The 60,948-nt window shown below is 42.9% G+C and overlaps 2 protein-coding genes across 6 annotated transcripts; one reads left to right on the forward strand and one right to left on the reverse strand.

The window, feature by feature from the left end:
• Positions 1-7,232: 7,232 nt before the first annotated feature.
• On the reverse strand, positions 7,233-18,138 carry LOC106550519 (perilipin-3-like). Its single transcript, XM_087722535.1, has 7 exons — positions 18,115-18,138; positions 17,861-17,935; positions 11,634-11,829; positions 10,274-10,356; positions 9,453-9,651; positions 9,064-9,251; positions 7,233-7,953 (listed from the first exon to the last, which is right to left on the reverse strand). Exons 1-7 carry the CDS (start codon positions 18,136-18,138, stop codon positions 7,540-7,542), a joined length of 1,179 nt encoding a protein of 392 aa, XP_087578661.1. The 3' UTR covers positions 7,233-7,539.
• Positions 18,139-38,550: 20,412 nt separating this feature from the next.
• Positions 38,551-59,900, forward strand: LOC148044042 (perilipin-3-like). Of its 5 annotated transcripts, none has more exons than XR_015697645.1 (8): positions 38,551-38,682; positions 40,036-40,121; positions 41,260-41,455; positions 47,995-48,077; positions 50,537-50,801; positions 53,719-53,948; positions 57,928-58,063; positions 59,344-59,475. XR_015697645.1 is itself a non-coding variant. In XM_087722464.1 (8 exons), the coding sequence occupies exons 2-7, from the start codon at positions 40,053-40,055 to the stop codon at positions 58,739-58,741; spliced, it is 915 nt and encodes a 304-aa protein (XP_087578590.1). In that variant the 5' UTR covers positions 38,551-38,682; positions 40,036-40,052; the 3' UTR covers positions 58,742-58,766; positions 59,344-59,484. The 5 variants fall into 5 exon arrangements, 3 of the variants coding, with proteins under 3 accessions (XP_087578590.1, XP_087578588.1, XP_087578589.1); XR_015697646.1 differs by lacking the exon at positions 59,344-59,475 and adding an exon at positions 58,670-58,766; XM_087722464.1 differs by lacking the exon at positions 57,928-58,063 and adding an exon at positions 58,670-58,766 and having other exon boundaries at positions 59,344-59,484.
• Positions 59,901-60,948: the final 1,048 nt, after the last annotated feature.

The raw sequence follows: 60,948 nt of genomic DNA on the forward strand, positions 1-60,948 counted from the left end.
CTGCTCTGCCAGCAAAAAGGGAGCCAAAAACAGCCAGATCATGTGGCCCTCCCGAGCTCTGTTTCCAGGGCAGCCCTACCGGCCAGATCTAAGTACCAGAGGTGGAATTCAGCAGGTTCTGACCAGTTCTGGAGTTCAGCGGTTCAAATCTCACCGGCTCAGGGTTGACTCAGCCTTCCATCCTTCCGAGGTGGGTAAAATGAGGACCCGGATTGTTGTTGGGGGCAATATGCTGACTCTGTAAACCGCTTAGAGAGGCCTGAAAGGCCTATGAAGCGGTATATAAGTCTACTGTTATTGCTATTGCTATTGCTATTGCTATTGCTATTCTAGATGTTGGGTTAAGAAGAATGGAGAGAGAAAAAGAGGCTTGCTGAGAATTCCTGAGTTTTTTATACTCTCTGTTCAGCACCACCTCTCTGTTTCCTGTTCCTGTGTAAGACACGTATTATGATTGGTTGTCAGACTCCCAGGGGCGGGGAGGAGGGTCTTAGCTAACTTTGTAGGTTGTGTGTCTTTTGAGTCTCAAGCTTGGTTGAGCATCGCTTCTTCCCAGGTTCCCTGGGAATGGGTGAGATGGGTAAAGGGCTAATACTATCATGCCTTAATCCCATCACACCGAAGGGGGGGGGAGATCTTTGTTATGTAGAATAGACTGACTCAGGCATTTTGATGGCCCATTGACAAAGGTGGGGGCTATTAAGAGTGAGTCTGTTTCCTACCTAAAAACACGTTTCTCCATTTCTTATCTAGGGAAATATAATATTCTGCCCTTTTAATATTTCCCAGGATATTTCATTTTTCTAGGAGAAGGATGGGTGCTAACTTCCTACACAAGAGACATGGGGGATGCTTCATTTCTGAAAGAGGAATAGCAAGTTTAAAATTGTCAGTTTTTTTTTTTACATCATTCTGCGAGGCTGCTGATCAGCCCATTAATCAAGTTCAAAACAATATCATCCTTCTGTCTTTGAGAAGATGAGGTGCCTTCATCTCCGAGACTTCAAACCGGCCCTTGGATTTGGTGAGCTCTGATGGAAGCCATTAATCCTTTGCTGGCCCCAAGCCCACGGTTTTCCTTGGCTTTTCTATTTTAACCTCTTGTCAGCAGCCTCCTCCGTCTCGTTTTAAACAGGTTTTATGCTTCTTTTCCCTGGGAACAAAAATCGCTTTTCCAGCAAGTTGGAAACACCCCTTTATCTAGCAGTGCATGGATATTATTACATCAAAGCAGTTGGAAAGAAAGAGGGTGGGGGAAGAAGTATGGAGAGAAGAATAATGCCAGAATGTTAAATACTAGTTACCGCTCAATCATACTCCTTTGTACACCTTGTTAACTTGTACACACCCACACCTTTCCTATAGAAGAAAGCACACATAAGTATATCTTTGTGTTTCTCCTGACAGGAAACCAGCAGCTTTGGGGAAGAGTAAATAAATAAAGTTGGGTAAATAAAGTTTGGAAAATGCCTTCCACCAGAGCATAGCAATCTCACTCTGTATTGCTGTTAAGTTATTGACTTGAACAATTTGGGAAAGCTGGATTACAGATCCATTATATAAGTCATTCTTTTCTTATATCCACATATTAGCACAGAGTAGGGTCATTGAGGTGGGGGAATCCTAAAACATGAAGATGGAGCCTATCACCATGTAATTGAAGTCTCTCCCATTTTTATGAGTGGCTTGTGGAATGATAACTCAATAATTATAACCATAGTTACAATAGAAGAAAAATACCGTGCTTCAACAATACTAATCCTACTTTATCTGCCAATTACCTCCACCAGACCGACTAGATCCCACAGACTAGGCCTCCTTCGAATTCCATCCGCTGGCCAGTGTCGACTGGCGACTACCCGGAGGAGAGCCTTCTCTGTGGCTGCTCCGACCCTCTGGAACGAACTCCCCGTGGAGATTCGCACCCTCACCACCCTCCAGGCCTTCCGCAAAGCCCTTAAAACCTGGCTCTTCCGACAGGCCTGGGGCTAAAGAACCGTGCCCCTATCTCGTATGATTGTTGCACTTTTAAATTATGTATTGTTTTGTGTTGTCGTCAAATTGTTTGTATCCCCCCTTCCCTTGTTTTGAGTTGTGAGCCACCCTGAGTCCCCCTCGGGGGAAAAGGGTGGCATACAAATGAAATAAACATAAACATAAACACATAAACATCTGTTAGAGCAGGGGTCACCAACCTGTGGGTTGTGTGGCCCACTAGTGGGCTAAGAGGGGTTTGCAAGCAGGCCATGGAAATGACCGGTGAGCATGTGCATGCATGCACATCCTCACTTGTGTGACCAAAGCGCAGGCACGCTCCCAGGGCCGGATTTTCCTATAGGCTAACTAGGCTTCAGCCTAGGGCCTCAAGATCAAGAGGGGCCTACATTCAAATTGTTAGCAAAATTAAAATTACACTATTCTAAAAACAGTGAACACTAAAACACTGAACCGAAAATAAGGAGAAATTCTACGCATATGACTAATAAACAAACATAAAAATGTATTGGTTAAGATCGTTCCAGCACCGCGGCAGTTGGGGAGCCCACCCACGTTCCCGGTCGGGCGAGAGGCGCGGCCGCTCCCAGTAGCCGCCCCGTCGACGCGCAGCCCACCAGCGGCCAGGCAGGTGAGGGTGAGGGGGCCGACCCAGGCAGCTGAGCGCAGCAGGGGAGGCGGCTGGCCTCGCTGCCTTTGCTGCAGAGCAGAGCCGCCCTCCGTCGGGAGGCCAGCTATATATATTGATATATATTGATATATATCACAGTAATGATGTATTTTATTGTCTCTCATGTAATTTACAAACTTAAAAATGAGAGGTGAAAGGGCCTCATAAGTGGAATAGCCTAGGGCCTCTTTTCATCTAAATCCGGCACTGCACACTCCTTTTAAGAGATTTGCTTGCGCAAATAGAGCTTGTGCAAATAGAGCTGCGCACAAGCATGCTTGCCTGCCACTGATGCAGCACTAGCCTCTCCCCCCCCCCCCCCCGGCCAATCTGCAATGTTGGGGAACTCTGTGTTAGATTATAGAAAAATAAAAATCTGTGCGTTTTAACCATTTTCTGTATATCAGACCTGATGCGTCAGGCATAAGGAATCAAGATCACATGGTAAGCATTAAATTAGTGCTAGATCAGAGTCAATGGAATTCAAGGGGGGAGGGGGGATGGACCTGGATGCTTGTGGCAATGCAACAACACCAGACTGATAACTCTCTTAACTCCGTCTCCAAGCTCTCTCCCTTCTTCTCCTACAGTATAATATTCAGGGGTGGGCTTCAAAAATTGCAGCCCCATTGTTGGGTGGGTGTGGCTATGGTGGGCATGCCCAGGGTGGGCGTGGCCTAGTTGACCTCCGGCACCATGGTGTGGGCAGTGTTTTTCACCCTTCCAAGGCTCTAGAGGCTTTTCTTGAGCACCCGGGAGAGTGAAAACTGCTTCCCCCAGGCTCCAGAGGCTGGAAACAGGCCACTTTCAGGACTTCCAGAACTTCTGGTAGGCCCATTTTACGCCCTCCCCAGGCTTTGTGCGGGCCGTGCACTTACCTGGCATGATGAACAGGTTGCGTGGAGACTCCTGGGGTGGGTGGGGTGGAATGGGTGGGCGTGGCCAGCCAGGGGTGGCATTTGTGGGTTCACTGAACTGTGCAGAATCCTAGCTAGAGGATCGCCCGAACCCCAGCAGCCCACCCAATATATTTGGTGATTCTGAAACTTTTCATGAAAGGCAAGGAAAACTCAACCCTATAAGCAAGCGATGAGCTATACCTTCTTCCAAACTACAGCCCTGGAGCAGAGTTTGCAATCTTGGGATATTTCTTCAAAAGAGTTCTCTCTCTCTCTCTCTTCAGCTCTCCACCCAACCTGAATGAGTTGACAAATCAGGCTTCGAGGAACATTTCCTTGATTTCTCATGGTTCTTTCCAAGCCTACCACTGTGACTTGGCCCGTGTTGTTTGGAAAATCATTGATATAAGCATGTTCAAAACAGAGAAATGAATAAAAGATTCTTTCTGGAACATCTGCTTTAGGGCATCCCTCTTTTTTGCCAAGAAAATGTCTCTCCTGGTTTTGAGATGTAGACATATCTTGAACACACACAGAAAGAGGACGTAGCAGGCATAATCCAAGTTCTACCTAGTTTCAACTTTCTTAAAGTGAATTCTCTTTCCATGGAATTAAGAAAACTCTCTGTCTCTCTGTCTCTCTGTCTCTGTCTCTGTCTCTGTCTCTCTCTCTCTGTCTCTCTCTCTCTCTCTCTCTCTCTCTCTCTCTCTCTCTCTCTCTCTCTCTCTCACACACACACACACACACACACACATATATATATATATATGAATCAAAAGTTGGAATTAAGATTGCCAGGAGAAATATCAACAACCTCAGATATGCAGATTATACCACTCTAATGGCAGAAAGTGAAGAGGAACTAAAGATCCTCTTGATGCGGGTAAAGATTCTCCGCAGATCTTCTCCAACATCACTGCAGATGGGGACTGCAGCCAAGAAATTAAAAGATGCTTGCTCCTGCGGAGAAAAGCTATGGCAAATCTAGACAGCATTCTAAAAAGCAGAGATCTCACCCTGCCAACAAAAGTGCGCATAGTCAAGGCTATGGTTTTCCCAATTGCAATGTATGGCTGTGAAATTTGGACCATAAAAAAGGCTGAGCGCCAAAGAATGGAGACCTTTGAACTATGGTGCTGGAGAAGACTCCTGCGAGTCCCTTGGACTGCAAGGCGATCAAGCCAATCAGTCCGAGAGGAGATCAACCCTGATTGCTCTTTAGAAAGCCAGATCCTGAAGAGGAAACTCAAATACTTTTTGAGTCCACCTAATGAGAAGGAAGGACTCATTGGAGAAGAGCCTAATGTTGGGAACGATTGAGGGCAAAAGAAGAAGTGGACGACAGAGAATGAGGTGGCAAAATGGCCTCTCAGCGAACTGGTAGTAAACCAGTTGGGAATTCACCACTGGAGCAAACAACAGTAAAGTCTATTGTGTGAGAGAGTGTTGAAACAGCTCCTCTCTAGTAGTTCTCGTGTATGTTTTCAAGTAGTCTGTTTTAGTTTGGCAAGATTTTTGCCTTCTGCAGGTGAGAATAATAAAGGAAGAAACTGCTTAGAAGAACCTCAAAATGTGTTACACTTTTGGAGCCTGACAGGTTTTCAGAACCCATTGCACATCTTGAGATTGCTGCTCACTGTTCACATCAAGACTTTCCATGCATCAACTAACATAGCCTTTGGCTAGACTGCATGTTGTGTTCAATGAAGGCCTAGAGAACTTAATGGACTTTCTGCCATTAGAGTGGTATAGTCTGCCTATCCATGGAAAGAGAATTCACTTTAAGAAAGTTGAAACTAGGTAGAACTTGGATTATGCCTGCTGGGTCCTCTTTCTGTGTGTGTTCAAGATATGTCTACATCTCAAAACCAGGAGAGACATTTTCTTGGCAAAAAAGAGGGATGCCCTAAAGCAGATGTTCCAGAAAGAATCTTTTATTCATTTCTCTGTTTTGAACATGCTTATATCAATGATTTTCCAAACAACATGGCCAAGTCACAGTGGTAGGCTTGGAAAGAACCATGAGAAATAAGGAAATGTTCCTCAAAGAGTTCCAGCATGCAGTTGATATCTTTGAGTGGCAACTGCTTAGGACTTCACAATCATTTTTCCTGTTATTTATGCATGGTTTAAGATGGGATGCTTAGGATATATTAAAACATCTGTCTGACTACTCTCTCAAAATCACCAGTTGACATAATTTATAGATTATAGACTCATGAGATCGCCATACATATGTATCCTACCCAGGGGTGAAATTCAGCAGGTTCTGACAGGTTCTGGAGAACCAGCAGCAGAAATATTGAGTAGTTTGGAGAATTGGCAAATGCCACTTCTGACTGGGCCCAGAGTGGGGTGGGGATGGAGATTTTGCAGTATCCTTCCCCTGGAATGTGGTGGGAATAGTGATTTTGCAGTATCCTCCCCCTGCCACACCACAGAACAGATAGTAAAAAAAAAATTGAATTTCACCACTGATATCAAGGTAGTAAAAGCCAAGCTTGCAAAAAGTAGGGAGAACAGGAAAATTATCTTAAAATCTGCAAAGCAGTTGAGAAATCTGGCTAAAATTCCTTGGAGACAATTGCACTGATGGTTATTCTTGCCCAGAAACTAATTTTCCCCTGTGGTCACCGGGCATCTAAATATTTAGAATATTTATTCTTTTATTTAATGGCCAGTTGAGTCAACCTTCACTCCTCCTTAACCTTAGAATGTTAGATTCTAAAACAAGCTGGACTTTCAACGGAGACTTACAATATTAAAATATGAGAAAAGGAAACCCACTTGGCCCAGTTAGATATTGAAATCATGGCCTAGAATCAGTTCTGATTTGGAAACTGAAGAATAATTGGAGACTTGATAAGTGTCCAACAAAAATTTGGAAACTTTTCAGAGAGATCCAACCTAGAATTAAGGAGAAATTCCCTGACAGTAAGAACAATTAACCAATGGAACTGTCTCTTCTCTTTCAGTGCATAAATATATAGTGTCCTTGTGAAGTTTCAAACTAATAGCCAAAAGCCAACATGTGTTTGCCAAAAACAGATCATGCCAGACTAATCTTATTGCATTCTTTGATAATGTGACAAAATTATGGACCGGAGGAACGCCGTCGATATAGTTTATTTGGACTTCAGTAAGGCATTTGATAAGGTAGACCATAACCTACTACTAAAGTAGAAGTATGTGGGTTAGACAGCATCACCACCAGATGGATTTGTAACTGGCTGACCAACCTCACTCAACAGGTAGTCCTCAATGGAACTGCATCTTCATGGAGGGAAGTATGCAGTGGAGTACCCAAAGGCTCTGTTTTGGGCCCAGTACTCTTCAACATCTTCATCAATGATTTGGATAAGGGAATAAATGGGGAACTCATCAAATCTGCAGATGACACCAAGCTGGCAGGAATAGAATGCCCCAACACTGGAAGTCTTTTAAGATGATGTTGGATAGACATTTGTCTGAAACGGTATATGGTTTCCTCCCTAGGCAGGGGGTTGGACTAGAAGACCTCCAAGGTCCCTTCCAACTCTGCTATTGTATTGTATTGTGTAAGTCAAGTTCGCAGAATATTGCAAAAAAATCACTACCCCGAAGCATGGATTATCTATAGCAAGACCCTGAAACAAACTTCAAACAATTACCTATATTTTTGTGCAATGACATTTATTTCAAATCAGAGTCAAAAACAGTTACAGTGGTGCTACTCAGTATACCTGGGCTGGGAAGCTTAAAAATCAAGTTATAATACAACATGAATCGGTTGTTTTATTTCTCAAAGTGAAGCCCTTAGGAAAATCAACTAACATGTATCTTGTTGAAATAATTGAGCTCCCAACTCCGTGATACAACTTGGAAGACACGAATATTTCAATCGTGTTAGTTTCAATTTTTCCCCACCACTGAGAATCCACAACTTCTTTTGTACACTCCCCTTTGTATCTCAGGAGTAGCATGCCACCCTCTGGACTAAATACTAAGACGCTGAGCTTCCTCTGGAGCTTCTGGTTTCAGAGTTTCCACTTCCCTTTCATTAGATTTTGCAGGATCTGGCTCAGTGGAGGTATTCTTGAGGGCAGGAACAAAAGGTCCCACAAGCCAGGATAATGGAATGTTCTGCACCACATAGTCCAGGATATCATCTACGTACTTCTGGGCCATGACGGCTGTCTTCTTGCTCTGAATCAAAAGGTTGCTAGAAAGATCTTTGAAAGATTGGGCCCCGGTAACGGTAGCTTGTAGTTCCTCAATACTATGGAGAGCTGACTCAATATTCTGCTGAAATGTAGAAGGCAGACCTTGGATGCTTCCCATCAAGTTGATGTATGCAATCTGCAGTTGTTCAGTGATGTGGTAACTGGTGGCCAAGGTATGATATTCCATCTGTGAAAAGGAATGGGTAGATATTTTAGCTTCTCAAGAATGGCTCTACAGTTATTACATCAAGAGCTCATGTTTCCTTGGGTCTCCCTGTGACTTTAAATCCAGCCGTACCTGCTGGAACTTTTCCATTTCTTCCTGGGGTATCTGAAGGATATCTTGCGTGGTATGTTCTATCTGGTGGACAAATCAAGGAATCGTTTTAGTACAGATTTGTTTAGAGCAATACAATTTTGCTTTGCCATCAGAAAGATAATGACCGGAGCAAGCTATCCATCTCCCCTTGCAAATGTCTCAAAGCACAAAATAAATAATGCACGTGTTTATCAGTTGGAGTCTCCACTCCCAACTTAAATGCAAACAGATGCATTTTTGCCTTTTCACTGCTTTTTCTCTTTGAATGTGATCTCGCAACCACGGTTCACCTTGAACAATTCACAAAAATACCAATATTGGCTAAAGATAAAAAAAAATTTAAAAAAAAATACAAGGCATTTTGTTGTAAGAAAATTTAAGTTTAGAATCTTAAGCACCCCATTCCATCATCTTTCTAGCACAGCTTGCCTTTTGCTTTCTTGTTTCCATTTAAATGAATCATTTCCCGTATACATAGCAGGGTGAGAAGACCAAAACATAGGCTAGCTTGTGTCTCAGTGCACCCCAAATGTCTAAGCTCCCTTTTGGATGTGTCACACACAAGTTCCTTCAATATTATATTGATCTGGCAGAAAAACATGTGTTCTGTGTACTTGAGCCATGGTGGTGCAGTGGCTAGATTGCAGTACTGCAGGCTACTTCTGCTGACTGCTGGCAGATCGAATCTCATCAGGCTCAAGGTTGACTCAGCCTTCCATCCTTCCGAGGTGAGTAAAATGAGGACCCAGATTGTTGGGGGGAATAGGTTGACTCTGTAAACCGCTTAGAGAGGGCTGTGAAGCATTGTAAAGTGGTATGTAAGTCTAAGTGCTATTGCTATTGCTACTTACTGTTCCTATGCCCCAATAGCATGAGTTGCTTATATCACAAAGGGAACATAGTTAAGGAGGGGTGGGACATTTCATTCCATATTCAATTTTTTTTTAAAAAAAAAGGTTTGGAGGTGAATTCTCCTACCTGCCCAATGGATTGACGTAACTGGCTGAATGTATTCTGGATGTTTTCCCTGGCTGCCTCCATTTTTACCACAGCATACCGGTAGGCCCGATGCTGGAGTTTAGTTGACAGGGAACCAAGTTTCACAAAATAACCTTGGGATTCAGGTGGCAGGGGGACCCCTTCTGGTGCAGATTGTGCTATTTGAGCTGTGGAACATATAGTTAAAGACAGGTTACTCCTTTGAAACGCCTGCTCAGGCTTCGACGCATGGAAGCCATTTTCTTTTCCAAAGGTATGGCAATATTCACACAAGATAATTGAGTGAGACTGTGAGTATTGCAAATGCTAAATTCCTATGATCTCACCGGCACCAGACTGGAGATGTTGGGGTAAAACTCCTTGCTTACCAAGTTCTTCATCCGTCATTGGCAGATAGTGATCCAACAATTCTCCCGATTTCTCCAGTACTGCTTCTACCCCACTGATGGCGAGTTTACCCATTTTCGTGTCTATGATCATCTCTTTGCCATCTTGGACAACTTTGGCTACGGCCTCTTTGGCATCTGCTACCTTGGAGGACACCAGTTCCTGTGTTTCAGAAATAACCTAGAGAGATACCATTGAAGAACAGAAGCAACATTCAGTGCCTTGGGAACTGGAAGTAATGTAGCTCTAACCATTGTTTTCTTAAGAATGACTCTGGGTAGGCAAAAAGTCAGAATCTATATTTGGAAAACAAGCAATATGTCCCTTCTATTGCTTTTTAGACTTTATTCACTCCCCCAGCTGCTGTGCTCTGTTCTAAGCTATCAGATCAGTGTTTCTCAACCTTGGCAACTTGAAGATGTCTGGACTTCAAGTCCCAGAATTCCCCAGCCAGCGAATGCTGGCTGGGGAATTCTGGGAGTTGAAGTCCAGACATCTTCAAGTTGCCAAGGTTGAGAAACACTGTATCAGATCAAATAAATCAATACAATGCTGAAATCAGATTTTACACACGTTTTCATCCCCTAATCAAGTGGCTTCTAATTTTATATCCCATTTTTGGATTTCCCCCCCCCCCCCCTCATGCTCTTGAATCAGAAATAAAAACCTTGGATTACTATCGCCAATATAAAGCGATTTTAAGACATATTGGAGTTGCACCCCCAAACCTCTAGAGGGCACCAGGTTTATCCCCCATCAACGAGATTAAAAGGCAGAAGTAAAGATAAGAAGCTCTGTTTACCTGGTCAGCTGTCTGATGGAGGAAGGGCAGGTTCTCCTCCAGCTTATCCAATCCCTTGGAGGCATAGTGGCTGGCTACGGAAACTACAGAAAGGCAGTCTTTAGCTTACAGGCTGCAAGTCTTTTGACATAATATCCCCAAAGGATTAACTATTTTTGGAATTCTAATCAAACTGAATCTTCCTTCTCCCCTCATTGCATTCCATTTAAATATGTCATGATATAGACTTCTGCAAATCAAGGTGGGTTGCCCTTTACAGAAAATTATTTCTGTAAAAGGTGGATATTCCTTTTTATCTTGAGATTTGTATATTGCCCATCCTTTCCAGAAAGGCCACATTCTAACGCACATTTATATAGTATTATAGCAATTCTGGTACATTATTGAAATGACAGCAATGACAATAGCAATCGGTAAATAGAGATACTCTGGGACAATCTCCCTATTGAGCAGGAGTGAGAAGACAGGAAGAGATAACCAGATCCTAGAGTTGGAAAGGATCACTGAAGCTCCCATGTCTCACTTCTGCTCAGTGCACCAATCCACATTAGAATAGAATAGGACTAGAATAGAATAACAGAGTTGGAAGAGACCTTGGAGGTCTTCTAGTCCAACCCCCTGCTCAGGTAGGAAACCCTACACCGCTTCAGACAAATGGTTATCCAACATCTTCTTAAAAATGTCCAGTGTTGGAGCATTCACAACTTCTGGAGGCAAGTTGTTCCACTGATTAATTGTTCTAACTGTCAGGAAATTTCTCCTTAGCTTCTCTCCTTGATTAGTTTCCACCCATTGCTTCCTGTTCTACCTTCAGGTATTTTAAAGGGGGCTATCTAATCTGCCCTGGAAGACCTCCCAATGAAGAAGTCATTGCTTTTCTGGGTCATTGCTCTCACTGTTGGGATACATGCAACATTTCAGCAAACAGACCACTAAGGTAGAATTCCTCACACTCTTTACATATGTGAACCAGTTCCAAAACCTACAGTGAAAATAAGCCTGTGAGGCAGTGGTGGGATTCAAATAATTTAACCAGCGGTTCTCTGCCCTAATGACTTGGTACAATGTAATAAGGGTTAACCGGAGAGGCAGTTTCTGTAAACAGGGCAAGAAAGATTAGGCTAGAAACAACACCAGAATGTTTCCTTCCTGCCTTCCTTACAGGATTAGCCCTGTAAAGTAGAAAAAAACAAAAGGAGATTTCTTCCAACAATAGCTTCTCTGAACTACTTAGTAAGTTACCAACTGGTTCTCCCGAATAGGTGCGAACTGGCTGAATCCCACCATTGCTGTGAGGTGCCCCAAAGTCTTGCTGTCTTGTTCTACTACAAAAATCTTGAGAATGAAGGCAGTGCCTTACCTTGGGGCTCAAGCTTATTCAGAAAAGGTTGAGCACTGCTCATAGCCACCTCGGAGACATGCTTCACGCTCTTCTCTGCCAAATCCAGGGCAACTTTAACATAGGGGTGGTTCTCCTTAGTCGAGGTATAAGCCGAAGCTGCCATTTCATAAGTGGAGCTGACAAGAGGTAGGCTGGTAGCTCTTGAAAGAACATCCTTTGGGATATAATAGGAGAGAAGGTTAGTAAATAAACCCAATATTCAAATGTGACTACAGCGAATACCTATAGAGCAGGGGTCTCCAACCTTGGCCACCTTCAAGCCTGGAGGATGTCAATACTGGGAGTTGAAGTCCGCCAGGCTTAAAGTTGCCACGGTTGGAGGCCCCTGCTGTAGAGACAAGGTTTCCTTGAGTATCCTCCATATGTGTTGGGAATATAACTCACCGTGACCTGTCAAAACCGCGTTCCACAAAAGCGCGGTCAACGAAATCGCGTATGTGACATCATCACAACGCGACGAAAAAGATCGAAAAATTGAAATAAAAATTAAATTACAGCAAGCCGATTCACATAAAGGTAAGCGTTAGGTTAAGGGTTAGGGTTAGGGTTAGAGCGTTAGCGTTACGTTTAGCGTTAGGTTAAGGGTTAGCGTTAGGTTTTTCGTTACGTTAAGGGTTAGGTTTAGGGTTAGGTTTAGGGTTAGGTTTGGGGGGGTTAGGGTAAGGTTTTCGCTTTATTTTTACATTTTTCAATCTTTTCGTTGCGCTGTGATGACATCACATACGCGATTTTGTCGACCGCGATTTTGTCGTCCGCGGTTTTGTGGTACAACCATAACTCACAGCCTTACATGACTAAACAACCTTTCTTAGCAGAAAGTTCTGGAAGTTGTGATCCAAAATCAAACAAGGCATCCAAAAAGATGAGGGTTGGTTCGGACGCAATTGTGTTAGCAGTACCTTTGGATAATCTTTCTCCCCAACCGCACTGGGTCATTCACAACATTTTAGCATTTGTTTGGCATAGGCACCAAAAACATACAATATGTAGATTGTTATACTAAGCAGCTATCTAAATTTGTTATACTTCAGGATTTGATAATTAAATCACAGTTACCCAACCGATTGTTCTCTGCCTCGATACTCAACATAGAGTAGCACAAAAAGAAAATAAAGTAAGACACAGAGCACATAATGCCCATTGGAATCAATATGTCCTCATACTCTGTACTTGGGTATCTTACGAGTCTTTTTGTCCACATGACCTTTTTCTTTTAATAAAAGGAAAAGAAAATGTAAAGATTTAGGAAGTTAAGTAGAAATTAAGATTAAAACAGAAAGCTGGCACGCTACAAGGAAAACTCCAAATGTTACTTTTATGAAGTATCCTTTTGCACCACATAAAAATCGTGGCATGACAAAACCGCGGTCCACTAAAGCGCACCCGATTAAAGTGCGTACCTGACGTCATCAGCAGTGCGACAAATACGACCGCGGAGAAAAAAGGGCGCTTTAAAAAGTGCTTTTAAAGCAAGCTGATTCATATAAAGGTAAGGGTTAGGGTTAGGGTTAGGGTTAGGGTTAGGGTTAGGGTTAGGGTTAGGGTTAGGGTTAGGGTTAGGGTTAGGGTTAGGGTTAGGGTTAGGGTTAGGGTTAGGGTTAGGTTAAGGGTTAGGGTTAGGGTTAGGGTTACGTTAAGCATTAGGGTTAGGTTTACGGTTAGGTTAAGGGTTAGGTATAGGGTTAGGTTAAGGGTTAGGCTTAGGGTTAGGTTTAGGGTTAGGTTTGGGGGGGTTAGGTTTAGATTTACGCGTTAATTTTAAGTTTACCGCTCACAGCGTGCTGTTTTCGTCACGCTGTGATGACGTCACGTATGCGCTTTCGTCGAGCGCGCTTTAGTCTACTGCGGTTTTGTGGTGGAACCCATAAAAATATCCCAGAGAGAAATGAGCCACACTCACCCCATAGCAGCTATTTTTATGAGAAGGCAATCTTCCAGGGGTAGCCATTTTGTGAGTGTGCCCATTCCTTGTTCTCAACATGCTAAAATATGCCCCCAACCCAAAAGGCAGACTATCCATTAATTCCAAGGAAAAGCCCCCCTTATTTATAGATGGCAATGCCAAGGATTCAAATAAGCTTTGTCTGCTAGCATTAGGTTTAGTACCTTCTAGGACAGGAAGTTAGGAAAGTTCTCATTGTAGAATGGAAGAACAATAGACAATTCCTAGAAAAACTGCTGACATTCCAGGTCATAAAAACACATCTAGGACTGGCCATCCCTTCCGCCTTGCATATTGCAAGGCTCAGATACAGGCTTCCCAAAAATTCAGAAGAGCGCCAAACTTAAGTCTTCTATTTTCACTGCCATCTAGTGGTTGCCTTAAGTTTTGCAGCCCAGGCGCCTTTGAATCAGTATCTTATTCCTGGTGACCACCTAGATTAATCTCTGAAACTTGGCAAAACCTTGGCAAATTTTTGGAAGTGTAAAGCAAGTCCCCATCCTCTACCCCATTGGCTTTGTGCATAAATGAGGACTAGAACTTCTGCTATCCTGGGTTCCTAATAGTGGTGTCTTAACCAAACTGGTCCTCGCTCTACATTTTATAGGATGTAAAATGTCAAACCATTAAGATACCAAGCAGTCAATCATGTTTCAATTATTTCAAGGGTGGAATAGGCTGCTCTGTGTGTTTTGGAAGCATTTCACGTTCATGGAGACTTTGGTACAAAAAACAATCCCTGGCTTTTGAATGATGGATTGAGGAATTCTACTTTAAAAAAAAACAGGGCTGGGGAAAATTAATTAATTTAATTTAATTATCTTTAATTAAAATTAAATAGCATGGTTCTATATAAAACATTCTGTTTCTATTGCGTTAAATATTACTTGGCATTCAAGTCTAAATTGGCCCTGCAATTTTATTATCCTATCTAAACTACATGCAGATGTCTACTGGTATTATTCATTAGTTTAGACTCGCTGAGGACAAACTTACCTGCTGCGTTTCATTATTCTCCATAACTGAAGGCTGTTCTTCATTATTTCCGGGAGTCACTGGATATTCTAGCCTAGAAGAACAAAAATATCCCTTAGTGGTACCTGTAACTCTCAACAAACATTGATGGTGCTCCTTCTCTATAGTGCTTGCCTCCACTTTGCCTCCATTGAAATGTGCAACAGTAGCTTTTCCCAAGCAGGAGATGCAGAGGAAGCAAAGACATGATTGCGTGAGAGACCTGCTAAAGGAGAACAAATGATAAGCTTATTATTGCACATCATACTTTTTTCCCAGCATTTTTTTAAATAGAACTTTCTTTCCAGCAACTTCGGGAATTAAATAAATTGTCTGTAGCTTCCCCATTTTAAGGAAAAACCAATTAACCCAGATTGTAGCTTAAAGTGATGGGTGAACCCAATCAGAAAGTCTTCTTACTTATTAAGCCACAATTGTTTTGACTTATAGAAGCTTGCAATTGTGCCTTGGAAATCGTATTTTATAATTTAGCTTTGGGTAGGAACCCAGAAATTATGGCTTATTGTATAGAGTTAATTAAAACATGGGTTATCACAAGGCAGGAATCTAATAAGGGATTCCCTTCATGAGTTGCAACCTTGCTTCATGAAGTAGCAAAGTTGGATGGGACCTTGTAGGTCATCTAGTCTAACCCTGCCCAAGAAGGAGACCCTACATCTGACTCTACTTAGGATTGAACTCACAACTTCCTGATTTGAGGCAAGAGCTCCACCTTTAGGCCACCACGGCTATTGATTAAGCTACACTGCTTTTACATTTCCAAGGCAAAATATGGTGAATTGTTCTATATAGAAGTCATCTAAAATACATGTAGCCTTATGTTACATTAGAGTATAAAATGTAACCTGGTAAAATTTAATGATAAAATGCAAACATGTAAAGTTGGGTTTTTTTTAAAAAAAATTGAATAAAATTGGCTTTACTACACTAAAAAGCAGGCTACATGAATGGCTTATAAATGTTCCATGAATTCACTTTTAGAAACTCTGGAGATAAAGGAGAAAGTGAAACTAGCATTCCTTGTTCACATTGCCAATATCATCCCTGGTGTTATACATGAACACATTCTTCTTAACAGCATAAATACAATTCTAAAAAAAAATTGGAAACCACTTACATTTTCTCGATAGGAAGTTTCAAGGGAATATTCAGCTCTTCACAGAAATTCTTGTAGAGTAAATTAACCAGCTCCAATTTCAGGTTATTTATTCATCAGATGAAGACCAAGCCCTCCAACTGACAGAGCAGAGGACCAATGGGAGTATTGCTAGCTCTTGGATAACCAATCGGTGAGCAAAGCAAGCATATGGGAAGATCTCTTCAAGACAATTTGACCTCTCCTCATAATACCATCAACTGAACAATTCATAATCAAAGCAATAAGGGTTGGATTCATACATTGGTTTGAATTATAATGCAGTTTGTTCAGTTTGGGTTTAACATGCTGTGTGAACCCAGTCTGTATAAAACATGGTCTATAACAGCATGTTACATAGCCCAGATAATAATGGTTGGTTTGGATAAACCCTCCTTAAACCATGTCTCGCCTGATGTGATGACCTCATATTTTCAGCCATGGTTTGTTTGGACATGTTTTCTTGAATATATCACAATTAGCTCTGTTCACATCTCAGGTAAATTATAAACCAGTGTTTCTCAACCTTGGCAACTTGAAGATGTCCGGACTTCAACTCCCAGAATTCCCCAGCCAGCGAATGCTGGCTGGGGAATTCTGAGAGTTAAAGTCCGGACATCTTCAAGTTGCCAAGGTTGAGAAACACTGTTATAAACCATGTTTTGGAAACCACAGTAGCTAATTTCACACAATGTGCTAAGCCAGAGTCCGATAAAGTGCCACAATGATTTAGCACAAAGGTCTTTGAACTCTGTGGCGGTTGTAACCATTTGGAAGTTAAATGCATGCTCTGGGTACCAAACACTCATTAATGTGGTAGTCCTATTTCCAAAGCTTGCTCTCATTTTTACTTTCAAGATTGGCCCCAGAACCTGGAATCATTCTTGTTTGTTTGTTTGTTTGTTTCATTTGTATGCCGCCCTTTTCCCCAAGCGGACTCAGGGCGGCTCACAACTCAAACAAGGGAAGGGGGATACAGACAATTTGACAACAACACAAAACAATACATAATTTAAAAGCGCAACAATCATACCATTCGAGATAGGGGCAATGATTCTTTAGCCCCAGGCCTGTCGGAACAGCCAGGTTTTAAGGGCTATGCGGAAGGCCTGGAGGGTGGTGAGGGTTCGAATCTCCACGGGGAGTTCGTTCCAGAGGGTCGGAGCAGCCACAGAGAAGGCTCTCCTCCGGGTAGTCGCCAGTCGGCACTGGCTGGCGGATGGAATTCGGAGGAGGCCTAATCTGTGGGATCTAATCGGTCTGTTGGAGGTAATTGGCAGCAGGCGGTCTCTCAAGTACCCAGGTCCAATACCATGAAGGGCTTTATAAGTGACGACTAGCACCTTGAAGCGTATCCGGAGACCAATAGGCAGCCAGTGCAGCTCGCGGAGGATAGGTGTTACGTGGGTGAACCGAGGTGCACCCACGATCGCTCGCGCGGCTGCATTCTGGACAAGCTGAAGTCGCCGAATACTCTTCAAGGGCTGCCCCATGTAGAGCACATTTCCATTCTTGGAAATGAAGGCAATGTTCAAGGCCGTGCATTGTTTTACAGGATGCTAGCTTCTCAATTTGTAATGAAAGATCCTTTTTTAAAAAAGGCAACATAGCTGCATTTGGAACTCAGCAGGTACCCCCAATATATTGGCACAATGGCATCCTGTAGCTATCTCAGCAGGGACTCAGAACTTAGTATTCAGTGTAAATCAATGCTTTGAATAACAACATGGTATTCCTGGTCCAGAACGCGGCCGCACGAGCGATTGTGGGTGTACCTCGATACACCCACGTTACACCTATCCTCCGCGAGCTGCACTGGCTTCCAATCGGTCTCCGGATACGCTTCAAGGTGCTAGTTATTACTTATAAAGCCCTTCATGGTATTGGACCTGGGTACTTGAGAGACTGCCTGCTGCCAATTACCTCCCAAAGACCCATTAGATCACACAGGGCCGGCCTCCTCCGGGTTCCATCCACCAGCCAATGCCATCTGGCTACGACCTGGGGGAGGGCCTTCTCTGTGGCTGCTCCGGCCCTTTGGAACGAACTCCCCGCGGAGATTCGGACCCTCACCTCTCTCCCTGGTTTCCGAAAAGCCGTTAAAACCTGGCTATGTCGGCAGGCCTGGGGTTGATGAGCTCCCCTCCCCTCTCGACAGGTGTGGTTGTTGGTCATTTTAATATGTTTATTTTGTACTTGTATGTTTCCCCTTCCCGTTTAAGTTGTTCATTGCCCTGAGTCCCTTTTAGGGAATAGGGAATAGGGCGGCATATAAATAAAATAAAACTTAGACTTAAACTTAAACTTCCTATGATCTTGTAACCTACCATAGGAGGGCTGCAAAAATCCATAGCAAAGAGAAGCAGACCAGCATGGTAATATTGCCTAGTGATGTTCACCAATTCAGATTAAACTCAGTTAAAAGCAGCTTCCTTTGAAAAGGGTGGCTTATTTCAGGGTCTCATCCTTTCAACACTTAGGCATCTCTCACATATTTCTTTTTGTATTTGATTTATGAAACTGATTTTCCTAGTAGGTTTAAGTCGGTTAAAAAAAGGAGGGGAGGAATAACTTGATCTACCGTTCTGTCTTGTATTGGCAACCAATGTTAGCAAAGTTTCTCAGACCAAGCAGAAAATGATTATTGTCTGGTCGTGCTTATATACTGTGTTACCGCTGAGGATGCATTTGCTGGGTCAGTGCTGTTTGTAATTGTGCGTGATTAGACCCTGCTGAGTTCATTCACACATCGTATCATGGTTGCTCCATTTCACCTTTTATTAGCCAATTAGGGAAATGAGGAAGGAGGCAACTCAGAACTGATGCTGGCTAAAAGGGGAAACACCAAGGAAGGAATAGAAGTCTGGTTTTCTGTTTTCTTGGTTGCTGCGTTCATTTAGGATAAACTGGCCAGGGATTCATGGCCTCCATAGCAACCACTGGTTTCTGGGTGATCTTGGGCCTGACATATAGAGTAGATGCAGTCTCTGGCTAGACCTAATTTTTACCTCAGAGCAACTGATGCAAGATATGAAGGTGGAAAATGTTATGATCAGTCCTCTACAGAGGTGGGTTCCTACCAGTTTGCACCTATTCCGTAGAACCGGTTCGTCAAATCTACCGAACCGGTTAGAAGAGGTCCCACCAGTGGACCCAGAAAGCAGGCCACACCTACAGAAGAGGTTCCAAAAATTTTTGAAACCCACCACTGGTCCTTGGATATGATTATTCTACACTATCATGCTCATATTTATAAAACTCAGTGCCTCTGTGAAAGGTAAGGATGACTACTGCGTTTGGGGTGCAATCAGAACATTGCGTGTGTTGAAGTTTAGGTTTAGGTTTAGGTTTATTGGGATTTATATGCCGCCCTTTTCCCTGAGGGGACTCAGGGCGGCTTACAACCACAGGGGAGGGGAAGTGCAAGGTCAAAACAAACACTTTGTGAACAAAAGAAAAATAATAAAACACAGCTTTCATTCAGCAATCAAACACTCGGGCGGGTAATTGGAAGCCTATCCCCAGGCCTGCTGGGACAGCCAGATCTTGAGGGCTGCGCGGAAGGTCTGGGTCGTGGTGAGGGTGCGGATCTCCATGGGGAGCTCGTTCCATAGGGTCGGGGCAGCAACAGAAAAGGCTCTCCTCCGTGTGGTCGCCAGTCGACATTGACTGGCAGATGGAATTCGGAGGAGGCCCAGTCTGTGCGATCTGATTGGTCGATTTAGGGAGGTAATCGGCAGAAGGCGGTCTCTCAAGTTGTTTTATTGCAAACCAAAGATGCCTCTTAAAAAACAAGTTTACATCATATTCTTATGCATGCCAGTGCTGTGTGTGAGGTAATTTAAGGTGGTTCTGACAAATGTCGTCGGCATCTTCATATCCGGTCACATGGGCGGCAAGCCACTCCCATCCGGTCACATGGGTGGCAAGCCACTCCCACAAAGGATGCCACACCCACAGAGTAGGTTCAAATAATTTTTGAAACCCACCACTGGTCCTCTACTATGGTTAAATCACTTTCTGCTCAATATGTGGACCTTTGGCACACTTCTACAGAGATAGAGAACCATTAAATGCTAATGGATCCTCTGAAGCTGTGGTCATGTTGAAAGTTACAGTAACTATATAGTTTTTGCAGAATAGGGAAACCATTTTTAAGCAATGATGCCAGGTTTGTGAAAGTCCTTGCTGAGAAAATTCCTCAGTTTTTTTCTCTGGATTGCACAGTACTTGGATAGAGAGTGAGGCAACATCTCCCAAATTCTTTTGGATTAGTAATTGTTTTCCAGGATTGGGTCCTTCAGATGGGAGGATGAAAGGCTGTGGGTCACCAGATTCAGAAGTTGTTGAATGTTCCTTTAGCAATAGCAATAGCAATAGCAGTTAGACTTATATACTGCTTCATAGAGCTTTCAGCCCTCTCTAAGCGGTTTACAGAGTCAGCATATTGCCCCCAACAATCCGGGTCCTCATTTCACCCACCTTGGAAGGATGGAAGGCTGAGTCAACCTTGAGCCGGTGAGATTTGAACCGCCGAACTGCAGCTAACAATCAGCTGAAGTGGCCTGCAGTACTGCACTCTAACCACTGCGCCACCTCAGCTCCTTTATTAGAGAGGATGTTACCTGCTCCCAGTAAGCACACAAGTCCAATTCAAAACCCTGGTGTTAAGCTACTAAGCCCAACATGGAGCCCTAGTGGTGCAATATTACAGGCAAACTCTGCCCACAGTCTGTAGTTCAATTTTAATGGGGCTCAAGGTTTACTCAGCTTTCCATCCTTCCAAGGTCTGTAAAATGAGGACTCAAGATTGTTAGGACCAATATGGTGACATTGTATACTACCTAAAGAGTGTAGGTATATAAGTTTAAATACTATTGTATTGTTTAACGGCTACATTGCTGTTGTCCTCATCTTTTCATCTTGTCAACTTTTGCATCTTCTCATCTTACCTAATACCTTCTCCTACTGGTATCTTATGATTTATGATTGTATCTTATGATTTATGATTGTATCTTATGATTTATGATTGTATCTTATGATTCATGATTGTATCTTATGATTCATGATTGTATCTTATGATTTATGATTGTATCTTATGATTTATGATGCATGACTTACTTTGCTGTTTGTATGTTCGCTGAGAATTTATGCACCACAGACAAATTTCTTGTGGGTCCAATCACACTTGGCCATTGCTATTGCTACTTCTACTTTCAGGTCTGTTTTCTCCAACTATAATCAGCCAATCCTGTCTGACCATCCTGATTAGTGATGCTTACGGACCACACCCCATAAGAAATAAAAAGAATAAAGAATCAAAGGCAAACGTCTTATAGATGACCTTAATAGTCTTCTCCCAATATTGTCCATCTGCCTGACTTTCTTGAAAGCTATAACAACGGACCTGTTTCAACAAACATTCCAGTGTGGTACTAGACCTCATTTTATAGGGATTACCGGTAGATTTATGGAGGGAGGAGATATTTGTCTTTAAATAAGTAACAGCTTGCTTTAACGGAGAGCTGAGGGATAATCTGATTAAGTGATGTGTGTTGTTCTTCTAAACTGCCAAGATTGTGTGTGCACACACTGGCAGTTTTAACAGATTTTTGTAATAAGTAATCAATAAAATATAGTTTAGAATCACAATCCTAGATTCACAGCATATACTGGCTTCAAATCAAAGCAAATGTTTAGTTGCCTAGTTGCTTACGTCAGATAGACAGAATCTTGCCAGATTAAACCTAGACATACTTTGGGAGATTGTAGGGAGTGGCTACCCTAATTCTCTTCCTCTGTCTCCTATACAGTTCACTGAGTTTTGCCCATTTTGCAACCTTTCTTGTCACAGTTATTAAGCGAATCACCGCAGTTGTTAAGCTAGTCATATAGTTTTTACATGAATCTGGCTTCCCCCATTGACTTTGCTTGTCAGAAGGTTGCTAAAGGCGATCGCGTGAAACTGCAACTATCATAAATACATGCCAGTTGCCAAGTATCTGAATTCTGATTACGTAGCCATGAGGATGCTGCAATCATTGCAAGTGTGGAAAAAAGGTCAAAAGTCCCTTTTTTCAGTACCATTGTAACTTCAAACGGTCACTAAATGAATGATTGCAAGTCAAGGACTGTCTGTACTTTGACTATCCTTCACTTTGGCCTTTACTAGATTAGCAGCTGGATTAGTGCCTCTCGTTAGAGATTGTTAATAGCTTTGTTGTTGTTGTTAGTTGGGAAGTCGTGTCCGACCCATCGTGACCCCATGGACAACGTTCCTCCAGGCCTTCCTGCCCTCTACCTCTGGAGTCCATTTAAGTTCACACTGACTGCTTCGGTGACTCCATCCAGCAACTTCATGGTCTCGTCCCTTTCTTCTTTGCCCCTCAATCTTTCCCAGCACTTGGCTCTTCTCCAGAGAGCCCAGTGAGAAATTAATAGCTAATTTCTATCAAAATGCATTGCATTACAAGGTATTTTATTGTACACATATTTTTTTAAAAAAAAATTATGGGCACAGGGAGTCATATGAAGGCCAAAAATATATATATAAAGCAATCCCAATCTGAGAGAAGATCTGCAAAAATCCAGAATCGATTAAATAGCATAGAGAGATGTGGGAAAGGACTAAGGTTTGCAGGATCCAACCTGGGTCGGTGGCCGGATCCAGAGTTTTTGTTTTCTGAGCTTTTGGACTCATGTTGGAGCCCATCCTCAAGGAACTTCTCTCTAATCGAATGTGTGCTTTGGGCTATTCTGTGTGTGGTGTTTATAAGGTGTGTATTATATGTGTCTTTTTAGACGTCGATTAGGGTGTTGAGGGCAGGCTATTAAGTCATTGGCTGTTGTTTCCTTCTGTTGCCAAGCCCTCGCCTCCTTTGAGAAGCTGGTGGTAAATCAGCACTCCTGTTGACTGACAAGGGGCCTGTTTCCCAGGCTTCATTCACTTCCCTGCTATTTTTGTGCCTTCTCGTCCAACAATCTTAGTAGCTGTAAAATGAAATGTGTGTCCTTCTTCATTGCAGTGTGAGGCTACCAATGAATTCAGATCGCCTCGTCTGACCGCTCACTTGCGTTCTTGCAATCTGGTGGTTAGGCTTCCTCCCCATCTGTCCTACATACTCACAGGGGCAATCCATGGACGTGATCCAGTATATTACATTAGAAGTATCTCCCACCTCCAAGTGATTTTTACAATGAATAAGTTGACCTTGTATGGTAGCCTCTAGGCCAGGCCCGTCAAACTGGGGCCCCGTGGGCTGGATGAGTCACAGACAGGCCATGCCCATTCCAGCTTTGCAAAGACAAAAAAAAACCACCACAATATGTCACATGACACGATTTTGTGGACCAGATCTGATTGTCCTACAAACTGTCCATGTATTCTCATACCACGCAGCATTTATACTGTCAGACATTATCACTCTTTTCTTTTCGAGAATTGTCGATGTTTAAAGCCACCTAAAGCAAGCAATAAACATATTCTGGGTCTTAGCTTTTCAGGCTATGACGTAGCTGTGAGAAGACCAAATAAGTCAGCAGCAGCAAGATTCAGAAATCTCTAAATAAACAAATAAATAAACCTTCCCATTCCTGTGCAGGAGCAAAATCAGAGGTGATATTCAGCCGGTTCAGACCGGTTTGCCCAAACTGATAGTGGAAATCGTGGGTGAGCCGCGCACCTGCCCCTGCCCTTTGTCTATTTAGGCACATTTTCAAGCCGTGTGCCTGTGTGCAAGCCACCCGTGCGATCAAGGCGCATGCAGGGAAGGCCGAGCGCATGTGTGGAAGTCCACGCACTCACATCTGCGAACCGGTAGGGAAAGTAAGTGAGTACCTCCCCTGAGCAAAGTGAATAAAAAGAGATAACCAAAAGCAGAGGCAGGGGGGGAAATTGGCTAAGAACAATATAAAATTCATCTCCAGAATTATACCGTCATAATTATGGTATAACATATAAGTTCAATAGCTTATTTGAAAGATCTGATTGTAATTTCATTGCATTCTGCTGTACACACTGTGTACATGATATGAGTAAAGAGGAAGAAATTGCTGTTTGCAATTATGCCTGGTTTCTTTTATTATTTTCTCTCCCCAAGAAAAGTTGATTCTGTGTATTTCTCTCCTGAGATTCCTTCAAGGTCTTTTTGTTTCCCCTTTGTGTGTTTTTTTTCTCCCTACTTGGAAATCTAAAGCGGATGAGTCACAGCGTCGCGTAGGTTGAAGAATGAGCCTCAATAAACAACGTCTCAACTAGTCTTGATAACTGCACTGATCAATACTTTTCTGGCTCAAAAGAGTATTGATTTGAGAGAAGCTTGTGGGTCATTTTTTAAAATGTAGAATTAATGTCAAAACCAATCCCAGACAAAGGTTTCTAAGAGCACAGTTTTCATATCAGGGCTGTGTTTTAGAATGAATAATGGCAATAATATTCACAACAGATATGGTTCAGAGGTGGGTTGCTACCGGTTCGGACTGGTTCGGGTGACTTGATCACCAAACTGGTAGGGACGGCAGGCTGGCCGTGCCCCTGAACTGGTTCCTTGGGTGCCCATGCTGTTGCCGGCATGTTTTTTTAGTCATTTTATAATGTTCTGCACATGTGCAGAACAATTTACAGGCAGCAACGCGTGGCAGGCGTACAGGCAAGTGAAGTGAGCAACGCACGCGCAAAGCGCACAAGCAAAATGCACGCGAAGCAAACCAGCAGTAACGCCAGCAGCAACCCACCCCTACTAGGGCTACCTCTAAACAATATTGCTCATCCTTTGAGTATGGGAAGGAGTGCGCTAGGTATAAGTGGGTAGATGGAATATTTGCACTTCCTCGGCCTCTAAATGTCAAACATTTTTATTGAAGGACACAGAATGTTATTTCTACATCACTCTGTTGTGGCCTAGCAGCCTCCAGCAGCCAAATCAGAGGAGGAGGAGGAGGAGGAGGAGGAGGAGGAGGAGGAGGAGGAGGAGGAGGAGGAGGAGGAGGAAGCATGGGAGTCAGAGTCAGCATCAAGGCAACCTGAGAGCTCCGAGGGGGAAGAGGGAATAGAGCTGGTAGAGAGAGAGAGAGACAGAGGTAGAACCTGGGACATCTGTCCTCAGATGGAGAATCAACAGCCCCATGTCTGGAGGTGGTTGATGAAGAAGAAGTGGAACATCTGGGTCCAGTGCAGAGGTGGGTTGCTACCAGTTCGCACCAGTTCGGTAGAACCGGTTCATCAAATCTACCGAACCAGTTAGAAGAGGTTCCACCAGTGGACCTGGAAAACAGACCACACCTACAGAAGAGGTTCCAAAAATCTTTTGAAACCCACCACTTGTCCAGTGCCTGATGTGGCTGCGCAGAAGGCAGGGGAGAGGAGACCAGTGGAAAGCTGTAGGCTTGGGAAAGAAGAGCCACGGCTACTAGTAAGGCCCACCCACATTCTGGGGATAAAAGGCAGGGGGCGGAGATGAATAGATGTGGTAGACAACTATTCATCTTCTGGCCAGCCGGACTTGTTAGTCTGTGTGGAAAGAGAAACGTTTTGCTGGGGCTCCCGGCACTCCTAATGAAGGAATCTTCTGAGTTCACTTCAGTGGGTCTGTCGTGCTTGGGGAGCTGGGCCAGAATCAGAGGTGGTATTGTGCCAGTTCACACCAGTTCGGGTGAACCCACCCAGACGTCATCACAGACCTTCTGCGCATGCACAGAAGATTCTGCACATGCCCAGATATGCGCATGCATTCCCGTTACTGACCCATTAGTGAAGATAATAGAATACCATTACTGGCCAGAACACACTCTTTTTTACCTTAATGTCCACCTAAAACTTTGAAAAATGCAAGAGGAATGGATTCAACACTTAAAATAACTTCCATGGGAAAGTGTAGGAGATGGACAATCTGGGCGTGGAGTCAAGAGGAATCAGTATGGAGCAGAGATGGGTTTTGGCTTCTTCTACTGTCGTTCCACTCAGGGATGCGCTTCGGGCAAACACGTGCTTTATGCGCATGCGCACAGTAGCTAAAAAATGCTTCTGCACATGCGCATAAGCAAAAAACATGATGGTGCCAACATAGGCACCTCCGATAGAACTACCTACTTGGCCGAACCGGTCTGAACTGGTAGGAACCCACCTCTGGCTTGGAGTCATCACTTTCTCACAGGAGGCCTAAGTCCCACCCCTCTTGAACTCCTTTGCCTTTACCTAGTGCCAGTTCAGTGCTGACTATTAGTTGACTAGATTATGCATGAACAATAAATCAGCTTAACTAGAATTCATTGTGTGGGCCTGATTTTTTGTGCCCAAAGCTGTAAAGTGGACGAGAAGAAACCACCAATGAGAACTCTCATTCAGCCACACATTCATTCAGATTTGCTAGCTGTTTTATACATACACACACACACACACACACGTATGTGTGTGTATGTATATGTGTGTGTGTGTGTATATATATATATATATATATATATATATATATATATATATATATATATATATATATATATATATATATATATATATACACATACATACACATACATACATATATATACATATATATACATATATATACATATACATATACATATATACATATATACATATATACATATATACATATATACATATATACATACATACATACATACATACATACATACATACATACATACATACATACATACATACATACATATATATATATATATATATATATATATATATATATATATATATAATGTTTGTGCTGATAAATAAATAAAGGGAGACTAGTATAGATCTATTTCAAGCTATTTAGCTCTCATCAGCTAGCCATACCCTTGCTGGGAATCTATACTAGTCTCCCTTTATTTATTTATCAGCACAAACATAATAAATGTAACAAAAAGGCAACAGTAAAAAATATTGGGTTTCTGTCTGGATGGTCTCTTGTGACGAGCCGAAGGACAGAGAATGGAAGTGTGACCTTCCTCCCATATTTGGGCATACCAGGGGTTGTGACTTTAAATATATATATATATAAAACATATATATATGAATATATGAATATATATATGAAATTTTCTACTTAAATCCATAAAAGGCAGAACACTCTGTGCGTTGCTTTCGAACATCATTTTTTTGGCTTTAGAAAGTTATACAACTTCTTTAAAAACCTATGTATTTTTTTAAAAAGTTGGTAACGCCTTCCTAATTCTTCCCTGTGTTATTTCCTTAAAAAAGAATGAAGGGGGAGGTTTGGTTTTTTAATGTACAGAAATGTTTCAAGCACCACTCTGTAACTTGATTTAAAGTAAGGGGGATGGTTTTAGTTCGTTATCATTTTCTTTGTTTAAATTTAGTCAGCCATAAAATGTCCATTTCAGAAGCGTTGGCAAGAACATTTCGTGGCCAGTCGGTGGAGCATCCTTCAAGGCAGAAGTTTTGAAGTCCATCTATAGAATATTGCCAATATTCTAAACAGCAACCTGGGCATTGTTGATGTCTTCTTGTGAGGAGGTAGGGGGAGAAGTGGGTGGGCTTAGAATTCTATTGACCATAGAGCTTCCTCCTATCTGGGCAAGGGAAATGCCACTTTGGGGGCCAGAAAAAGAGAGACGCCCCTCCCTGAAGCTACAGAAGTTTCAGAAAAAAAGTGAGACGGAATTTGTATTTCTGTTGCTGGGTACCCATCCTACATAACTTGTAAGCCTCATTATATTTGTCCCTTAATCCTTTGCCCTTGAAAGCAGAATAACTGAACAATACGGTTGGAAGGGATCATGGAGGGTTTCTAGTCCAACCCCTTGTTGAACCAGGAGAGCTTATACTCGCGATGGCAAACCTATGGCAGATGTGCCACCGGTGGCACCCAGAACCATATTTGATGGCACGCCAGCAGTTAGCTCCGGAGCACAGGGAGGAGTGGTGCATGCATGTGCAGGTGGGTGGGGAGGATTGAATTGTGTGGGCATGCATGCACACGCAATAGTGTGGGTGTGCACAATTTTGTCATGCCATAAAAAAAGGTTCACCATCACTGCCTTATACTATTTCAGACAAGTGGTTGTCCAATCTCTTCTTAAATTTCTGAAGGCAAGCCGTTCCACTGATTAATTGTTTGATGTCAGGAAATTTCTCCTTAGTTCTAGGTTGCTTCTGTCCTTGATTAGTTTTCACCCATTGCTTCTTGTTCTACACTCAGGTGCCTTGGAGAATAGTTTGACTCCCTCTTCTTTGTGGCAGCCCCTGAGATATTGGAACACTGCTATCATGTCTCCCCTGGTCCTTCTTTTCATTAAACTAGACATACTCAGTTCCTGCAACCATTTTTAGCCTAAAGTCCCTAATCACTTTTGTTGCTCCTCTCTGTGCTCTAAATCTCAACATCTTTTTTATTTTGTGGCCACCAAAACTGGATGCAGTATTCCAAGTGTGGTCTTACCAAGGCATTATAAAGTGATACTAACATATGAACTTAATTCTGTCCTTCTGTTAATGTTACAGCAGTCATTAAGACAGCTCTTTACTCCAGGTTAATTCTGGAATGGTATAACTAGTTAGAAAATCAAGTCACTTTCTCACTTGTCCACCAAATAAACATAAGACTTGAATTAGCCAACCACTATGAGGGTACTAGATTTGGCCCAGATTCACCAGTTGACTTGTCCTAATAACTATCAAACTTTAAGATTCCAGTTCTCACTCTGCTCTACCTCAATAAAGTTTTTTTCCCAAATGAAGATGATCTGATGTCCCTCTGATATTGTCATCAATGTATTTTTCCCCAAAGAAGGTCAAGAGGTCTAACAAAATATATATATATCTCAAGAGCTTAGTTCTTTTTAGATTTTTAGAAGGGTACAAATTATTTGCTAAGGCCTTGGTTTAAAATAGTTGGGAGTTGCGTAACTGATTTTCCCTTGTTGCTATCTTTATTTCTAGAATCAACATTGTATAAACTGCGTAAGGCCTTTGCTATGATGATTGCACGTGAAAAGTTTGCTTTCTCCAATAGCTCCCAATCAGGTAGGTGATATAATAGCTGTGATGTCATCATTAAGGGGGACACGGTGGCTCAAGGGGGACACGGTGGCTCAATGGCTCAGACGCTGAGCTTATTGTTCAGAAAGTTCACTGGTTCGAATCCCTAGCACCGCGTAATGGAGTAAGCTGTTATTTGTCCCAGCTTCTGCCAACCTAGCAGTTCGAAAGCACGTAAAAAATGCAAGTAGAAAAATAGGAACCACCTTTGCTGGGAAGGTAACAGCGTCTCGTGCGCCTTCGGCGTTTGGTCATGCCGGCCACATGACCATGGAGACATCTTCGGACAGTGCCGGTTCTTCGGCTTTGAAACGGAGATGAGCACTGCCCCCTAGAATCGGGAACAACTAGCACATATGTGCGAGGGGAACCTTTCCCTTTTACATCATTAAGATGAGTCTGCTCCAAAGGTGAGTTGCTGCTGGTTCGGCCTGGATCAGCAGCGGGAGGCTCCGTCCACCCACCTGGACACTTCTGTGCATGCAGAAGCACGCAGGAACCAGTAGTAAAAAAAATTAGCAACCCACCTCTGGTCTCCTCCACATCTGTGGATGCTAATGTGTGGTTGCTAATCGGTGTTCTGACTTGTGTCAGTGATGGGACTCAACCAGTTCACACCTATTCAGGAGAACCGGTTGTTAACTTTCTAAGCAGTTTGGAGAATCGGTTGTTGGAAGAAATCTCATTTTGTTTTTTTCCACTTTACAGGGCTAATCCTGTAAGGAAGGCAGGAAGGAAACATTCTGGTGTTGTTTCTAGCCTAATCTTTATTGCTTCCTTATAGAAACTGCCTCTCTGGTTAACCCTTATGACATTGTAACAGCTAAGGCAAAGTGCCCATTGACATGAGTGACGTTGAGTTGGCCACACCCAGTCACATGAGCACCAAGCCAAGCCTACCCAGCTGGCCATTAGGGCAGAGAGCCGGTTGTTAAATTATTTGAATCCCACCACTGCTTCTGATGTTGTAGAATATTTTGTGAATTCGCAGCGGACTGCTCTTAAGGCTCTTAGTGAAAACCTCTTTACTAAGCTAGGCCTGGAAAAATTAATCATCCCAATTCTGCTGTTGCTTTTAACATCTTACCTGCTTAACTCTTCTACTTTTCTGAATTTTTCATTATGATAATTTTGAATTTGTCAGGTGCCTTAGAGGTTTTTCTTTACGAGGCAGGGGTAAAAAATGTTTCAAAGAATTGCACCCATAACTCATGCATGATTAACAAATGTCAGTGCAAGCATTCCCAGGGATTTTTAACATGTTTATTCTTAGATACAACTGTCACAGCAATATGTGAATTATCCTCAGCCCTGCTGCCTCCTCTACATCTATTGAGATTGTAATTGATTGAATTTTTAACCCAAAGCCCTGTTGACTGGTAATTCTGGAAGAAGCCGTCTCAATCAGTTTGCAGCAATGTTTTTTTTTCCAAGCCTGTCGGCTTTAAAATTTCTGGACTTCAACTCATGCTAGCTGGGGAATTCTGGGAGCTGATTCTGGGGATTCTTTAAGCTTATCTTAAAGTTAACAGGTTTGGAAAATATGGATTTGGAACTTGTCAACCTTTGATCCAGTGGTGGGTTTCACAAATGGTTCGAACCTACTCTGTGGGTGTGGCCTCCTTTGTGGGAGTGGCTTGCCACCCATGTGACCGGATGGGAGTGGCTTGCCACCCATGTGACTGGATATGAAGATGCCGACGACACTTGTCAGAACCATCTTAAATTACCTCACACACAGCACTGGCATGCATAAGAATATGAGGTAAACTTGTTTTTTAAAAGGCATCTTTGGTTTGCGTTAAAACAACTTCAACACACGCAATGTTCTGATTGCACCACAAACGCAGTAGTCATCCTTACCTTTCACAGAGGCACTGAGTTTTATAAATATGAGCATGATAGTGTAGAATAATCATATCCAAGGACCAGTGGTGGGTTTCAAAAAATTTTGGAACTTCTTCTGTGGGTGTGGCCTGCTTTCTGGGTCCACTGATGGAACCTCTTCTAACCGGTTCGGTAGATTTGACGAACCGGTTCTACCGAATAGGTGCGAATTGATAGGAACCCACCTCTGCTTTGATCAGATAAGAAACAAGACCAGATCAGAGGTGGTACTCAGACAGGTTCGCCTGAACCAGTGGCAGAAATCGCGTGTGGGCCTGCCCCAGCTCTATGTCGTCCTATTTAGGCATATTTTTGAGACCGGGTGTATGCACGGAAGGCACGCACATGAGCAAAGTGCAGGCACAGAAGGCTAGGCACATGCACGGAAGGGGCGTGTATGCCCATGAAGCAAGTGTGTGTGTGTGTGGTGAACCAGTGATAACAAAATGTGAAACCCACTGTTAGGTAAGCTCCCTGTTGGGAGAGCGAATGCGTTCAGAGAAGTATTGTGAGAGTTGTGTTGGAGAACACACAAACCAGCATACAGAGACACTGCAGTTTAAATAGGCTTTTACTTTTGTGAAAATAGAGGTATCAGAGTCCATCAAACAGTCCAAGTCATACATGGATAGCAATAGCAATAGCAGTTAGACTTATATACCGCTTCATAGGGCTTTCAGCCCTCTCTAAGCGGTTTACAGAGTCAGCATATTGCCCCCAACAACAATCCGGGTCCTCATTTTACCCACCTCGGAAGGATGGAAGGCTGAGTCAACCCTGAGCCGGTGAGATTTGAACAGCTGAACTGCTGAACTGCAGTCAGCTGAAGTAGCCTGCAGTGATGCATTTAACCACTGCGCCACCTTGGATAAGACAGTCAGACATCAATGTCTTTCAGTTAAGGGATAATCCAAATAACATAGTCCAGTATCATATAATCAGGTCAGTACTCAAAGTTTGCTAGCAGTTGCAAACCTTACAATAGCTCACGGCACTTCCAGCTTCCCAAAACACTCAGATCAGATCAGTCCAGCATCTAATGAACAGAGAGCTAACAGTCATTCTGGCTCCCTCTTATGGCTGATGGAGGAAAACAGCAACCAATCACATTTTACAGTATGATTTAAAGAAACAGGTATAACATTGTTACATGATTTATATTTTGCCAACCCAACCTTTAGATTATATTCCTAACACCCACCGCTGGACCAGATATGTTAAGGCTACTTTATTATAAGACTATATTACCAGCATCTTGTAAATCTGAAGTATAATTCTTCCCTGTCTCCTTTACACCCTGAGAAATTAGGGAAGGTCTCTTCTGAACCTCTTGCCCATTATCCAGCTGTGGACTACGCTGTCTCTTATCTAACCATTCCCCCTAGGCAGCATCTTTGGGCCTAGTCTCCCAAGCTCACTCCCACAAGGTCACTCCCACAGGAAGCTACTATAGACATCTTCCTGGTGTAAGGTTTGAGAATACGTTGTGACCCATAGAAGTTTGAGAACACATCCAAGTCACAATGAGCCAAACATCAGACTTAAACGGAGGCTTGAATAACAATCAGCATTTAATCTTTGATCAAAGTTTAAAGACATGATGGTCAGTTGTTCCCAACATACTCCCAGGATATGCAGGGAAGAAGTACACCAGAGAAGGTGTAGCTCCTTTTTATACAATTAGAAACATCACCACTAACCTTATCTCTTATCAGCCTTATCTATTTCCTGTTCCCACAATTGGCCATTTGGCCCCCTGTCGTGAAGGGCACAGATCAAAGGTGAGAAAAGTTCTTAAGTCGAAAGGGGACACATCCAAGGTGTCAGTTTTACAGCTCTTTACAGCTGCATTCTGGAATAAGTTCTATGTCCATAGATTGCAGATTGATAAGAGTTCAAATGGCAAGGATCACAGGTTTTGACATTTGCCAGATATTCTACAGACCCTAACATAGTGTTTCTCAACCTTGGCCACTTGAAGATGTCCGGACTTCAACTCCCAGAATTCCCCAGCCAGCAGTCGCTGGCTGGGGAATTCTGGGAGTTGAAGTCCAGACATCTTCAAGTAGCCAAGGTTGAGAAATACTGCCCTAATATGTTACAAATACAAGGCATAATACTGGGATTTCATCTTCATGGAGATTGTAGGATGTACTTCAGGATAAACAGAATTGATGGGATTCTGACTGTTCTTCCCCCTTTCCTGCCCAGCATTACATTCAGCTGGGCCTACTGCTCCCAAGGTTTTTAGGAATATATTGTGTTTCTACAAGGAGGACAGAAATGCGTGCAACGTTAGAGTGTTGCCCCGTTGTCTCATTCTTTCAAATGTGCCCACTCATCCTCCAAAAAGGTTTTCCCGTTGAGATAACTTAGGCATGACACTCTAATTTATCAGGCTGAGATCCTAAGTCTGATTCCTAAATATGACTCCTATCTTCCAACACTTAGAACCAGAGGTGGTATTCGCTTGGTTTCCCTACCGGTTCGCAAATGTGAGCATGTGCACGTCCACGCATGCGCTCGGCCTTCTGTGCATGCTCTTTGATCGTGCATGGGGCATGTACACATGCACATGGCTTGAAAACATCCCTAAATAGAATGGCATAGAGCCATGGTGAATGGGCAGGTCCAGCTGTGATTTCCACTACCAGTTTGGGCAAACTGGTCCGAACCGGCTGAATACCACCTCTGCTTACAACAACAAATAATATAATTGCTCTCAACGGCCTTGCTCTACCTATAGCCAACCATTTCTTTCTGGGAGGTTCACAAGTCATGGGCAAAACTAGACACCTAATAATAATTTTAAAAATCTGCTAATAAAAAGAATTTATTTTAGCTGCCCTCACTATAGCCAGATCGGGTTTTTTTTTAAAGCTTCTCCAGAATTCAAGATTGCACCTTGTTACTCCTGTAGCAAAAGAAGATTTTGAAATTGAGCTTAGATGATGTCACAAAACCACCTGATTCCCAATTAATTCAAAAGCCCATCAGATGCATTTTAAATTCCACTGAGGGACTCTACTCCTGAAGCATTTGATGTGGCATTCACCCCTCTGTGTTGTTCTCTGAGAAAATGTTCTCTGAGAACATCCTCCGAGAACATTTGCACAATGTTCTCTTCCTTAGGCAGCTGAGGTGATTTTCTTGCAGCCACTTTATAATTTGCCACGCTAGAACACCACAGGACCAATTCTCCATTCATGGGGAGTTCTGTCTCCTTCCGTTTGCCAGTTTTTAATACAGGCAAGATTACTCACCCCTCCCGGGACATTTGGTAAGCCATTAGGTCTCAAAACAAGGGAGGGAAAATGATAGCCAAATGCCAGCAGTGCCATTGGAATGCAATAATGAAGAACTATGCTCAGGGCCCTCTCGATGGACATGTGAACAGATTAGTGGTGGGTTTCAAATTTTTTTAGAACCTCTTCTGTAGGTGTGGCCTGCTTTGTGGGAATGGCTTGCCGGCCATGTGATCGGGTGGGAGTGGCTTGTATTGTATTGTATTGTATTTGGTTTATTTGTATGCCGCCCTTCTCCAGGAGGGACTCAGGGCGGCGAACAACTCAGGGGGGAAAGGGAACATAAACAACAGTACACATAATTAAAATACACGAAAATCACACAGCCATACCAGTCGAGAGGGGAGGGGAACTCATCAACCCCAGGCCTGCTGGCACAGCCAGGTTTTGACGGCTTTCTGGAAGGCCTGGAGAGAGGTGAGGGTCCGGATCTCCGCGGGGAGTTCATTCCAAAGGGCCGAAGCTGCTACAGAGAAGGCCCTCCCCCGGGTAGTAGCCAGATGGCATTGGCTGGTGGACGGAACCGGGAGGAGGCCGACCCTGTGAGATCTGATGGGTCTTTGGGAGGTAATTGGTAGCAGGCGGTCTCTCAAGTACCCAGGTCCAATACCATGAAGGGCTTTATAAGTTACGAATAGCACTTTGAAGCGTATCCGGAGACCGATCGGTAGTCAGTGCAGCTCGCGGAGGATAGGTGTAACGTGGGTGTACCGAGGTGCACCCACAATCGCTCGCGCAACTGCATTCTGGACGAGTTGAAGTCTCCGAATACTCTTCAAAGTCTGCCCCATGTAGAGCGCATTGCCAGCCATGTGACTGGGTGGGCGTGGCCAACTTGTAAAATGTGGTGAAACTCACTTAACAATGCTCTTGCTTAGCAACCAAAATGTTGGCTCAGAAACTCTGGCATTTGAAGCACGCAAGTCTTAAAGCTTTCAAGTTACAAGACCCTTGCACCCTTAACCCTTTAGAAAAAAAAAAACCCAGAGGGTGTTCAAACTTGACAGTTTTAAGACTTGTGGACTTCAACTCCCAGAATTCCTCCTCTCGCTCTTCACCTTGATGATGTGTGGATGGGTGGGGGGAGGGAGCTGGAACCAGTTCTAAATGGCACTGTAGATTTGTGGAACCTCTTTTATAGAAGAGGTTAGAACTGGCAGGAACCCACCCAAGGAACAGATGTACCATTACCTTGCATTTTAATGGGGAGGGGGGTGTCTGAGGTGAATATCAAGCTGTTTTCTGATGTCTCTGTGGGAAATAGATGATTCATCCTTCTCTTAGTTCTGAAATGATATAATTATGCCAACGGCATTGTTCATGACCTTTAATAAGCTTGGTAAGCAAAAAAAAAATACCTGGCATTTTCCTTAGCAATATTTTGCACATCATTTAGCATTCAAGGACTGTTCTCAAAGGCCATAGTGGGTTTAGTAGCAAAGATCGCATTGAAAGAGCTATAAAAGAGTCTAATATCATTTCACTGTCAATATGTGCTTAATATAATGTTGCTCCTTATAAATAAGACTTCCTTTAAAACAGAGTTTGCTTAGATTTGGCCTGTTTGGCCAGAATAGGTATAAGAATAATGTGAACATGAACAGAATACAGTTCCCTGCATTAAGAAGCCACATCTGTTGTTATTTTAAATATAAGCTCTCTCTGGAATCAAACTTCACTCTTGATGATGTATCCATGTCAAAAAAATCTCTAATCACATGGTGGTTAGATATTGCCTCTTTCTGGGCTCTTCCTATTTTAATTCCCAGTCTTGGGATCTTCTGGTGGCTAACTGGATTAGCTTTTTTGGTGGTGCAGTGGTTAGAGTGCAGTATTGCAGTAGTGCAGGCAATTCTTCTGACTGCCAGCTGCCTGCAATTTGGCAGATCGAATCTCACCGGGCTCAAGGTTGACTCAGCCTTCCATCCTTCCGAGGTGGGTAAAATGAGGAGCCTGTTTGTTGGGGGCAATATGCTGACTCTGTAAACTGCTTAGAGAGGGCTGTAAAGCACTGTGAAGTGGTATATAAGACTAAGTGCTATTGCTATCAGACAAGATTTATTAGGGACAGCAACTTAGCTAGGCCTCCAATTTCAACCTGTTGTGATGGTTGATGCAGATACTTAGCCATGGAGAACACTACAGACTGGGTAGTGTATCTCTCCCAAATCAGTCTAATACCTTTGTTATAAACATTTTTAAAAGCAGAAGGAAAACATGTAAATAATCCCAAATTCATAAAAAGAGCATCAGGATCAAATAAATCAAGGATGAGCAAATATTAGTGTCTTATGGACTTTAATTACAATATTCCCCTCTCATATACTCAGAAAGTGAGATGCAGATACAATTCAAAATTTCTGCAAGCAGTACACACAAATACCATGTAAAACATGGGTAAGGTAGTATTTGCTGTGTTTCTACTGCTATGTGCAACAAAAACATATCAGTTCTGTTGCTGGAGCTAAAGACTCATAGCAGGTTATCCCCCCCCCCACAAAAAAATAAATTTAAATCCTGAGTTAAGAAAAGGAAAATCAAAATAAAAAGATACTTTACCATTCTATAGATTTAAGCTGGGTGGAAATTCTTGGAATTGTAATCCAGCCTTTTTCATTACACGCACTTTGCTCCCCTTGTGTTCAGCCCAGTTGGGTCATGCTATGAATTCTATTATTTCTGAAGACAGTTGAGTAGATACGGTTTTCAAGGGCCCTCTGTGCCTTTCTTAATTCAACTCTTTTGGATAATATGTCTCATTTGCAAACCGACTTGCATTTGTATAAATGTGAAGATACTTCTGCACGGAACAAGGTTGCATCATGCACTTTTAACTACATAACTGGAGCCTTCCTGCCAGTGGTGGGTTTCAAAAATTGTTCGAACCTACTCTGTGGGTGTGGCCTCCTTTGTGGGAGTGGCTTGCCGCCCATGTGATCGGATAGGAAGATGCCGACGACACTTGTCAGAACCATCTTAAATTACCTCACACACAGCACTGGCATGCATAAGAATTTGATGTAAACTTGTTTTTTAAAAGGCATCTTTGGTTTGCATTAAAACAACTTCAACACACGCAATGTTCTGATTGCACTACAAACGCAGGAGTCATCCTTACCTTTCACAGAGGCACTGAGTTTTATAAATAGGAGCATGATAATGTAGAATAATCATATCCAAGGACCAGTGGTGGGTTTCAAAAAATTTTGGAACCTCTTCTGTAGGTGTGGCCTGCTTTCCGGGTCAACTGGTGGAACCTCTTCTAATCGGTTCGGTAGATTTGTCGAACCGGTTCTACCGAATAGGTGTGAACTGGTAGGAACCCACCTCTGTTTCCTGCTCAAGGTATCACCAGCCAGCCATGCCCGGGAATTCTGGGAGTTGAAGTCCACAAGTTTTAAACTCACCAAGTTTTGAGAGCCCTGCTTTAGGATATTGGGAAACTAATGTGCACCAATATTCCCCTTGTGACCTTGGAACACAGTTGTATAATTTAGTATGTATTAGTACAAGATAGCATGGACATGAACAAAGGAAATAAAAACAAATAAATGGGGACAGTAGGACAGGGATGGGAGGCACGCTGGTGCGCTTAGGCGCACCCCCTTTATGGAACTCTTAATGGGGAGAGGTCCAGTTTAAGGTCAAAGCTGAGGGGGTTTGAGGATGTAACAACGGAGTCAGGTAGAGCATTCCAGGTGTTGACCACTCTGTTGCTGAAGTCGTATTTTCTGCAATTGAGTTTGAAGTGGTTAACCTTGACTTTGTATTGATTGTTTGCCGTGTATTATTGAGGTTGAAGCTGAAGAAGTTGTTGACAGGTGAGACGCTGTAGCAGACAATTTTGTACACTATGCTTAGATCATATTGCAGGCGGCGCAGATCCAGGTTGTCCAAGCCCAACATTTCAAGCCTGGTGGCATAAGGGATTCTATTGTGAGCAGAGGAGTGGAGGACTCTTCTCATGAAATATCTCTGGACCCGCTCAATTGTATTAATGTCCAATATACAGTGTGGACTCCAGGCAGATGAGCTGTATTTGAGAATTGGTCTGGCAAAGGTTTTGTATGCCCTAGTTTGCAGTGCAATGTTACCAGAGAAGAATTATTATAATGATCTGCTCCTTAACATCTTTCTTAAAATGGTGATTACAGATTTGACACAGAAAAATGTACCGAGCATGTTGGCCATCCATGTTCAGAGCTATTAAAACTGTTCATTCGGCAGTCATTGCCTTGAAAGGCTAACCGTAAATTTTCTTTAAGAGAGTCAAGATTTTATGGCTTTCAAGCCCTGATTTTATGCATGGTCACTTAAAGTAAGCTCCATTGGATTCACACAGAGATTCATTTCCCAAATAATGGACATGAGATTATAGAGTGAACTTCTGATGAAAACCAATGGGAGAAGAAATCATAATGATATCAATTTACATATGCCGTCTGATTGGTTGAAAAGATGCCCTGCATGAGTGCTTATCATACTGAAGAAACAATGAAAATTCCATAGCTTATCCTATTGGTGGTTTTCCCCACCTGACACTGGTTAGTGACATGACCAAATAGTATTGTATTGCTTCAACCCAGCCTAGTATACTCTGGGGATAAAGTTTGGAAACATGTCACGGGACGTATCATCCTGAGAGCCAATAAAGCCCTCGCCAATCGGAAGCATTCCAAAATGTTAACACTGTGAGTTGTTAAGTGTGATGGTTAAAGTTATTGGAGTAATTCAAAGTTCTCCCTGTTCTAGACTGGGGAATATAGAGATTCATCGTTGAGTTTAAACATTGCTGGTTCTGGAGCATTGTTGAGTTCCCACTGTGGGAAACTGAAATGGATTTCTGGGGCTCTCACCTCCTTGGGAAGCAAACTCACTAACATCAAAAAGGGTGTAGGAGCAAGGCAGAGCTGGGCAGAGCTGGAAAGAGGCATTCTCAATGTAGAGTCCTTGAGTTCCCACAAGCACTCCAGGCCCAAGCCCTTATCTGGCACCAATGCAGTGTTAAACCTTAGTTGACCAGAGTCTTGTGTATAAGCTGGAATAGATCTTCTATGCTGCAGCTTCATGATTCTTGCACCTGATATCAATCCATTTAACTTTGTCCCCCACCTCTGCCTTCTCTTCTCTTCTACAAAGGGTGACTCAGAGCAGAGGTCCCCATCCTCAACCCCCAAGCCATAGACCAGTGCCGGGCCATGGCGCATTAGGAACTGGGCCACAGAAGCCAGCAAAGCTTCATCTATGCATGGGCAGGATCTAGGTAGCATGGGAAACAGAGGTGGGATTCAGCCGGTTTTGTCTGGTTTGAGTGAACTGGTAGCAGCAATTGTGGGAGACTCCGCCTCCCCATCCCAATGTCATGCGCGAGCACTGCACATGTGCAGAAGGAGGTGCACATGCACAGACAAGGCGTGTGCTCACATTTGCGAACCAGTAGAGAAAGTAAGTGAATCCCACCTCTGATGTGTAACCACCACTGCCATCATACTCACACTCCCTCTCCCTCTCTCCCTCTCTCCCTCTCTCAATTGTTTTCCACAGAACCAGTCCCTAATCCCAAAAGGTGGTGGGGATGGCTGACTTAGAGGATATTTTTCTAAAAAGCCCCATCAGACTTCCAAATATTCAGAAGAGGAAGGAAACTACAATGCCTCCAGCAGTTTCCATAAATGTTTTATTTTCAACTACGGAAGAAATTCCATAAACGAAAAGGCATAGCGATTGGAATATTTTTCCCCCTTATTGATTACTTTGCTACATTTATGTTTTACTATTCCTGCAGGAGACTCAATGCGATGTATTTTGTTTTCTCATCTTTTCCCCATTGTCTGTTCAGAGCAGCCCCCTAAGTTGGTTCAGGATGAGTTGTAGCAGACAGCTCAAAGTTAGCCAGTAGGTTTCATAGTTTGAGTGAAAAAATGTATGGATAGATTTTTCATCATTAGACTGAGAAAGTGACATTTGTCTTCTGCCTCTGAACCCAATTGACTGCTATTATATGATCCTTCTCATTTTAGATAACACTTTGTCTTCCTTTCTAGTGGCCCGAGAACCCACCATGTCTTCCATGAAACCAGACCAAAGTACCATGTCTTCGGAGACCTCTGACGAAAGCCTTGAAGAGGAGGTAGCTCTTTCTTGTCAAGGGCAGAAGTTATATTTTCTTTTTGTTTTGTCTTTTTTTGAGATGTGAGACGTTTCCAACATAGTCCAAGGAAGGGAAGTTTGGCCTGAAATCTTCTTTCATTTCATTCATATTGTTATCATGTGTTGCAAAGAGGTTTAAGAAAAAATGTCAAGAAAGAAAGGGTGCTGGAAGAATAGAGCTCACACCTACATTTTCTTTTTAAAAAATTATAGGGAGCTATGGCAGGTTTTCAACAAAAAACTGATTGAAGCTATGCAGACTTTACTGGTTTTTTTTAATCACTCAGTGCGTTTCATAGGAGCTCCACCTTTTTAAAAAAAAACAAATGAAGGAAAGATTATCAGAGATTTAGAAGCAATTTCTATGATGTGAAATTAATGCATATCATATTATAATGATTTTACTTTATTTATTTCCCCACAAGCCCGTGCCCCAAAACACTATGTGTGTTAAATACGGGATAATTTTTAATTTCTCAGAAGACTGACTTGGGACCAATCTAGAGGAAATAAATGTGGTTTTTGCATTAAAAAAATATCCCAGAATATATCACTTCTATGTCTGTTTTGGTCAGTTACACAGGCCCACATTCTGGATCTGTTATTTTTTCTATGGAAACAAATGTTCAGTAGCTAGACATTTATTCCTTAAAGACTAAATATAATTCCTGCAGATGAGGAATTTAAGGTAATAATGGAAGTGGTTAAAAGGTAAAAGAGTCTTTGCAGATTTTGCTCCACTACTCATTGCTGACTATAGGGGGCGATGCTCATCTCTATTTCAAGGCCCCATTTAGCCCGTGCTGTCCAAAGACATTTCCATGGTCATGTGACGTCATGGAGCACTATTAGCTTCCCACCGGAGTGGTACCTATTTATCTACTTGCATTTGCATGTTTTCGAATTGCGAGGTTGGCAGAACCTGGAACAAGGATGGGAGCTCACTCCTTCACAGGACACTCAGGTCTCTAACCTGGGCCACCAGCTTTCCAGCCAACAAGCCCAGCATCTTAACCACCGATGCCCCAATAAGGAAAATGCCATGTCTTTTATTCCATTTGTCAACATTTGCTTCTTAATCAATCAGTGATGTGGTCTCTCTTGGTTTTCAATATCAGAATATCTTGAAGAGAGTCAGCAGTCTGCCCTTGGTCTGCTCTGTCTGTGACTTGGTTTCTTCAAACTACACCTCCATTAAGCGGAAAAACTCCTACCTTCAGACAGTGTGTGATGGGGCAGAGAAAGGTGTGAAGACTCTCACAGGTGCTGCTGTTAGCCGGGCACAACCGCTTTTGACCAGTTTTGAACCTCAACGTGAGTAAAATTATCCCAGAAAATTTGGCCTTTCTATTGGGCGTGAAATGCAGTGCTTTGGAATTGATTGAAGAATGGGAAAGAATCGTTTTTCGTCAGGTCAGCCAATGATTTCTCATAAAAGTCAAACACCCCTCCCTGCATATGGAGTGATTATAAGATGTAGACACCCTGAAATATCATAAAACTGCCAGTAGATTTAACTGATGTACCAAAAAAAATATATGTTTGATACCGTATATACTCAAGTATAAGCCGAGTTTTTCAGCCCACTTTTTGGGCTGAAAAAAGCCGCCTCGGCTTATACTCGAGTCAGTGAAAAATTTGCCCGAAATGGAGGAGAAAAAGGGGCGGGGCCATGCCGCTGGGTGACGCTCGTGAATGGCCCGGTGCCCCTGTGAGTTTCCCCTCCCTCTGTGTCAGTTTGCCGCGCAGCGCGCACCGCACCATCCCCCCTCCTGACGTTCTAATGTAATGCAGGGCTGTCTTACGATTCCCCTTCCTCCCCCTCCTGCCGCTCTGCAACGATGTCCCACCTCCTCCTTGTTATGGCAAGCAGCCACATAACGATGGCCCAGAGCTAGTTTACTGTTTTTCTTTGAAATAAATATTCAAAAACATTATTGGTATCTATTTTTATTTTTGAAATTTACCGGTAGCTGCTGCATTTCCCACCCTAGGCTTATACTCGAGTCAATAACTTTTCCAGTTTTTTGTGGTAAAATTAGGTGCCTCGGCTTATATTCGGGCCGGCCTATACTCGAGTATATACGGTAAATTTCCAGGCATCCTGCCTTGAAGCTTTGAGTGAAGAAAGTGTCCTCCTCCTGCTATTTTGTTTTAAGAAAAAACTGGTGGCATAAATCACCAAAATGTTGCTTCTGAATGGCAACCATCCTAGCCTTCTTTTACAAAAATATCTACAGAAGGTAAGAAGAGTTGCAGGTAGAGTTCAGACTGTAATTGTCAGGGCAGCCTCCCTCAGTAACCAAGAAAGAAACCACTCAACTCCATTTTGCAGAATTAAGAGTACTTTTACTGGTTATGAGTAGATAGCAGTTAAGCAAAGCAAGATCTGAGGCAAAAGCGCGCGTAATCATAGATATCAATATGTCACCCAACTCCCTCCCCCTGGTAACCCCATCCCATAGTCCAATCCGCACATCCCTCAGGTGTCATGTGGGAGACATCTTCGAAAAGCATCATCAGGTTGGTATGCCGGACAGTTGGCCTTGGCGGCAACCCCTCTCTCTGCCACATGCGCAGTAGATGGTGAGAACAACTCCCTTTTAACAATCACTCCTGTACTGAATACTTCCCCACCCAAATACCATGCCTCCCCCTCCCCGTTTCAATGGCAGCCGAAAGCAAGTAGCGAAGCAGAGGCTGACAGTAATATCCAGCTGTGTCTTCTGGACAGTCACAGAAGAGAGCAAAAATTGCTTCTTTTGAGTATTTATTTTTCTGTGGCTGCCCATCTCATCAACAAGGGATTCTAGGCAGTGAACCACAAAGCGAAAAACAATAATCATTAAAACCATAAAGATTATAAAAGACAAAAGGTAAAAAAAAAGTTAAAATAAATAGGCAAAAAGTAGGTATTTATTACACTGGAGTCATCTCAATATTTCACCAGTCCCACTGGGTCTCCAGCAGTGGTGGAATTCATTTTTTTTTACTACTGGTTCTGTGGGCATGGCTTGGTGGGCGTGGCACGGGAAGGATACTGTAAAATCTCCATTCCCTCTCCACTCTAAGGGAAGGATACTATAAAATACCCATCCCCTCCCAATCAGATGGGACTCGGGAGGCAGAGAATAGATGGGGGCAGAGCCAGTCAGAGGTGGTATTTACCGGTTCTCTGGACTACTCAAAATTTCCACTACCGGTTCTCCAGAACTGGTCAGAACCTGCTGAATACCACCTCTGGTCTCCAGTCCTTGTGGCACAACCAGGTCTTGAGGGACCTTCAAAAATGTAGAAGAGAAAAACCATCCTCACTCCAGGGCGAAGGATATTCCATAAGATGGGAGCCACAGCAGTAGAGCCCCTCCCCAAATAAGATGCCAAGTCCATCCCTTATATCTTCTAGCTGAAACATGAAAGTCTTGGAACTGAAGCTTTGTAGAACAGCTGGGAGCAGTTCTCGTTATGTGTTCCATTGTCCCTTATGTAAGGCTGTAGGAAGGAGCAAGGAAACAAACTTTGTATGCCTCACTACCCAATAATTTACAAATCAACCTAAAGATTCCTTTTCCATATTCAAACATGGTTGTTAGCATTATCTATAAACTTGGGATTTTTTCTTCTGAATATATCTTATTTTTCGGAGTATAAGATGCACCGGAGTATAAGATGCACCAAGATTTTGAAGACACAAATTTAAACAAAAGTTTTTGCACTCTGCAGATCTCCTATTTTTCACCAAAATGGGCCTGTTTTTTGTCAAATAAAGGGCATGCATAGCCTTTGGGGGCTTCCAGATTGCTCCTGGGGGCTAGGGAGGGGGGCAAAAATGAGCAAAAAAAAGGCCCATTTTTTGCTCGTTTTTGCCCTCCCCAGCTCCCAGGAGCACTCTGGAAGACTCCTAAAGTTTTTGCATGGCCATTTTTGCAAAGGGGGTGGGGTTTCAGGAGGCCAAAAAGGCTGAATTCAGTGTATAAGATGGACCCAGATTTTCACCCTCTTTTTTGAGGGAAAAAGGTGTGTCTTATACTCCAAAAATACGGTACATCATGTGGGGAACTATTATTCCAATACAATGTTTCCTCAAAGGGAACTGATAGAGTTGTGCATACTTTAAAAATGGCTATATTAAAGAAACTAAACTTCTTTTCTGGCATCCATGTAAGTCTAAAAAAGAAGTGCCTAGATTAAGAGTTAAGTGGATTCTTTAAAGCCACAGCATTACAGGCAGTGGTGGGATTCAGCCAGTTCGCACCACTTCAGGAGAACCGGTTGGTAACTTTCTAAGCAGTTTGGTGAACTGGTTGTCAGAAGAAATCATTAGGGCAGAGAACCAGTTGTTAGATTATTTGAATCCAACCACTGATTACAGGTAATCCTCCACTTATGACCACAATGGATCCCAAAGTTTCTGTTGTTAAGTGAGACATTTGTTAAGTGAGTTTGACCCATTTTAGGAACTTTCTTGCCACAGGCATTCAGTGTGCCGCTGCAGGTGATGAGTTAGTAACCATTCTGGCTTTCCCACTGACTTTGCTTGTCAAAAAGTTGCAAAAGGCAATCACATGACCTTGGGAAACAGGAATAGTCATAAGCATGAACCGGCTGCCAAGTATCTGAATCTTAATCATGGCGGCGCTACAAAGATTGTAACTGTGAAAAATGGTCATAAGTCACTTTTTCCCCCAGTGCCGTTGTAACTTTGATGGTCCTTAAGTGAACTGTTGTAAACAGAGGACTACCTGTATTCTTCATATCTGCATAGAAGATTACAAAACACTGGGCTGCTTTAATGAACCCCACAGAGGTTCTGCATTTGCGTGAGCTCTAAAGCCCATCTCCCAAATCATTTTCAAGGCAACAGTGTAGTAGCTCTACAATATGATTTATTGTGTAAACTTCCTCTAGCAACAACAGCAATAGCAATAGCAGTTAGACTTTCAGCCCTCTCTAAGCGGTTTACAGAGTCAGCATATTGCCCCCAACAACAATCCGGGTCCTCATTTTACCCACCTCGGAAGGATGGAAGGCTGAGTCAACCCTGAGCCGGTGAGATTTGAACAGCCGAACTGCAGAACTGCAGTCAGCTGAAGTAGCCTGCAGTGCTGCATTTAACCACTGCGCCACCTCGGCTCTCAAGAAAACAATAGCTGGCTCACTAAGAAAATGGAACGAGACAGAATTTCTTCTTTTTTAAAAAATAGTTTTTGTTGAACATTTTCAAGTTTAAAAACCACAAGCAAAAAAAAAGGACAAAGAAAAAGAAAAAAAAACAAGAGAAAATACAAAAACAAATACAAAATAGATAAAACCACAAACAAACAACATAACCATATAATATAATTTTACAGCTTCCTGTAACAGCATGTATATTCTACTTTTGTAGTTTACTTTTCAGTTATTGCCTTCTCATAGTTTTTAACAATTCGAATGGTAATGTAATAATTATAGTGTAATAGTATAGTACACATAATCAAATATTACATATATACATTTTTCTTCATAGTACAATCAATAGTTTTTAAAACTTTTATTTCTTGTTTTGGCTTCTATTCTCTAGCCACTTATACAGTCTACTCCAAATTTTATAATAGTCAGAGTCTTCTCTTTCTTTTAAGCTCAGTAAAAAAAATGGAATGAGGCAGAATTTCTTACATCCCCTTAAGTACTCATCCTGTGCAAACCTCAGATTTTCCAGGAACCCATTACTCAGAGAATTGAGGCATCGATGGTTCTTGAAAGCTTGCCATAGCTATTTTGAGCCCATTCCTGTTCTTTTGAACACGCATGTACAAGTGTCAAATACCCCTTATGGCCAAGATTGAAATGAAACTTGGAACATTTTAATCTTTCGATGCCTATCTTTGCTTTAGTTCAAATTCACAATATAAAACCGTTACCGAACAATTCAACCACAAATCCTTCTTTGTCGAAAGATCTTGCTTTCAACATGGTAATCAGTTAAGCTCCTTTGGCATTTATGCAGAGAATTTAGTTCTGGATTAAGTAGAATCAACTGGCAATTTTTAAGATTTGCAACTTCAAATCAGAAGCCAGGCAATCAAGTTATAAAGGATACCAGGAATGCAGAAAGAGATTCTTCATCTTTTTTTTTAGAGTTTCGCTACATATATTTATTAAGTCAATTGCTTTATTAAAGAGAGTAAGAACTCATAATTAGTATACATTTTTTTCAGCAGAATTACAATATTTTCCTTCCAACTTTTTTTCTTTAAATGGGAACTTTCTTACATGGTGAAACCAAAAACTTCAAGATGTTTACATTTGCACAGAAAAATCTTTCGTAAGGCTTCGTGCTTGGTCCCTCTTTCTTATATAACTGTTTTATGAAGGATGCAATTAAAAGTACTAATAATTGATTTAATTTTTGAATCCCTCACCCAATGCACACTTTTCAAAAACTTTTCCTCTTGGCAATGTGGCCTCAAGGCTGTGACCCAATGAAAATACTCCATCCTGTGATTGACTGAAGAACTGCTTTGAGTCTTTATCACATAAAACATGATGTTTTCGGAGCATTCAGTCTTAAATCTGTTTCAACATCCATCTCAATTGTTTTAGACAACATTTAGAATATCTGCTTCCCCTTCTGCCATGTTCTCTGTGCAACCATCTCTGTAAACAACTTGTGATAATATACTATTTTGTATGCCATTCTGTAGCAGACAATTGTATCATAAAGTGTATCTCAGTATGCCGTTCGGAAGGATAATTGTATTCTAACCTTCATGTTAAAGTGCAAATTAAAGTGGTCCTCTTAAAGATCTAGCAGTGTGTTAGGAAATAGCTATCTTAGAGAGGTAATAACCCTAGTCAGACATTTCAACTTTACAAATAATAAACAAATTCAAAAACAAGGTAGAAAACATTTGGATTTTGCTTATTTCTAATCCCTCTTCACGTGAAGTGTTAATACCACTTGATAAGGCCTTGGTAAGGCCACACATGGAATACTTGCATCCAATTTTGGTTGCCACGATGTAGAAAAGATGTGGAGACTCTAGAAAGAGTGCAGAGAAGATCAACAAATGTGATTAGGGGACTGGAGGCTAAAACATACGAGGAACGGTTGCAGGACCTGGGTATGTCTAGTTTAATGAAAAGAAGGACTAGGGACAGTGGTGGGTTTCAAAAAAATTTGGAACCTCTTCTGTAGGTGTGGCCTGCTTTCCGGGACCACTGGTGGAAACTCTTCTAACCGGTTCAGTAGATTTGACGAACTGGTTCTACCGAATAGGTGTGAACTGGTAGGAACCCACCTCTGACTAGGGAAGACATAATAGCAGTGTTCCAATATCTCAGGGGTTGCCACAAAGAAGAGGGAGTCAACCTATTCTCCAAAGCACCTGAGGGTAGAACAAGAAGCAATGGGTGGAAACTAATCAAGGAGAGAAGCAACTTAGAACTAAGGAGAAATTCCCTGACAATCAGAACAATTAATCAGTGGAACAACTTGCCTCCAGAAGTTGTGAATGCTCAAAGTTGTGAAGTTTTCTCAAAACTGCACACGCACACACAGTTGTTAAACCGGCAGGATCCCACCACTGTGCTTAAATGTTATTCTTATGGGTTTGTAACAAAACTTTTGTAGGTGTGGCTTCTTTCAACCAATGGCTGAATTCCCACGAGGAGACAGAATACATTCAAACAAGCCACTTTGTGACTTTGCGTAGTGCGAACTCAATTCTTATATTTTGCAAAATAGCGATTGTAAATAATGTATGAAGCTGGCTTATGATTTTGTTCCTAAGCCATAAAAATCCCAAATCCTAAATATTGTGATGAGACTAAAAGTGACAGCAAATCCCTATCTTTTCCTTGTCTTTCATTAGTTTCAATAGCAAACAAGTATGTATGCCGTGGCCTAGATACAGTGGAACAGAAGGTGCCAATTCTGCAACAAAGGGCTGACCAGGTAGCGTTTTTTAGCTTTTAAAAAAACCCTGAAAATATCTTAGTATGAAGGAAGAAAGCATCTATCAATCTTGGCCCAATCCTTGTTTTAGTATGCCATGCAGAGTGATCTGTCAGAGTTATTTTGGAATCAGGTGGTACATAAGTACCATGTATGTACAGGGGTGGGCTTCAAAAATTTCAGCAATGGGTTCTCTGCGCGGTTGCTGGGTGGGCGTGGCCATGGTGGGTGTGGCCTAGTCAGCCTCCTGCACCATGGCGGGGGGGGGGTCACATTCCCCAGGCTCCGGAGGCTTTCCACGAGCCTCTGGGAGGACCAAAACTGCCTCCCCCGGGCTCCGGAGGCCTCTTGGGAGGCCTGATTTTCCCCTTCCCCAAGCCTCCCTGCAGGCCCTGCACTTACTTCGCATCCAAAATGGGCCCTGTGGAGACTCCTGAGAGGGGAATGGTGGTAGAGACAGGGAGTGGTGGGCGGGGCCAGCTAGTGGTGGGATTTGGAGGTTCTCCAAACCGGCCATAACATTAGCTACGGGTTCTCCCAAACCCAGGCGCACCCATAGCAGCCCATTCCTATGTATGTATGTATGTATGTATGTATGTATGTATGTATGTATGTATGTATGTATGTATGTATCGGTACCCTGTTTCCCTGAAAATAAGACCTCCCCAGATGATAAGCCCAATCGGGCTTTTGAGTGCATGCACTAAAATAAGCCCTCCCCAAAAATAAGCCCTCCTTGAAAATATTGCAACACAGCACCAGCCATGAGGTGACCACACTCGCTGCTTCTTGCACCTCAAAAATAATAAGACCTCCCAAAAAATAAGGCCAAGTGCTTATTTAGGGGGGTCAAAAGAAAATAAGACCCTGTCTTACTTCCAGGGAAACATGGTGTGTATGTATGTTTGTATGTATGTAGTGATATGTATGTATGTATGTATGTATGTATGTACCGATATGTATGTACTGGTATGTATGTACTGATATGTATGTGAATGAATGAATGAATGAATGAATGAATGAATGAATGAATGAATGAATGAATGAATGAATGAATGAGACATTTGATTAACCTTCCACAGTCAGATGCCTGTGTCTTCCAGGTGTGCTCTACTTTGGAAAGCACAAAGGTATGGAAGGCTACTTTAGATAAGGTCTTATGTTTCTATAAAGACCATTTCAAATAACAGTAGGCAAAGCCTAGTATTTCACACTAGTTCAACAGAGATTATTTACAGTTTCAGCTCCTTTATTTGCTCAGAGCAAATTACAGCCAGAATCGTTGCATGAACCAGAAACAGCAGAGGCATAGTAGAAGCGATTCTATGCTTTGCTGAGCTACACACTTTCTTTGTTACCTGCCTGCTTTTAAAGAAAAATATTATTGCCTACGTAGCTCAGCTTTCTTCACTCAGGAAGTAGGCTGGCTAAGATAATAACTGGCACAAGCTTTACAATGTCTGTCTGTCTACCTTACTAATTTACAGTAAACTTTTGGGGGGCATGCAGAAGAAACATTAAAAAAAATCTCTTGAAATATTAAAAAAAAAAGCTTCAAAGATATTTTTTTAAGAGGGTCAGAGAGAAAGTAACCAGAGGTGGGTTCTTACCAGTTCAGACCAGTTTGGCTGAACTGGTAGTGATTTGGTGGCCTAGGTCACTGGAACCGGCAGTGACCCAAGCCTGCCATACCCCTGAACTGGTTCTCCTACGGGGCCACCATTTTGATCTTTGGTTCTGCGCATGCGCAAAACAATTGTAATTGCAAAAATTTATTCCCCCCCTTTTTTTAACATTCTGCACATGCGCAGACCTATTTTTGTGCAAATGCGTGTGCGCACAAGTGAAGCTAACATGCATGCACAAAATTTTTGCACGCACTGAACCGGCAATTATGTAACTGGAACCGGGAGCAACCCACCCCTGAAGGTAACCAATTGTAAAGAAAACCAATTCCCCCCTTTTATATTTTGTATAGAAGGGGATGGGGATTTGAAATAAATAAAAATTGGGGTATCTGCTCTCAACTTGGAATATTAACCTACAGGTTCTAAAATTGAATCTTCTGTGCAGCTTTATCTCCCCGCTTTGCTGCACAAAAAGAAAAATGGACCAACGGCATCCATAGAAGAAGGCTTTAAAAAAGATCAAAATCACAGCCACCATGTTGTCTTCATTTATCCTGGGAATTGGAGCTGTAAAGTTTTAAAAAGAATCAAAGCGAATGTCATTCTGTAAATCACACTTAAATGCAAGTCCTACCTCCTGATGTGAGAAAGACAGCTTAATCCAGGGGTGTTAAATTGGTGGCCCAGGGCTGGATGCGTCACACAAAGGCCACGCCCACCCCAGCTCCACGAAGGGAAAAACGTCGCGATACGTCACGTGACGGCAACGTGACGCCGCGGGTTTGACACCCATGGCTTAATCCAAAATGACCTCTCTTCTGTCTCCGACAGGTCGTGTCTGGTACAAAAGAACTGATGACTTCTAAAGTCACTAATGCCAAGAACGCAGTGACTCGCAAGTTGTCAGGGATGGTCGGCATGACCAAAGATGTGGTTCAGACGAGTGTGAAAACCACGGCCTCCCTAGTGAGCAGCAGCATGACGGTGGTGATGGGAACAAGAATGGGAAAGATGGCCAAGAACAGTATGGAAACCGTGCTGGGCCGGTCCCATGCATTTATAGATCACTACCTTCTCATCAGTGATGAAGACCTCAGTAAGTGCCCTGTAGAAACACACACACACACACACACACACACACACACACACACACACACACACATATATGTTGCATTTGTGCTGATAAATAAATAAATAAAGGGAGACTATTATAGATCTATTTCAAGCTATTTAGCTCTCATCAGCTAGCCATACCCTTACTGGGATTTGAGCTAATGGCTTTCTGTCGTGATGGTCTCTTGTGACGAGCCGATAGACAGAAAGGAAGCAGTGTGCTTTCTCCCATATTTGGGCATACCAGGGGTTGTGACACTAAATACACACACACACACACACACACACACACACACACACACACACACACAGAGTATATACAGTATTTTTGGGGATATAAAGATGCACCTTTTCCCCCCAAAAAAGAGGGTGAAAATATGGGTGCGTCTTATACACTGAATACAGCATTTTTGGCCTCCTGAACCACACATACCCCCTTTCACAAAAAAATGGAGATGCAGAGGGTTTGGGAGGCCTGCAAAATGCTCTGGGGGCTGGAGAGGGCAACAATGGGATGTTTTTTGCTTGTTTTTGCTCCCCCAAACCCCAGGAGCACTTTGCAGGTCTCTCAAACTCTCTGAATGCCCTGTTTTTTCACAAAAAAAGGGAGCCATGCAAGGGGTTTGGGAGGCCTGCAGAGTGCAATAACTTTTTAAAAAAAGGTTATTTAATTTTTTTTTCATTACCTCTTCAAAATCTTGGTGTGTCTGATACTCTGGTGTGCCATATAGTCTGAAAAACATGGCATATATACCTGGGAATGGTTCTGGATGTTAACGATTTGGGCAAATAAGGAAGCACCACAGGAAGAGAATTTTGATTACAGGCTAGGTAGGACAAGATCTTCAGAGGTGGGACGCTTGCTGTAGAATCTTTTGACTCTTTAGAGCAGGGGTGTCAAACTCAAAGCCCGAGGGCTGGATCCAGCCTGTGGGATGCTTAGATCTGACCCGCGTGGCCACCCTGGAAACAGCAAAGGTCTGGCCCGTAGTGCCTCTGTCCCGGTGACCAACCCAGTTTGAATCTTGTAACATTTTCCTGGGACACAAATATTTGCCTTCATTTGTATTATGTTCATTCTTTTCATATACCTTCCAAGCATCTCTAGGAGTTGGGCAGCATATACATGTAATTAATAATAATAATAATAATACTGTGTTCTCCCAAAAATAAGACAGGGTCTTATTTTCTTTTGAGCCCGAAATAAGCGCTTGGCCTTATTTTCAGGGAGGTCTTACTATTTTTGAGGCAGCGAGTGTGGTCACCTCATGTCTGCTGCTGTGTTGCAATATTTTTGGGGAGGGCTTATTTTTTGGGGAGGGTTTATTTTGGCGCATGTGCTCAAAAGCCTGATTGGGCTTATTATCAAGGGAGGTCTTATTTTCAGGGAAAGCGAGTAGAAAATCCACACATTGACAACATTTGAACAGTTACAGAAAGCTACACTGTTTGGATCTGTACTGATACTACACTGATAGATTACAACATCCCAGGTTCTTCAGGAGAACTCAGTGCAAATTTGTTTGTTTGTTTGTTTGTTTATTATATTTATATGCCGCCCTTTCCCCCCGAAGGGGACTCAGGGTGGCTCACAACTCAAACCAGGGAAGGGGGATACAGACAAAAAATTAAAAAAAAACAAAGCATAACAATGCATAATTTAAAACACACAACAGTCATACCATTCAAGACAGGGGCAACAGCTCTTTAGCCCCAGGCCTGTCGGAACAGCCAGGTTTTAAGGTCTTTGCGGAAGGCCTGGAGGGTGGTGAGGGTTCGAATCTCCACGGGGAGTTCGTTCCAGAGGGTTGGAGCAGCCACAGAGAAGGCTCTCCTCCGGGTAGTCGCCAGTCGACACTGGCCGGCGGATGGAATTCGGAGGAGGCCTAATCTGTGGGATCTAATCAAATGAAGGCCAACAATGACTAAAGAACTGGCAGCGATGATTTCACATTGTTGTGTAGATAATAATAATAATAACCTACCCTGGGGCAATCGAGCATATGTGAGAACGAAATTGGAAAGGAAAAAGGCCTGCCTTGCCCTATCTCAAATGTGATCAGTCTGTGATGTGATGATATTTGTGAACACCAATATCTGCCACACCTGCTTGGACACAGGGGGCACAAAGTGGCAACAATAAATAAAATGCCATCCAAAGACATGGGCATATCTTCTAACAAAGGAGTCCAACAAAACTCTTCATTTTAGGTGAGAAGAGTTTTGTAAAGTTCTTGCTAAAGAGGTAGTCTTCGACTTACAAACAAAACTGTGCCTAAAATTTCTGTTGCTACACTAGGCAGTTGTTAAGTGAGTTTTGCCCCATGTTTTGGCCCTTTTTGGCCAGAGTTGTTCAGCAATTCATTGCAGTTCTTAAAGGAATCATGTAGTCGTTAAGTAAATCTGCCTTTCTCCATTGACTTTGCTTGTTGGAAGCCAGTTTGGGAAGGTTAGAAATGGTGATCGCAGAACCCCAGGATGTTTCAACCTGTCGTATGCAAGTTGCCAAGCACCCAAATTTTGATCATGTGACCCCAATGGTTTGTAACAGAGGTGGGTTGCTACCGCTTCGCACCGATTCGAGCGAACCGGTAGTGGAAATTAGGACTGGGTCATTGAACCGGTAGGGGTGACAGGCTGGCCACGCCCCTGAACCGGTTCCTTGGTCATTGCTGCCATTGCCGGCTTGTTTTTCAGTCATTTTTTTTCATGTTCTGCACATGCAATTTATAGGCAACTGTGCGCACACACACGCAGCGCGCGTGAAGCAAACCGGCAGCAACCCACCCCTGGTTTGTAAGTGTGAAAAACTTTTTTTCAGTGCTGTTGTAACTTTGAACGGTCACTAAATGAATAGTTCTAAGTCGAGGACTACCTGTATCCTTTCCTCTTGCTTTTAGAGCCTGTTATTTACACTGCCTTCCTCCTTTCAGTGGATCTGAAAACATGTTCTCAAGGGACAGGGATGGATCCTGTGCAGGAAGTGCAGACACAGATCAAGTGCAATGGCTATTTGGCCTGTGTGCTTTCTCTCTTGAATAAATTCCAACGCTATATATCCCAGCAATCCCGGTGCCATCTGAGGAATGCTAACGAGAGTCTCCAAACAGTCCTTGAAAACACCTTTTCGGTAAGTCTTCGTAGCTCTCCATTCTTTCTTTGACTGTCCTTGGAAGAAAACACTGACCTCCATATTTATTTAATATATTTCTGCACCTATTACTGCATCTATGAGGGAAAGGGGGGGGGGTGTCAAAAAAAATCCAAAATGGCATCCAGTCCTGCACGTTCAAAGAAACCATCGTTAGAGCTGCCTCAGCTTGAACCTGTCTGACCTAGGCTTCCCAAGAGCCTGAAGCAAACTCCTTGTCCCGGCAAAACCCCTTTTTATTAATTTAGTGTGAATTCTGATCATTCACATCCAGCAAAGTCTTTCAAGGGAGGATTTACAATCACAGACCTTATCTGGCTTGGAGAGTTGCCAGGCCGATATCTGCAAAACTTGGCAAGGAGTCTCGGAGAATCACGAACCAATTAAGCGAACTAATTGTCTCCTGCAAACTCCACTCCCCTTTCACTCCTCTTTTATTTCTTCTGGGAGGGGCCATTCATCGTCCACCTGTAGCCTTACTCCCAAGTCCACCCCTGTTCTTTAGCTGTTCCCTTCATCTTTGCACAAGTGCATACTGGGAACAGGCTCCAGCTGTTCATCTGCCTCACTGATGTCTGACTCTGAAGGCAGCTGATAACTGGCTTATGGCTCTGGACCCCTCTCTGTCTCCGACACAGAGTCCTCATCAGAGCCTTTCCCAGACTCCAGAACTTGCCCATGTTCCTCCCCAACCTCCTCATTTCCTGAATCTGCTGCCAGCTCCACTGGCTGCTGGTGGGCCACAACAGAACCTCTGAGTAAGAATACTGTTCAACTCCATTTGATAAAGATATAGTTTACTAGAAGTCAAGTGAATTACAGTAATTCATAGGCAGAACTGAGAATCACGTGCCAGAAATCCCCAAGTCTAACTTTTTCCTCCCTTAATCGCCTCACGTGACAGCTCTCCCCCATGTCCAATCAAATTCAAACACAATGCTTTCAGAACGATCACTTCAGGTGTAGTTTTGGTATGCATCTGCATTCCGTTTCCAATGGATTGTCCTTGAAGCCCATCACTCTCAGAGAGGTACAGTGAAGTTTCATTACCTTGAAGCATCCCCTTCTTCCCTCCAACCCACACTTGAGTTCAGGGCAGAGGATACTCAATTGGTTGTGAAGGACAAGAGTGAGGTGACAGCTGACAGCCATCTTGATTTTTGGGACCCTCGATATCCCAGAATATATATATATATTTAAAAATCTTGAACAAAATTGAAATAATTATTGGATTACTTCCATTATACATTTGTGCACATTTATGAGAGAGACGTCTCACCCATACATATTCATGATTAGCTCAATGTGTGGTAGTTGCCCTTCAATGAGTCCATTGGGCTGTTCCCAGAAAGGGTGAGAGATGGAGTATAGATCAATTTACACAACATAATAGATTAATGCAGTATTTCCTAACCTTGGCCTCTTAAAGATGTATGGATTTCAACTACCAGAATTCCCCAGCCAGTGACCAAAGTTAAGAAATATTGCATTAGGGTAACTAGCATTGGTAGTTTGCAACTCAGTGATGTGGGAACTCATCTCTTCTCTTAACATGTTGCATGATATCGGTCACTGCTTTAAATCAGAATAAGGCTAATCTTGGAGGAGCATAGTGGGTTTTTTATAGCCAGGTTGAACATTATCTGGATCCAATCTTATATATAGCAATGACATCAATTCCCCCCCCCCCAAAAAAAAAACCAAGACCAAAATTGTTGGCTTTTATTCTTGCTTCTTTTGCCCCATTTTAACTAACACCAATCCCTACCAGGTGCCCAGGTGCATGTTTTGTTTTTAAATGAAAAGATTTTAAAAAAAGAAAAATCACTCTGAGAAAAATAATAATTTGGACTTGCTCAAGAACCTAGAAATCAGAATAAGTTGATTCTACGGCTTGTTTATTTTTAAAGAATAAATGCTTTCCCAAACCTGGTGCCCTATGAATATGAAATTACAACTTCCAGGATCCCTAATTCACAGGTTGGGTGCTCCATTCCAGAAAGGGTCAAATTATAGAAGATTGCTCAAATGTTTTTGACAAAATTAATTCGTTTTGAAATCTTGGATCTATGCAGCCTATGTGAATTGGAAATTAGCAATCAAATGTAAATAAGCGTGCCGAGTTGATTCCTTCAGTTGGCTGGTGCCTGGGGGAGGATGGGGAGAGAAAGAGCATTTCTGCACCTGTGTAGTGTCTGCCCCTTGCCTGGAGCTGCCCGAGATGTTGAAGTGATAATGTTTGGGGACATCAAATCAGATTACATTGGTTCAGCCCTCCTCAAGAGTCTCCGTTTCTCAGGGAGCCCCTTAAAAAAATTAATTGCCCACCTATGATATACAGAGGTGGGCTACTGGGGGTTTGAGCGATCCTCTAGCTAAGATTCTGCCCAGTTTGGCAAACCCCCAAATGCCTGCCCCTCCCACCCCTCCCCTCCCAGGAGTCTCCACGCGGCCTGTTCATTATACCAGGTAAGTGCAGGGCCCGCGCAGAGGCTCGGGGAGGGGGGGAACGGGCCTACCAGAGGTTCTGGAAGTCTGGAAACAGGCCTGTTTCTGGCCTCCAGAGCCCGGGGGAAGCAGTTTTCACCCTCCTGGAAGCTCAAGGAAAGCCTCCGGAGCATGGGGAGGGCAAAAAACGGGCCTACCGGAAGTCCCAGAACTCCAGAAACAAGCCTGTTTCCAGGATCCGGAAGGCCTCCGGATACCAGGGGAGGCCATTTTTCACCCTCCCAGAGGCTCGAGGAAAGCCTCCGGAGACTCGGAGTGCAAACCCGCCACCACCACCACCACCATGGTGCAGAGCCACACCCACCCTGCAACGGGTCAGCGGTCCCGTTGCTGCAGTTTTTGAAGCCCACCCCTGCATTCAACAGAAGTCCATCACCATTGAGCTATGAACGCCCTTACAAGGAGCAAGTCCGTAGACCCAGGACAGTATTTCTCTCCTTTCCCACAGCTCTTTAATTTTGAAAAAATGACCGGTTTTCCATGAGCAAATATATTTGCCTCCATTCACGGCTGCTTAAAATAGATTTGAGTAATAGCCTCTGTCGAGCAACTTCTGACATGATAAATTTGTCGACCTATGTGCAACCAGAATAGTCAAGGGAGTTATTATATAAAGTACAGGAACCTCGTGGAAGGCCAGAGTCGCAGCTGGTTCTGCAGGATCGCAGGGAAAAAGATACAACCAGTTCGTGTCAGGCCTTGAAGTATTCCTTGCAGCCAGGGTTAGCTGGAACGCACCCAAGGAAAGTAGTTGCCTCAACAATAGAGAACCATCTTCTAAAGCAGGGCCGTCAAACTGGCTGGCCATGCCCCCACACCCGGTTTAGCAAAGGGGGAGGAAGTTGCGATACATCACACGACGCTGCCATGACATCGCGAGTTTGACACCCCTGTTCTAAAGGCTGAAGCTGCTATTAATCCCATTTACCCACTTTTCTAAAGAGCCTTTGCTCAGGTCCATAACCGTGGGCTCAAGCGTTGCCCTTCAGGACTGTAGAAATCCATTAAGCCCATATCTTGTGCTCTGAATCAGCAGTTACCAACTGATGGTCCATGGACCACTGGTGGTCGGCAAGAAAAAACATTTGCATTTTTTAAAAAATATTGCATTAAATACTATTTTGTAGGGACGTGGTGGCTCAGTGGCTAAGACGCTGAGCTTGTCGATCAGAAAAGCCGGCAGTTCGAATCCCTAGCGCCGCGTAACAGAGTGAGCTCCCGTGACTTGTCCCAGCTTCCGCCAAGCTAGCAGTTCGAAAGCATTTAAAAATGCAAGTAGAAAAAAATAGGAACCACCTTTGGTGGGGAGGGAACAGCGTTTTGTGTGCCTTAGGCGTTGAGTCGTGTCATTTGCCTGCCTGAATTGATTTTATTTGGAATGTTGTGTGAACGATTATTGGCTACTCTTGTTTTACTTTTCCCAATAACTCCCTTTTTGAAAAACATCTAGAGATTTGGCTTCATTGGTTCAGAAAAGGCAGATAAGTGCTCTTCTTCCGAAAGCCTGCCCCTATGCAAAACTGCATGATTGCACAGCGCCCCCTTGTGTTTCAAGAATAATTTCAGTTTTGAATTGTTCGCTACAGGTAGGAAGATCGAAAGTAGCTTCCTTTCTATTTTTTTTCCCCTAGAACTGGGCTTAAGAGAAACCCCTTACTAGGGCGGTTAAAGATCCCCAGTTAAACTGAGAGGATTGGGTTTGTCATCATTAACTTTTGCTGAAGAAGTCCTGGGGAATTAAATTAACCCTGGGGGGTTAAATTATCTGTCAGGTTGTAACATAAGGTAATTATTAGCATACATCAAGCTATTGTTAAAGGCATAAGAACTACAGGTATTTCTCAACTTAAAAAGTAGTGTCATGGTGGCACGGTGGTTAGAATGCAGCATTGCAAGCTAATTCTGCCAACTGCCAGCAGTTCGATCCTCACCAGGCTCAAGGTTGACTCAGCCTTCCATCCTTCTGAGGTTGGTAAAATGAGGACCCAGATTGTTGGGGGCAATAGGCTGACTCTGTAAACCACTTAGAGAGGGATGTAAAGCACTATGAAGCGATATATAAGTCTAAGTGCTGTTGCTATTTCTAATGCTACCACCACAATTGGACCCTGATTTCAATCATTAAGCAATACAGTCATTAAAGTAAATCACCATTCGTATTACTGGTCCTAATTTTATTATTTTTACTGCAGGCATTAAAGCAAATCCAGCTTCCCCTATTGATTTTATTCATTGGAAGCCACTACGAAATCATGATCGCTTAACTGCAGGATGCTTCAACCCTCACAAGTAAAGAGCTTGTTACTAAGGGCCCAAACCACGATCACATGACCACAGGGAGCAATGTGACGGTCGTAACTTCAAGGACTGGCCCTAAGTTGCTTTTTTTTTTAGCCTCGTGCTAACTTTGAATTGTTGTTAAATAAATTTATTTCCACCTGTAGTGGGAAAAAACCCCAACAATCGTGTCACAATATAAGTCACATTGAAATCTATCTATCAACAGAGGCCATAGCTGAGTGATGAAAATGCCTGGTTTGTCCAGATGAGTCATGGCTGACATTCCGGGAAGCCCCCTTCGCTGGCTGAGGAATTCTGGGAGTTGAAGTCCACAAGTCTTAAAGTTTCCTAGGTTGGAGACTCCCGCTTTAAAGAACAGCAATGGAACAATGGTTTAACGCAGGGGTGTCGAAACTTGGGAACTTTAAGACTTGTAGACTTCAACTCCCAGAATTCCTAGCTGGGGAATTCTGGGAGTTGAAGTCCACAAGTCTTAAAGTTCCCAAGTTTGGACACCCCTGGTTTAACTAGAAGACATTTCCAATTCTAATAATCCCCGGTGTATTTTTTTTTCTTTCCCCTCCAGGACTGGAAAGGTTGGCTAATAGCCTTGTATTACACCATAACACTTCCTGTGAGGACGGTCTATCTGATCCTCATCTTTACTGTTGAAGAATTGTCGGCCAAATTTAATGAGAGCGTCCCCCAAGCTTGTTACATCCTAGAAGACCTCAAGTTGGTCCTGTCGGCTCTCACTTGCCTTCAGGAGCTCTGCTGGAAAATCTTTGCCCGTGTCTGGGAGAAAATGTCTGAGGAGGAAAACCTCAACACTGTTTTGAACTATATCGTGCAGACGCTTCCCTTCTGTTTCTTTGCAAATCACTGCAAATGTAGGACCTCCACCGACAGCACAGCAAAAGCTTTGAAGGCCATTCAGAGGGTGCAGGCCTCGAAGGACAGTCTCCTTGGACTGGCTGGAAGTGGGACTTCTTCAATAGCTGCGGCCACTTGAACCCTGCATCTGGTCATCCGTGGGGGGAAATAAAAGGGAGATGCAGAGGTTTGGACATATGAAGGGGTTGGCTCTTAACCAAAAATCCCAGGGCAACTGCAAGCTTACAGTAAAATAGGAAATTGACTATCTGACACGTTTGTGGGTGTTTTCCTTATTCTTCTCGGCCATCTCTGGGTCCCATGCAACCTACTGGGCGAGAGATGGAAAGGGAAAGCCGAACAGTACCAGAATCTCAAAGTCCTCAAATTATTGTAAAGTTGGAGGGTCCAACAATACCAACAATGATTGTTCCTTAGAAGCAGAGGTGGTATTCAGCAGGTTCTGACCAGTTCTCGAGAACCGGTAGCGTAAACTTTGAGTAGTTCGGAGAACCGGCAAATACCACCTCTGGCTGGCCCCGTCCCTACCTATTCTCTGCCTCCCAAGTCCCAGCTGATCGGCTAGGACTTCTTCTGTTGCCCTGCACAGGAGAACATAGCTGGAAAGCAGGTTAATGGGATGGGGATTTTGCAGTATCCTTTTCCTAGAGTGGGTTGGAAATGGAGATTTTAATAGTATCCTTCCCCCAGGAGTGGGGAGGGAATGGGGATTTTGCAGTATCCTTTCCCTCCCATGCCCACCAAGGCACACCACGCCCACCATGCCATGCCCACAGAACCGGTAGTAAAAAAATTTGAATCCCACCACTGCTTAGAAGAGTTCAATTTTGGAACCAGATTCTAGGGGGAGTAAATCCTAGATTTAATCCTAAATAGTAATAAAATAAGGTGCAAGAAGGAACTGGAAAGGACAATGATTAATGTTAATTTCAGTCCCTCCATAGGCAAACACAAACTGCCAGCTGGGTCTAATACAGTCACATTTAATTCAAAAGAGGAAACTGGGATTTTATCAATCCAATAGAAAAAGTCAGTGGTGCCAAATCTCTTCCTGATTCCTGCAGGTTGTTAAAACCTAGCAAGTTTTACATTTATGTTTAACATATGTAGAGGTCACAACATCCATGGATAGCTTCCAGGTAGCCTTTTTTTATTTTCTACTTCTTAGCTGACAACCATTTTCATCACACCATTTCTTGGTTTGTAATCTTGTGACTCCTGTCTATTCCCACTGTCTCGGGCAAGAATTTTCACTCTCTTCCATTCCTACTCTAAAATGAATATCATTAAGTTGTCA

This window comes from Thamnophis sirtalis, unplaced genomic scaffold, assembly GCF_051295495.1.
Source record: "Thamnophis sirtalis isolate CommonGarterSnake01/CBP01778 unplaced genomic scaffold, rThaSir2_p1.2 scaffold_9, whole genome shotgun sequence".
Classification (NCBI taxonomy): Eukaryota; Metazoa; Chordata; class Lepidosauria; order Squamata; family Natricidae; genus Thamnophis; species Thamnophis sirtalis.

Coding starts and splice junctions, on each gene's coding strand:
- LOC106550519 (XM_087722535.1), bottom strand. CDS start 18,138: ATGGATTTTTGCAGCCCTCCTATG. Junction 17,936..18,114: donor ATTTTTGCAGCCCTCCTATG/GTAGGTTACAAG, acceptor ACCTGTCGAGAG/GGGAGGGGAGCTCATCAACC. Junction 11,830..17,860: donor TTCGGAAACCAGGGAGAGAG/GTGAGGGTCCGA, acceptor TATATCCCAAAG/GATGTTCTTTCAAGAGCTAC.
- LOC148044042 (XM_087722462.1), top strand. CDS start 40,053: ATGTCTTCCATGAAACCAGACCAAAGTACCATGTCTTCGGAGACCTCT. Junction 50,802..53,718: donor CATCAGTGATGAAGACCTCA/GTAAGTGCCCTG, acceptor TCTTGCTTTTAG/AGCCTGTTATTTACACTGCC. Junction 53,949..59,343: donor TCCTTGAAAACACCTTTTCG/GTAAGTCTTCGT, acceptor TTTCCCCTCCAG/GACTGGAAAGGTTGGCTAAT.